Source organism: Quercus lobata, chromosome 5 (assembly GCF_001633185.2).
Source record: "Quercus lobata isolate SW786 chromosome 5, ValleyOak3.0 Primary Assembly, whole genome shotgun sequence".
Taxonomy (NCBI): domain Eukaryota; kingdom Viridiplantae; phylum Streptophyta; class Magnoliopsida; order Fagales; family Fagaceae; genus Quercus; species Quercus lobata.
Window position 1 is genome coordinate 85,981,317 of NC_044908.1, and position 72,089 is coordinate 86,053,405.

A 72,089-nucleotide genomic window follows, 5' to 3' on the forward strand; every position below is an offset into this window, starting at 1 on the left:
CTTTGTCTAATTATTTTGTTTATTTTATATTTTTGGTATATTATAGGTACTTCTCATGTTGTTCCTTTTAACTTATGAATTTGTTTTTTTAGGTGTACAGAAAATTCAAGTACGCCATCAAGGTTAGTCCTCACTTTTCTTTTCTTTTTTGATAGGTTTTGTAACTTTTTTTTGAATGTTTATGTATGAAAAATTCGATAATGTTGTCCAAGTTAATCCTCTCTCTTTTCTTTTCTATATTTTTAAACTCTACACTATCATTCATCTTTTGCAATGTTGTTAAGGAATTATTGCTTTTGTTCCTTTTTTTTGGGTTAAAACCTTGACAAAACTTAGATATAGTACCTTAAATCCTGTTTCTTAAGTTCCCTTTTTAAATTTTAGTCACCGGTCTACTTTACTAATAAAGCTAACCACTGTTAACTTTCTTTCTTTCTTTTTTTTTTTTTTTTTTTTTTCCTTGGATGCATTAACAGAGCTACCTTGTGTTTGTTTCTCAAAAAACTAAATTGCCAACCCTCTTGTTGCAGCATTAGCATAGAAGAAGACACAAATCTTAGGTACCCAAACCTTACCTACGGTACACAAATATTAAGAACAAATCTCAAGTACACAAAATGGGTTCGGCATCCTAATGAGGTGTAAAACCCAGTTCTCACATTCTTCAAAATTTGCAAAATCCTCCTCTTCTTCTACCACTATTTCATCGTTGACAACATTTTTGTTCTTATTTGTTCTCAACCAAAACTGCATAAGGCCAACCCATTGTATCTACCGCCACCATCCCTACCTTTAATCTTATTATTACGCCACAAAAACAGAGACTTCAAAGGGCACGTGATGGAAAACCTTAAAAATGACGCATAAACTACCAAGGCTTTGCGCTTAATTGAGAGGGCATGTTGTGAACGGATCCGGATCCTCTCCATTTCTATTTGAAATGGAGTGTCCATTTTATGGACATAATTCATTTGAAATAAATCTAAGGTCTGAAGCATGCCACGTCAATTAAAATCCAACCGACTTAACTCAGCAAGTTCAACCGGGGTTAGCTGTAAAGGTTAACCCTTCATTCTGCCTTTTAGCTACCCATAAAAAACAAAAAACTCTCTCTTTCTTCAGATCTTTCTCTACCCAAAAGTCAAAAACTCCCTCACACCATTGCTCAATCTCCATGGCTACAGCTAGCAGCCACTGCGTCCTACACCTCCACTACCGGCGGAGTTCTAGTACGTTCCTGTCTCTCTCCTTTGGCCGTTGGAGGTGCTATCGTCGGTGCCACCACCACTGGTGGCCGCCGGGTCCTCCTCTCTTTCTCTTTATTGTCTTTTCTCTTTTATTTTCCTTTTTGTTTCTCTTTTTATTTGCCTTTTAGAAGTGACTGAATCCTTTAGAGTTTTGTTTAGTGACTAGGTTTCCTTTTGATTATAAAGCTTGATGATCTGCTTTGGGTTTGAAAAATTGGGGCTTTTGGGTCTAGCAGAATGTGTTTTGATTAAGTATGTGCCTGTAGTTGTTGTGTGGTGTTGTCTTTGACATCAGTCCAAAAATTATTTTGCTTTGTCATGAACTCATGATGTATGCTAAAAATCATTATGAAATTTCTCTTCTTCTTTTTTTTCCTAATTTTTTTTAGGTATTTGTTCCTTTTCTAAATTTGGATTGACTATGCAGATGGGTATTTTGTTGGTGGATAATATATTTTGTTTCTTGTAGTTCATTTTAAAGATATAAACTGTGGCTCTTGATAGGTAATGAGGTACAGTGTTTGCGAGCTTAGAATAATGATTCTTGATTTGTTATGCACAACTGGTTTTCTAAGCTATATTGCTACTCACACTCTTATTTGCTTATCAAAAAGTTTTTTCCCTCCTTTCTTGATTTCTTTGTCAAAGATTTCCTCCTTTAATTTTTTTTTTCGTTTTTTGCTATAAATAATTTATTTTTTTGAATTTTTTTTCTTTCCTTGATTTCTTGTTTTTGTCCAACATAGAAGCTTTAAATAGTTAAGCATACTGTGAATTTAATTGGCTTGTCTTGAAATCAAATTCATGCCAAAAAATTTTCACTTGCATTTGCCACTAAATACCTTGGAGCTTGCCTTGGTCCCCTTTTCAGTTATTGGAGTGTAATTTTGCTTCGGCGCCTTTTTTTTTTAGTAGGTGAATATCTCATCTTTGCTTCTCCTTAATGCAAAATACATTTGTTACTCTCTGATTGCCCCCATTAAATTTGGGCTATGCAGCTATTATATTTTGTCATTGATTACGAAGAAATTAAAAGTATCTCTTGAAAATTCAGACTATATGATTTTCTTTGTATTTCACAGTTTTACTTTTAATTTTGGTCTTTTAGCTGAGTTCTTAATATGGAAGTTCCTAAGCTAAGCCCTCAACAAATTTACATATTTAGTAGTGATAGTGATCTTATAGCTTCACCTGTGCTTGCTGTTAGTTTGAAATTTTGATATATGTTTGAAAGTTCAATTAGTGTATAAAACACCTTGAACATTTAGACCCCCAATTTACAAATTACCAATTCAAGTTTAATATCAAACAATTAATGTGTGGAAAATGAACATAAGCTTAATACAAAATTGATAAACAATCTAAACCAAATAAAATCACATCCACAGCAAAAATTAAAATGAAAAAGATTAAGGGAAGAGAGATGCAAACATAAGGACAACACTCAATGTGTTATTGAAGAGGAAACCGAAACCCTCGGCGTAAAACCTCTCTGCTGCCCATCAAACAGTAAACAATCCACTAAATAATGTAGTTGGGATACATGAACAGTAGAAGACCCTCCAAGCCTAATCTACCCAATGTACCTAAGCCCTCCAAACTCCTACTCCAACAAGGTTACGCCGAACCTATTTCTTCTTTAGCTTGTCGGATTCCGCTACTTGACCTTAGCATCAACCAATATGAAATTAGTCCATTCTTAACTGCTTCCCAAACACCAAATGGCCTCCTCACAGATATAGTTATAGTGAGAAAAGGTTTTGGTAATGTACCTCTCAAGGATTTGACAATGGAGAGGAAGAGAGTAGAGGAATTTGAAAAGTATCTATGTGAAGATTATGGATGAATCAATCTTATTTTTCTCTAGGGTTTCTCTCACAAACTTCTCTCTATGAGCTCTTTAAATATCATGGGTATAAGGGTATGTATATAGTAGGGTGAGAAGGAATGTGAAAAGTTAGTTTTTCCCAAACATGGTGTTCTGGAGACTTGACCTCGCGACTGGGTTGAGTCGTGAGTTCAAGCCGCGAGCTAACGACTTGGCCAGCCTGGGACTTTTGTCCTGTAGTGCAATAGCTGGTGTGACTCTTCAGCTTCTAGCATGCTTGGCACATGTACAACTTCTGGCGGCTTGCAAGCCGCGAGCCACTCGCGAGATCCAGTCGCAAGTCCCTGCTTCTTTGCACAATCTTGGGCATTTCTTCACACTCTCTCACACACTACCCTTACAGGATTACTAATTGCTAAAATACAAGCAAATTTGGCACGGAATAAAGCCAACAAGATGGTTGATAAAATTCAACCTTACAATCTCCCCATTTGGCTATTCCATGACAAAACCCTAAAACAAACTCTAGACTTAACATGTGAGTTGGGAACAATTGAACAAAACTCACTCACACCTAACTCTAGAATCTGATAAGCTCTTGAATCATATGAACAAGAATCTCCTGAAACATAACAACACGGTATCATCATTGTATGCAGAAAAACTTGTAATAACATATGAGACAAGCACAATGCGATCAAGCAAAATGGAATGAGAAATAAACCATGGCTTGACCAAATAGGTAATCACTATAAAATAGTGACCATAATGCTCATTCACACTTGGAATGAACATCCGGACATACAAGTTAATAAGCTCAATGCAAATCACTTGCATGCCCAACACTCAACCAATGCACAAAACATAAAGTATATGCATCTAGGAACAAAATCCTACTAAGGCACAAGAGTGAGAATACTTAAAGAAAATGCATAACATTTAGCTAGAAGTATTAGGCAACAGAACATAAAGGCTGCATAGCATGGTACAAACCATAAAAGCCTACAAGCACATGGAGACAAACCCTAAAAGCTTACAAAAGCAACATGAGCACAAACTAAAAACATAAACAAGTTCCATAAAATACTGAAATAGCATAAGCTAATAAGAAGCAAAATGTTAAACAGAAATATTGAACATAGGCCTGCTTGCTGAAATCTCCCCCTTTGATAGTCTTCTCCCCCTTTCATTGTTCTCCCCCTATGAACATCATCTCCCCCTTTTTGTCATGGAATAGCTAGTTCATATCCTTTTCTAGCTTCCTCTGAATCTGATCCAATTGAGCTTGTAGAGAGGTGAATTGCATATCCCACCGAATGCTGTGATGATGTAAGATAGATGTGAGTCCAGACATCTTGGTGCTCAATTCGTGGACAGATGTCACAATGTTGTCAAGTTTGTCGTCAAAGGAGAATGAGCCGGAGCGCGAACCACTGGGAGATGTGCAAGTTTCTGATTTGACTTTCTTCCGACTATGACCAATGCTAGTGTTGAATGTACGCATGGTGATTGGACTCATTTTTGTGCAAGGAGAGTCATCATCTGTTGGCCGAATCCCTTTGAGCTTCAAAATTCTAGAAATGAGACAACAAAAAGGAACGCATATCCTTGACTCAGTTCATAGAACCATTTTGCACAGAATGTGAAAGATATGAGCACAGATGTCAATCTCTACATCAGAGATTAGGTCATGAAGAAACAAGGCACATCCAAGGTTCATATACCGTGTGCTGGATAAAGGGTATAGGTTGTGAAACATGACTATTGTAAGCACTCTCAATTTTGGAGGGAGAGAAGAAATGTTGACGAAGTTTCTATTGGATGAGAATTCCAAGTCATGTCCAAGACCATCCCGAAGAAGTTCCTCGTCTGGACATAGATCATCATAAACCAGTGAGTCTTTGAGCATCGATCTGTTGATGTGAAGGATCTCTGCCAAATATGCAGGAGAGATTGAGAAGCTTTTTCTTCTAACCCAACACTTGATCCACAATTGCATTAGCAAAAAATTCTTTTACCAAATTCTCATAGGCGACATCAAGGTCGAAAAGAAGGTAATTCCAATCCTTATGGGCAAACCATTTTGGGATGTCGGTGTCAAAAAGTGACAATTGATCAACAACCCTCTCAAGTAAAGGTGTAGCATCACTGACGTAATTCTCATGAGTCTGAAAAGCAGCATAGGATCTGAACTTGGTGGGATCGAACACTCCTGATGATGAACGAGTCCTTTTTGTTCTAGGTGAGAGGTCATCAACATCAATAACAGGCTCCTTCCCTTTGTTACTACCTCCTTTCACAGTTGCTCTCTTAAATGGAGACATTTTCACTCTGCATCATATTTCATAAAGAAAGAAACCCCACAATACCAAAAACATTATTAGCAATGGGTCAGTTCAAAAACAAGGATAATGATGAAAACCTTAAAAACTTGAGATGTATGTGCTAAACATGACAATGAGTGTGTGTGTGTCACTAATGACCTAATATTAACTCAAGATAGAGTAGATCAGAAAATAACCACCAAAAATCACACATTGATTTCACCAGAATAACAGAAACCCATGTACAATCAAGAGATATACAGATATCAGAAGAAATACACAATCCAAGAGGAATATGCAGTAAATGTGAAAGACAAAGAGTAAGAGATAAAACCCAAACCTTTCCTTGAAGATTGAATGATGAAATGATGCAAGAATGGAGGTTGTTCGAGAGAGACACGGTGAGTTTGAGAGTGTGTCAGGTAAGGAAGAAGATGAACAGTCAAAAATATTCGAGGGAAAACTGAAAAGTTTTAAAAACTGACCAAGTTTGTGCAAAACACGCGATTTTCACGACTGAATGAAGTCGCATGCAAGTTGTCAGGACCAGCCGCCAGAACACTTGAAAGAGAAATCTCAAAAAAATTCTAAGTGTTTTTCACGACTAGAAGTTCCACTCACGAGAGAGTCACGAACTGAGCCGCGAAAATCTCTGTGTACCCCTCGCGATTGGACCTACCACTCGCGAACAAGTCGCCAACCGGAGCCCGAAAAGCATGAAATACCAAAATTTTGAAAAATATTCTAAGTCTTTTTCACGACTGAAGCATTTACCCACCAATGAGTCGCCAGTGAGTCACGAAAAATCTCTGTGATGGACTTACGACTAAGGCATGCGACTGGTTCAACCTGCGACTGAGTCTCCAAAACAGGGCAAAACAATTTTTGAAATTTTTGACAATTTTTGCAAAAACAAAGTACTTTCCAAAAACAACTAAAACACTAAAAAATCTTTTTGTGATAGATCAACAAAGATAGAGCATGTGAAAATACATTTAATCAAGTACAATCACACGAATGAATATGGCATTCATTGAACATAGACATGTGTGTTGTGTGTGAATATCAAAGATGAGATAGTCCTTAGTCTCATGTGAAGCTTCAATGATTAATTCAATCAAGGCATACACAACTAGCACTAGATCCAGTCGCAAGCCACCCGTGAGATCCAGTCGCAAGTCCCTGCTTCTTTGCACAATCTTGAGCATTTCTTCACACTCTCTCACACACTACCCTTACATGATTCCCACCTAAATACAAGGTTGCTAATTGCTAAAATACAAGCAAATTTGGCATAGAATAAAGCTAACAAGATGGTTGATAAAATTCAACCTTACAATGTTTATCATTGAAATCACTCTTTGTTATTTTGTTAGGTTGAATGGCATGATTAAATGGATGCTATACCCAATATGGGAAGCTGCTTCCGTTGATGAATGGTTATACAATGGCGATCCTTATGAGCTAATTGTTCTACCACCAAGAGTGAGAAAAGGCAGCTGCTGGAGGTGGAGGGAGATTAGTGCTAAATTTTAGATTGTTTTTTGTTAGTGTAGACCACATGTTCTCACTCTTGTATAAGTTCTTTATACAAGTTCTACCATTCTGGTGAAATCTTGTAGAAAAATATATGTTTTGGATATATGTAGAAACTTTGTTAAGGTAGTGTGTGTGCTGTGCTTAGTAGTGTGTGGGTGGTGCCTAGTAGTGTGATGAGGTGTGCCTGTTGTGGTGATAAAGGGTGCGTGTACTTGGCTATATTGAGGCATGTGCAGCGCAAGTGCATGATGTGAAGCTTAGTAAGTGATCAGATAGTAAGAGTTAGTTAGGCAGTTTTATATTTGGTATTACTGAGATTGTAATTGTATATAACCCCCAATTTTGGGATGATAATACGCAAGTTTGGAATCAATTCAGTTACTCTCCTTTCTCTATCTTTCTTGTTCTTACTCTGTTGGAGGTGGTTACCCTTGAAGTAAGCAACATCTCATTCTTTCCATTCTCCAATTCTTGCCATTACTTTCTTCAACAGTCAAGCTCTTAACAATCTTCAACACTTACCTTTAGTAGCCACTTGTATGATTCAAAAATTGTTTTGAATGGAAGTATTTTGCTTAGGCATAATCTTATTCATTACACTTTGGCTTCAACTTGCATCCTAGTAGAATTTGTGAATGTAATTTTTAGGTTCCATGAATGTGCATATTTTTAGGTTCTTTTTGAGTGAAATAATAGCCTTGTAATCAAAGTGTACATTTTAATAAAGTTTTGTTTATTTTTGGATCAAACTCTTCCATCAATTTGTGACCGTACAGGCATCATCAAAATTGTTCAATTTGAAGCATTACAAGAAATTAGAAATAAAAGGCACACAATCAATTACATTTTATTACATTCTCAAACCAATATCAATAAAAGAATAACTATATTTTATTACATTCTTCTTGGTTTGTACTCTAAATCCATGTAAAAGTTTTTGTAAATGAACATGAAAACTAGTAAGTGTCAAAACTAAAGAATGCATTCAGTGTTTTCATTGATACTGAAAAATTAGCCTATTGACAGCAAGATACATGGCTTCAATGCTTCATGGAATGCTTCGAAACATTTTTCTGGCAAGTTGCATTGAACTACATTGCAGCAGAGGCTAATATTTTATCCTGTTAATAAGAAAACAAGAGACATAGTTATTAGTTATTACTCCACATAACCTTTTATGACAATAAATGGAAAATAAAAAAAGTGCATAAACAAACTCTTGTTCATAAGCTCAATTGTGCCCAAATCCAACTGCAATTTCTACTTTATTGTCTAAATTAGTACCATATTTGTATAACATAGAAATGCCCAAGTAGAATTAAAGTTAATAAATGAATACCATATCTATATAACATAGAAATGCCCGAAAAGAATTAATGTTCAACTAGAAATATTTGACAATTTTTTATTAAAAGAAAAATAGCATCACCAAAATTTCAAACATTCTTTTGAACCAAAATAGCATCACCAGAATATTTTGGAAGGCCTTAACATATAAACTTAAAAATTTGGGCTAAACTTGTTAGGCATGATTGATAACAATTCAAGAAACCAAAAATGCAAATATTTTCCACAAGAAACCAAATGAGCCACAGTTTATATCTTTAAAATGAACTATAGGAAACAAAATATATTATCCACCAGCAAAATACCCATCTGCATAGTCAATCCAAATTTAGAAAAGGAACAGATACCTAAAAAAAATTAGGAAAAAAAAAAAGAGAAATTTCATAATGATTTTTAGCATACATCATGAGTTCATGACAAAGCAACATAATTTTTGGACTGATGTCAAAGACAACACCACACAACAACTACAGGCAGATACTTAATCAAAACACATTCGGCTGTACCCAAAAGCCCCAATTTTTCAAACCCAAAGCAGATCATCAAGCTTTATACTCAAAAGGAAACCCAGTCACTAAACAAAACTCTAAGGGATTTAATCATTTCTAAAAGGCAAATAAAAAGAGAAACAAAAAAGAAAAATAAAAAGAGAAAAGACAATAAAGAGAAAGAGAGGAGGACCCAGCGGCCACTAGTGGAGGTGGCACCGACGATAGCACCTCTAGCAGCCGAAGGAGAGAGACAGGAACATACCGGAACTCCGCCGATAGTAGAGGTGTGGGGCGCAGTGGCTGCTAGCTGTAGCCATGGAGATTGAGCAATGGTGTGAGAGAGTTTTTGAATTTTGGGTGGAGAAAGATCTAAAGAAAGAGAGAGTTTTTTTTGTTTTTTCGGATAGCTGAAAGGTAGAGAGAAGAGTTAACCTTTACAGCTAACCCCGATTGAACTTGCTAAGTTAAGTTAGTTGGATTTTAATTGATGTGGCATGCTTCAGACCTTAGATTAATTTCAAACGAATCATGTCCATAAAATGGACACTCTCCATTTCAAATAGAAATGGAGAGGATCCGGATCCATTGTGAACCTAACCACTTGTAGAGATAATTGTTGAGCCCAGCCCATGATGATGAGAAAAGAGAGGAATAGGAGGGTCACTTCTAAATGGGTTTTTTTTTTTTTTTTTTTTTTTTAACTTTAACGCATCCAACGAAAAAGAAAAAGAAAAAAAGAGATAAGTTAATGCATTAGCTTTTTCTGTGCCACTTTATGTGGCACTAGAAGGACTCATTAAAATTTAAAAGGAGAACCTAAAGAACATGAAAATTTAAGTTTTGCCCTTTAGTCAATTAACATGATAAAACCTTCAACTCCTCATAAATTTTTTTATGAATATTGGTTAATTGGATTTTATAAAGACCCATAGACTTCATAAATCTTATATTTAAGGTGTTAATTATGGTAAATATTCATTCACTCATATTTTTCGGGAATTTAAGTTTTTTTTTTTTGGTTACTTTTTAATTTGAACATACTATCATTTAGTAAGCTTTTTCAATTGGTGTTGTGGATGTGGTGCTTGTGATGAGTAAGTGGTAAATACAAACAACAACAATTCAAGGCGCAAATTAATCTTCTGGGTAAGTTTTACAGCCAATATTGCATTTAGTAGCAAATAATGCATTCTCTAAACTGTAACTTATAGTAACATCTCAAATTACAAAAAAGAAAAGAAAATATATATATTCTTCAAAATAAGAAAAATATACCAAAATTTCTTTGAATCTTATTTTTCAATAGTTTTTAGTGTGTTTGGATTAAGATTTCGTTAATTTGTTAAAAGTGGAAATATATATATATATATATATATAATCACATATATCATAAAGTTGAAGTACAATTTTAGAATTCAAACCAAATCAAAATTCATAATTGCAGTCTAATTTTATTTTATCTGTCCAATTAATTTTAAAATTTTTGTGCCGAGTGACTTCCATTCATAATGCTCAGTGTGGAAAACCGAGATGAATATTTCATCATCACAATTATTGAATGTTTCTGTGTGTAAGTGCGGGTTACATGCTAGTCTATATATATCTAAAAGCTGAAGCATAGCATTTATTGTTGTTACGCTCCTGTTGAGCCATATCAGCGTCCATGTTATTATTTTATTTCTTTTAATTTTTCTATAATTTTTTTTAATGTTACCCATTTTTTTAATATTTACACTTTCTCCCTCCCTTACCTTTTCATCTCCCCACTACCTTCTACTTTAATATCACTCTTCATCTTTCCCTTCATCTTCCCTTATTTTGTCTCTTCTTATTCACACCATTTCACTATAAATTCGTCATTCTCTCTTCCATTCTTTGTATAGTTTTCCTTCACCAAAAAAAAAAAAAAAGTTATCTCTCTCTCTCAATTTTTTGGTTGATTTTTTAATTTTTCTTGCATCTTTTATTTAGGTTGATAATTTTTTATATTCTTTAGAACTCTACTTTTGTTGATAGGATTTAATTATTTTTTTATTTTTGGGTTCTCTTTTGATAGGCCAAGAATGTATTGACCCCTTTGTGATAAATTAATTGATTAATTTGCCAAGTTTATTAATTAATCAAATTAACATGCAAAGTGCGTGGTAGCACAAAAAAATCACCAATTATCTAAAGTATGCAGTGGAAAATAAATTGACACGGTGATTTGTTTACGAATAGGGAAAACCTATACGACAAAAACCCCATCGGGTGATTTTAAGGTTACCACTCCCGAGAATCTACTATTATCAAAACAAGCGGTTACAAGTAAAGGAATCCCAGTACCTTATACCAACCTAAAGTTGAATCCTTACCCCAATACCCAATTGGACTTGTATAATAGTGACAATCTCTCATTTTCAATGCATGGCTCCCAATACGTGACTAACCAATTGTGCGGATCCCAGTATGCGACTTAATCACCAACTAGAGAAGGATGTTGGCTGTAAAGTTCTTTAGTTCATCATACAATGAAGATCATGAAGTTGCTTGGTCACAAAACCCTAAGATGTACAAAACACAGCAACTTCTTCAAGAGAAAGAAGAACTAGGGCATATGTCTCTGGTTACACTTTTTTTCACACTTGTGGTATTGTGCTCTTGTGCAACTATGTGTAACCTTTTACGGCCCTTAAAATAATCCTTATATATGTTTAGGGTAGTGAAAAAAGAAATCCTAAACATACATTCACGGATTGGATGAAAATCAGCTCAAAAAACTGAACTTCATAAATCTCGACAGATACCTTATTTGTCGAGCAGCTGTCGAGCCTCAGGCTGAAAGAGCTCTCTTTAAACCTCGATAGATGCTAGCTATCGAGCTTTAAAATCTTGCACTTTCTGACTTGATTCTTGGATAGACTTGCATGGCTTTAACACTTAAACTCAAAACCTTGTTTCTTGAAGCATTAAATACATCCTAGATCTACCCAATTACAAGTAAAGTGCGTTTTGTCAAAGAATTAGCCAATTACATAAAATAGTGACATATGTTCCTATCATTGAATCACATATGTCCTAACATCTTTGATTATTTATCTACTCTAATCAATTATTTTTAAAAATTGCAAATTACCCTTTAAATCCAAGTTGAACAATATTCAAGATTGTAAGAGTTTTTTCTTTGTCTCTTTCCAATAGGATTACCATTCTTTTACCAGTGTAGACGAGGATTACAATATATGATGTTGTCTTAAACATTATTGCAGGGACTCTTTTATCAAATTTATTTTTTTTCCTTTCTCTTTTTAAGTTATACTATTAAAATATAAATATTGATAGTTTTAGTGACATGTAATGCATATTATGATATTGATATGAGTGTTTTTTATGAGCCTCCAATAAATGGCCCTTCGCTATGGGAATAAGTAAATGGCCAACAAATATAAAGGCTAATGCAAAAGGTTAGTGTCACTTTATTTTTGTTAGCAATGTACTTTCTAAATTTATCGTTTGAATTTTCAATCTTTATAGTTTAAACATTAAGGTCATATGGTGATTTGCTCATCATGTGTTTGATGTTTATGTTTATAGACAAATACCATAACTCGGGCTTTATAATACTTTTGTGCAAGATTGACACCATCAATTGATGGGCATAATTTTTTGTTCATTAGATTGTATGCCTTTTCTATTATGGATGTGACTCTATTTTCATAAGTATTTGTCTCTCTAATTAAAAATTCCTATGTTTGGTCTTTGGTACATCTAATTCAAATAATCGGAAAGAAATTTTAAAATTAGAATTTTAGGTCATCAAAATTTTACTTTTATTTTTGGGTTGTGATCATTTATCAGATGTAATACCCATATTTTTGGGTTGTACTTCTAAAACTTTTTAGACCATAATTTAAAATATCTGATTTTAATAGAGCAAAAAATATTGCCCCAAATTTTCTATAATAATCATCAAGTATCATATCGATGATATTATTAAATAAGGATATTTTCATTAAAATTGTGCACAATGTTTCTCTATTAATCTCTATATATTAATTTTTTAACGGTTGAAAGCAGATTTGCATTCCTTTGTTTCTGTTTGCTATACATTTTTAGACCCCTTAAAACACAAGTTGATTAACCTAGTTATTTAGCCAAGTGATTACTTAGATAAATTATTCAAGTCTAGGTTAACACAAGTAAATCATATCATGTCAACAATGCGAAAAATAAAAAACACAACGATATGATAACCCAGGAAAACCAAACCGGTAAAAAACCTGGGGAGGATTTAACCTAGCTATCCTCAAGGTAAAACAGATCCATTATGAAAGAATTGAAGTTTTACAATAGCGACTTAAACCACTAACATCCTATTGCTACCTTGAGTAGAAAACTTACTACCACAACCACGTGACAGCTTTGAGTCCACGGACTACTTCTTTCTTGGATTCACAGCAACCACAAGTACTCCCACTTGTGTTTTACTTTAAGCTCTTTGTGTAGGAACTGTAGCGATCACCAAGCTCTCGACATAAATCTTGATCTTGATAACTCTAAGTACGTATGAAGGCAAACACCTCTAGATCTCATAAGAGATTCACACACACAGCATAAACATCAACATCAAAATGTGGCTAGGGTTTTTCCTCTTATACTTAAGGCAAAACATAAAACCCTACACATCAAATCGGCTTGGGCTGATTTGGAAAAATCTGCAGAAAAACATTCTGCACGAGATTCAATCGATCAAGTCTAATTTTCGATCGATCGAGCCTTGCAGAAAGTGAACAGTAATTTTTTACAATTACTCTATTCCAACTTCACAATAAACATACTTTGAGCAGCCTAAATCTAGACTCTAAGTTTTGATCATGGTTTGCCAACATTACATATTGAAGTTCTAAAACATTTAGATCCTAAATTCTTAGAACCTAACATTTGCTATTTACAAGCTATTGTTTCTAGCTACTTTATATTTATTAAATAACAAGAATTCGTATGAGTTTCATAAGCAACATTGATGATCATAATAATAATAATAATAGTAAGCTTTTTTTTTTCTTTTTTTTTTAGAAAGAAAAAAATTGATTGCTATATTTATTTTGTTTGATAAGGAAGCTGAAAAATTACTTCAAACAATAGCAAGAGAACTATCAAACAAATGTGCAATTGTAAGACCATACAATTAGCATATATGATCTTTCATCTACTTTGACAAGAATATGCTAAATTATATTCAATATTTTATCAGATGAATGCAAATTTCAACTTACTAAATAAAAATAGAAAAGCTCATTGGAAAAAAATTTGTGTTTCAACTAAAACTTAACGACTATAATTGGAAGGTGGGATGAGAATTCAGATATAGGAATTCATATTGTGTCAAAACAATCAAGAAAAAGTCTTTGATCAATTAATAATAAAATCTTTTTGGAAAATTGAAACTTATACAAGGTTTTTTTTTTTTTTTTTTTTTTTTTTTTTTTGAGGGGAAACTTATACAAGTTATTCTACCTACAATCTTAACTTCTACCTACTTAAATAAAGCTGCAAAATCTTTGACCCCACAAGGTACATGAATCCAGGGTATCCAATTAAACACTAGCACTAATAAAAATAAATTCTAAAATATAGAAAAATAATGAATCGCATCAATACCAACTAGCAACTGTAGCTACTACTATTCCATGAAATTTACTCATTTAAGCTGAAATAAAAACTTCATTATTTAACAATCAAAATGTAATCTTAGCTCATTTTATTCAACATTTAAATTCAACTACATCCTCCAAATCTATTAAAGTATATATATTCTCTGAGAGAGAGAGAGAGAGAGAGAGAGAGAGAGAGAGAGAGAGAGAGAGAGAGAGAGAGAGAGAGAGAGAGAGAGAGAGAGAGAGAGAGAGAGAGAGAGAGAGAGATTTATGGTAATAGTATATGTTTTTAATCATCTAAGGAAGTATAATATATAGAGTTCCTAAATAACTTATAAGTTAAGATCCAAATCCATAATAGAATTAAACAATCAAAGCATGAACATAAAACATCAATTATTTTTTGAATTACTGCTTCAAATTTACACAATTGTTGGAAGCACTTAAATTCAAATATAAATTAAAAAAAAAATATATACATAAAGTGTTCTCATGAAACGTTACAGTGCATTAGAAAAAAATAAAAACAACATAGCTACCGAGGATATTTCCTCCAATAAATTACATAAAAAATAAAGTTACCCAATTTAAATATCTCATTTTCCAACATTTCATTTCACCTTTTACCATGTGAAGGTAAAATAAATGATGTGAATATTAATAAATATTTAGCTACTTCAAAATTATTAATAATTAATTTGTGTAGGAGTATTGATAGTTCAAATATATTGTCTTTTGATTTTTTTAAGGAAAGTGGAAATTGAATAGGTTTGAAGAGGTAATTCAATTAAATAAAGAGAGGAAGAGCAGAAGAACTGGATATTAACGATTGCTTCAGCTATTTCAATATTATTAATAATTTAATTATAAGAGACTTTTGATATTATAAAGATAATTGTGGAGACTTTTTGCCTCAGCTCGGCCAATAGCTTGCTTGTAACCGATTTTGGCTTGAATCCCACATCGAAAGAAAACCCCCCCACTTGCTGTCTTATAAGCTGTGAAGCTAAGGGAGTAATGTACCACCAAGTCTCTAAATAAAAGGGCCCTTTTATTGTGGAGACTTTTTGCCTCAGCTCGGCCAATAGCTTGCTTGTAACCGATTTTGGCTTAAATCCCACATCGAAAGAAAACCCCCCCACTTGCTGCCTTATAAGCTGTGAAGCTAAGGGAGTAGTGTACCACCAAGCACCTGATCAGAGGCTTGGTGGTACACTACTCCCTTAGCTTCACAGCTTATAAGGCAGCAAGTGGGGGGGTTTTCTTTCGATGTGGGATTCAAGCCAAAATCGATTACAAGCAAGCTATTGGCCGAGCTGAGGCAAAAAGTCTCCACAATAATAATTTAATATTATTGTCTTTTGATTTTCTTAAGGAAAGTGGCAATTGAACAGGTATTGTATCGTGAAAGACTATTTCTCTTGGGCTTTTTAATCCCTCTGTTTGACACGTCATCATTTTCCGTTAGGGTAGTGATGGCAAGGACCATTTTGAGGAGCGCAAATTAGATTAGGGACTAAATGTGGAAAAATGAAAATGTAGGGACCAAAACGGAAAAAAGGCAAAATGCAAAGACTAAATTTGCATTTACGCCTAAATACTATAAGGCTTGTGGGGGGTATATGAAAAGCTTTTATTCATTTAATCGACAATAAAAAATTATTGCTAATAACTATAGCAATCACTAATCCATAAAACACACAAAACACTATAAATTACAATCCTAAACAACTTAAAAATTACAAACTAAAAACATCATACAACTACACAATCATAAAATGATTATACAATATGATCACAAATATTTTGTACATGATCAATATACAACTACACAATCATAAAATGATCATACAATGTGATCACGAATATTTTGTACATGATCAAATTACAAGGGGAAAAGCAATCCTTCTTCAAGCCAACATAGAAGGGGACAAAAATGTAAAATATGGACTAGCAATTGCGCTGTAATGTGGATCAAATGACGAGGCAATACAACTACCATTTTCGATTCTAAATCAAATAGATACAAAAAAAAAAAAAAAAAAAAAAAAAAAAAAAAAAAATTCTCCAAAAATATCAATAAATCCTTCAACATACAACTTTCGGAACAAACACATTTCGTATCCCAAAAAACCAAGCATGCCAAAATATTGGAGTGGATAATTGGGATTGTGAACCTTACCCTTATGGAAACAAGGAATTACATGTAACATGCAAAATGTGTTCAATTGACTTGAAAATGTATAAATTAGTCAACTAATTATGGTAGAATATATATTCCAAAAAAAAAAAAATCAATTCTACTATAAGGTATCCTCATTTTTTTCCAAATAGTAATCTCTAATAAAAAAATATATAGTTTTGTAAGCTAAAGCTCCTGTCAACATGAATCCTACTATATATTGGTGATACATATATAACACAACTCGAGACATGATAACATGACAAATATTAATAACAAAAAGATCATCCTAAAAAAATTTATCACATGCAGCGCGCAAGTTCGCGACTAGTACAATATAATATTGTAGGCCTTACTCCCATTTTATTTAGGTAGCCATTATAAACTTCTATGCAGACACTAATAGCTACTAAAGAAAGATAAAGTACTGGTGGGTAAGACAAAAAAGTAAATGGTACATAATTGTAAAAGAAATAAGAACTCGCTACGCCACTCTTAGTTATATAGTTTTGGATGGCAATGGAACATGCTTGCGGTATTCTCCAAGAGCCCACAATGGGAAAATATTTCTATATGCTGAATAGTGCAACATGCAGTTTTTCAAGTAGACACCTGTGGCTTCCTGCCACATCAAAGTAATTAATGATTAATTAGAAATTATTGGAAGTAAAATTATTAGACAAGGGAAAAAACAACGTTCCACAATGGAAGAATGATATCTATGCTCTTGTCAATTTTCATATTTCTATTTGTTATTTGTAGTTATGTTAAACAAAGACACCTGTTGAGGAAAATCGCCATTTTCCAATTGGGTATTGATTATCAACTTCGCTGCGCGATGAAGAGGTGTCGGGTCTCTTTCAGCCTATTACAAGTAAAATTTTATTCTTATAATTATTCAAGAAAAGCATACGATAACACGATATATATGTTTTTAAACCGTAAACTAACCTGTTTGGCATGAATAAGACCCATCATTGCCCATGCAGTTTGTACCAAATTTGATCGATTTCCTTCAAGAGGTATATATATCTATGACCAAGCATAGAGAATTTGTAATTTTAATTTTGATGGAAGAATCTATACAACATCTACAAAATCTCATTTAAAACAAGAATGGATATAATTTTTTTTTTAAATTGAATCATTGATTTACAAAAACACATTGAACCAAATTGATGTAATGAAAGATATTAAAAATATGAAAAGATAAAGAATTTAGAGGCTCAAAGCAAAATCCATGGTTAAACACTACCTTTTCTGGGCATGAAAGATGACTCTCCGACCAGCCACCGTCATCTTTTTGTGTTCTGAGTAAAAAATCAACAGCTTTTCGTATAGCAGGACAATTGTTGTAAGTCTCGCCCACAGCAACTAATGCTCCAAGGGCAAACCATGTACCATACATAAAACAAATTCCCCAATTTCCATACCTACAACAAAGTCTCATCTTGTAATTGATTTGTATTACATCTATATATAAAACTATGATAACAATAATAGTAAGCAAATGTTTCAAATTCATCATGTAATTTATCTGAACATAATAACAATAACAATATGATGTAAATGCACTTTTGATACTACATTTTGGGCTGATTCTTGTTTTTGTCCCTACTTTTTAGTTCTTGATTATAAAAACCATGTCTATTTTGATCTCTGTTATCAACCTACTAACAAAAAATTCATATGTAGCGAACGAAGCACACTATTGGCATGTTAAATGCTGTTGAGACTAATAAAATAATAATAATAAATTTATTTGATTTTTAAAAAATGCCACATCAACATTTAAATAAATAAAAAATTACAAAAAAAATTAATTCTCAATTTTAATTTAAACTGATAAAATTAAAAAAACAAGAACTGCCATTATATTCATACCCCCCACTGCAAATATTATATATATATATATATGTATATACATATATTGCTGACGTAGTCAATTTTCTTTTAAAGATCTACTACACAGTGAAAGCATGTCTTAGTTTCGCTAGTGAAACCAAACAAATTTCCACCGTGGAACTTCAGATTTTATATTCGAATGGCATTCCATAGGGACCAAAATGGGAAGTCCAAAAGTGCATTTACGCCTAATAATATCGAGTAAACTAGTACATGAGCATACCAAGAACCATCAGGCATTTGTATGTCTAAAATGTATCCGACTGCTTTTTGAATGGAATTCTCAATCTCCTTTTCCCTGTGCTCAGGGTGCAACTTCTTAAACAAAAGTAAAGCCTGGATTGATGATGCAGTGCACTCAACATACTCATGCTCAACGACAATACCCTCAAAGAATTCTGTGGGATTAAGCCACTAGAAGGGAAAAAAAGGTAATAACTTTTCCACTAATATATGATAATTAAGATTGAATATATCTGCATAAATTTTCAAATGAACATTTCAACGACACTTCAATATGTTAAGGTACTAACTTCTAACCACTCTTGAGCTCCTGCGGGCTCCCAAGCTGATAAACCTCCATTCTTACTCTACATTATTAACATGAGAGTAATGATTAAATATGTAAAGAAACAAGCCACCAAAAAAAAAAGAAATAAAAAAGGTAAAACAAAGAAAAATTAACAAAGTCACTTCAGAGTTAGTTCAAAAGATGATGAGGGTTTATATATATATATGTTAGGTTCTAAGGATTTAGGATCTAAATGTATTAGAATTTCAATGTGTAATGTTGGCAAACTATGATCAACATTTAGAGTCTAGAAGTAGGCTGCTCAAAGTATGTTTATTATAAAGTTGGAATCAAGTAATTGCAGAAAATTACCATTCACTTTTTGCAAGGCTCGATCGATCAAAGCTCGTGCATAATATTTTTCTGCAGAATTTTCCAACTCAACCCAAGCCCATATGACATGTAGGGTTTTATGTTTTGCCTTAAGTATAAAAGGAAAAACCCTAACCACATTTTATTGTTGTTGTTTATGCTATGTATATGAATCTCTTGTAAGATCTAGAGGTGCTTGCCTTCATACATACTTAAGGTTATCAAGATCAAGATTGATGTTGAGAGCTTGGTGATCATTTCAGTTGCTGCATAAAGAGCTTAAAGGAAAACACAAGTGGGAGTACTTGTGGTTGCTGTGAATCCAAGAAAGAAGTAGTCCGTGGACTCGGAGCTGTCACATGGTCGTGGTAGTAAGTTTTCTACTCAAGGTAGCAATAGGATGTCAGTGGTCTAAGTCGCTACTATAAAACTTCAATTCTTTCATAGTGGATCTGTTTTACCTTGAGAATAGCTAGGTTAAATCCTTCTCAGGTTTTTTACCGGTTTGGTTTTCTTAGGTTATCATATTTTTGTGTTCTTTATTTTCTGCACTGTTTCAATGATATGATTTATTTGTGTTAACCTAGATTTGAATAATTTACCTAAGTTAATCACTTGGCTAAATAACTAGGTTAATCTATTTGTGTTTAAGGGGTCTAAAAACGTATAATATATATTGAAAATTGTAAACAATTTTGGTTTTTTAAGAAGAATATTCTTAGATAACAAATCTCTCTAGATCTGAACAAGTAATTTTCGGCACTTTTAGATCCACCTTTAACAATGTTAGCTTGTATTACCTATTCACGCCTACGCATGCAAAATAAGCAAACAAAAATATACAACACTATGTTAGACTAATGGTTAGATGATTAGTTTACCAATTCATAATTGTTTAAGATTTTAGTAAGAGTAATAATTTTTAATGATATTATAGCAATTAGAAAATGGTAACAATTAACTCCCATTAATTGACAATGGTAAAATCTATTAAATTTGTCTCTTCCTAAGGGCATATGTTTTTGCTACAAGTGGTAATTTATCATTCTATGAAAAGTTAATCCTCACCTGTAAATAAAGTAGGATATTTACAGCATCAAACAAGCGCTCAAGTTCCATTTTCTCACTAACAACTTCAGGTGGCATCATTGAAAAAAGCAAGCAGCACTGTGAAGTAAAGGAGAATTTGGTCACACGGTGATTATGGACAACTAGCAACAATAGAATTTGAAGAGGCATTAAAAAAAGTTATTTACCTTCAAACATTCTGCAGTGCAATCAGAAACTTGTAATCCATGATCTTGATCAGAGAAAGTCCATGATCCTTTAGAAATGTGACGATGCATTTTTCTAAAGTCTCCGGAAGGATTGTCTCTAACCTTTACATTGTTTAAGGGGAACACAATAACTCCAAATGACATATTGATAACGACTTTCCTAAGCAAAAATGTAGACTTTTATGATTTAAGAATTAAAAATCAAACCTGGGATCTTTTTATGAACTCATGCCCTTTCTTTAATACCGGTCCAATTTCATTAGTGAGATCACTAGCTAAAAGAGCTTGAATACTAAAACTCACATCCCACGATTGACTACCAAAACTCTACACACAAATTGCATATATCAAAGTCAGCAATTCATGCAAATGGATAGGTAAAAAGTTCTGTAATTGTTTTGCATAAAATGTGTACTAACATGTGCCTTGATTCCATCTTCAGCGACCCATATGTATTCTTTCACCCTAGCAAGATGTTTCTTAAAAGAATCCCCATCTGGATCTTCAACCCAACAAGCAAGCATACACAATGACTGTTCAATGCAAATGGCATTAGGAGGAATATTATATAGCCTAAATTAACCATGTCTATGGCTTTTCTAGGGCATTGTAGAATCACATTACCTTTTCCACAACCCCATGGGTAATATATCTAGTGACTTCATCTTCATAGTGAATGAGCATCATTGCTGCTTGAAGAGCTTTTTCTCTAACCAATTTATTTAAAGGCCAACGAGTGAGAAGAGGCTCAGTTAATATGTAAAGGCTATCCCAAAGTAGATCTTGTATCAAAGGATGCGGATAGTAGATATCCTCCTGTAGTAATTGATTTCCATAATCAATACATTAGCAAAAAAAAAAATTTCCACAATCAATGCATTGAAAGATATATTTAAAGGACTATATGGTATATGTCATTCCACAATTATCAACCATGAAGGTTGTTGGAATATTGACGTGTGAGTGACATGGTTAGCGAAATATTAAATTTCTAGATTAGATACTAATGACAAGAATGAGTGGTTAATATCACATAATTGGATCCAAACCTACAGGCTTAAACTTTTGGGTCATGTTATGTCCTTCTATGTTCTATTAACCCTTCAATTGGAGTCTTCTCATGGTGTTATCTCCTCGTCAAATGTAAACTCACCTTTGCGCATTGATGACGTGCTTTGGCCCAATTAACTTCATTGTAAGGTTGAGTGTAAAGTTCCTCCCTTAATTGAAGAATAAGAGGTGTGATTGGCCCAACAAACCTTCTCCCATATAAGTATGAAAAAGGCAAGTACACCGACCGACAATAGATCCACATCTTGGCTGCATTTTAGGCACCACAAAATTGATATGTTATAATTAGAATTTGGTGCATTAAAAAGAATGTTAAACCTCTATAGTGACAAAGGCATCAAACAAATGTACTAACTCTGTTTCAACAGTGACTTAACTGATCTTAGAAAGGTTCCACATGCAATAATGATTTAAAAGACACTAGTGTATAAACCTGGATACATGGGAAGAAATGGAGGAAGAAGCCAAAATTCCGGAGGCATTGGGTTGCTTCCACGCCATTCAAACACACCAAGTATCTACAGTTTACAGGACATTGTATACTAGTGTTAATTATCAACAAAAAGTCATCATGCATGGTGAATACTTGAAACCAAATTGTGAAAGAAATATGATTATATTTTAATTTAAAATATAAATTATTTTGAGTATTTAACTCTAATTTGATGTTAATCTCCACAAATAAATAGTCATACCGAAAGCCAGGACTTTCCCCAAGAAGATATGTGTGTTGCACCATCGCGATCAAGGATCCATTTTCTTGCTCTTGTACAAGCATTGTCTTGACCACCATCAGGTCCTTCCCCAAGTATTCGCATACAAATGTAGCTGAGAATTGTGCAAAACATGATGCTGTGGCCTCCTATGTAAAATCCCCATCCACCATCTTCATTCTAAAATGTGATAAAGTTATAGCATAATTACTAGACATGATGTTTGAAGTTTAAACTAAAAACAAAAATAAATAAATAATTTAAAAATGACAAATTTTGCAAAATCTCTATTCTCATTGATTCAGTTAATATTTTAAACTTTCAAGAATGTATACCTGATGATTGTATATGTAACGAAGAATTTCCTCTTTATACTCAGCTGGGAAGACAGTATTAATATGTCCTGTAATGTAAAAACATAAAACCTGCATTTTTTGGATCAAATAAAAGAACAATAGTTGTTATATCGAGCTGAAAGCCAAAATAGTTCACTAGCAAGGATGTTATTTGGAACAATTTCATTGTTCTAGAGGTTTATATTTACTTGACAAATTATAATGATAATGAAAATATTGAAAAATTAATAATGATAATGATGCAACTCACAAAAGGAGGAAGGAAAAACAAGGGGCCAGCATTTTCAGCAGGCCAATGGCCATCACAAGACTGCAAGGCCGCATAGAAATGGACAGCCCTCCTCAATGCACTTGTGGCCTTTTCATGTGTGATTTCCTCTCCATCTTCAATCTTAACCAGGGGAATTGTTTGTTTGAAGTTTTTCTCCCTCAAAAACTGCAATTATTTTAATAATTCCTACGTCATTAGCAAAAAAATATTCCTAAGGCATTAGAAGTTTTGAACTTAAAAATACATTAGTGTGAACATTAGCATCGCCTACTAATACCATAGAGTTTCATTTCATAAAATAAACAACCAAAACAACATTTATAAATTTGGGCACTATATTATACTAGAATTTTAGTCTGATGAACATTGATCAATAATACCTATTAACTAATCCAAGTGGCTAATAGAAGATACTGAGAGTTGTGGTTGTTGTTGGCTTTTTCTTCTTTTTATTTTTTTATTTTTTTGGTGTAAATACAATCAAATGATAGTTGAAACTTGTTAGAATTGAGAATCAATTTTCTATATATGTGCAAGCATAAGTGTATTGTACAAGTAATACGTTGTACAAGTAAAGTACATTGGACCTAGAGGCCATTGGGCTTGTATACTAACGGCCCCCGCAAACTCAAAGGAAAGATAAGAAACCTTAAGTTTGGAAACTAGATCAAGAAAGCATCCTATGGGATGGGATATAGTGTTGATGCCTACAAGCTGATCTTGACAAGTGAGAAAATATAGCTGTAATACCATGTTGAAATTGATAATCAAAATTTAGTTATAAGAGTATTTTGCAAGTAATATTTATGTAGTTTAAGTAAAGTTCATTGGGCCTATAGCCCGTTGGGCTTCTACACTACCAAAAATAAATCTCAAATCCAATTAACCATCTGAATTTGATCTTCTATGTCTAGTGTTTGGTTGTTAACAAATTTTTCTTTTATCATTTTGGGTTCATTTAAAAAATTTTAAGTATAATTATACTTTAACTAAAATAAACAGATCAACAAAATGCACATGTACCAATTATACATTTATATGCCCATGCAATGCGAAGATAATGTCGGTTATATGGTTATTGGTGAAAGAGTGATTCTAGCGATACAATAAATTTTACTGTATAGTTTTACGAAAGGGTAATTACACTCCCCTACTTTAATATTTGGGGAAATGACACTCTGTTAGGTTCTAAAGACTTAGGTATTTATGTATTTAGAACTCTAATGCGTATTGTTGGCAAACCATGATCAAAACAATGTGTTTAGAAGTGTTTTAGTCTTGCTCAAAATTGTATCTTTTATGTAAGGTTGGAATCAAGCTGATGCAGAAGTTACTATGCATTTCGGCCTGGCTCGATCGATCGAAGCTTAGGCTCAATCGATCGAATCTTGGGTAAAATGCGTTTTTCTGCAGAATTCCAACTCAGCCCTAGTTGTTTAAAACTTTTAGGGTTTTCTAATTTGTCCTAAGTATAAAAGACAAACCCTAGTCACGTTTTAGTGTTGCTCATATTACTATTTGTATAAATCTCTTATGAGATCTAAAGGAGCTTTCCTTTACACAAACTTAGGGTTTTCAAGGAGGAGATTTTATCTACAACTTAATGATCAACTCAGTTGCTGCCATTGAAGCTTAAAGAAAATATAAGCGGGTGTGCTTGTATCTGGTGGTGAATCCAAGAAAGAAGGAGTTCGTGGATTCGGAGCATGCACGTGGTCTTGTCAGTAAGTTCTACTGGTGGGTAGCAATAAGAAGTCGAGCATGGGGGCTTGTGAGTCTTACTGTATAAACTTCGATTCTTTCAAGATAGTGGATTCAGGTTTATCTTGAGGATAGCTAGGTCAAATCCTCCCCAGGTTTTTACCGGTTTGGTTTCCTGGGTAATCATATCTTGTGTTATTTATCTTTCCGCTACTTTACATGATATGATCTTTATGATTGTGATAACCTAGATTTGTTAAATTGGACTAAGTAACAACTTGGCTAATTACCTATGAAAGTTCAAAAACGTGGATAAACACCCTTGAACGTTTAGACCCCCAAATAACAACTTAACCAATTCAAGCAATATGTCAAACAACAAGTGTGCGGAAACTTAACATAAGCTATAATATGGAATTGGTTAAAAACTATCTAAGCCAAAGCAAAATACAATCCACAGCAGATAATAAAAAGGCAAAGATAGAAAGGAAGGAAGATGCAAACACAAAGACAACACGCGATGTGTTATCGAAGAGGAAACCAAAGCCCTCGGCGTAAAACCTCTCTGCTGCCCTCCAAGCGGTAAACAATCCACTAGAAAATACAGTTGGGATACATGGACAACAATAGACCCTCCAAACCTAATCTACCCAGTGCACCTAAGCCCTCCAAGCTTCTTGCTCCAACGAGGTTGCGCCGAACCTTTTTCTTTTCTAGCTTCCCGGATTCCGCTACTAAACCGTAGCATCAACCAATGAAGATTGGTTCCTTCCTAACTGCTTCCCAGAAATCCAAACAGCTCTCTCACAGTAATGATAATGGTGAGAATCAGGTTTGGTATAATGCCTCTCAAGGATTTGACAATGGAGAGGAAGAAAGTTGAGGAATTTGAAGAGACTCTAATGTATAGATTGTGGGTGAATCAATCTTGTTTTTCTTTAGGGTTTCTCTCTCAAAATTCTCTCTAGAAGCTCTCTCACAATCGTGGGTAAAAGGGGTATTTATACTGGAGTGGGAGAGGAATGTGAAACGTCAGGTTTAACAAAACAGGGGTGGCTCGCGGCTTGACCTCGGGGCTTGACTAAGTCACGAGATCCAGTCGCGAGATAACCGTATGGCCAGTTGTCCTGTTTTGTCCTGTAGTGCTCCAGCTTGCATGACTGTTCACCTTCCAGCATGCTTGGCACGTGTGCTGCGTCTGGCGGTTTGAAGCCGCGAGTCACCCGCGAGGCCCAACCGCGAGTCTCTGTTTTCTTGCACACTCTTGAGCAATCTTTACTCTATCTCACTCACTACCCTTACATCAAACCCACCTAAATACAAGGTTACTAAATGCTGGATTACAAGAAAATTTGGCACGGAATAAAGCCAATTAGACGGTTGAATAAATTCAACCTTACAATCTCCCCCTTTGGCTATTCCGTGACAAAACCCTAAAACAGACTCTAGACTTAACATGTGAGTTGGGAACAGTTGAACAAAACTCACTCACACCTAACTCTAGAAGCTGTGAAGCACTTGAATCATATGAACATAAGACTCCTGAAACACAACAATATACATTGATCATTGTTAAGCAGAAAATCGTAAAATGCATATGAAACAGGCAATAAGTGATCAAGCAAAGATGGAGTTAAGAAACGAACCATGGCTTGATCAACCAAGTGAACACCACAAGGTAGTGATCACAGTCTCATTCACACTTGGAATGAACACAAGGACATACAAGTTAACAAGCGCAAGGCAAGATACTTGTATGCTCAACACTCAATCAATGCATAATACACAAGGTATATACATCTAGGAACAATCCTACAAGGGCACAAGAGTGACAATACATAAATCAAAATGCAAGACATTTAGATTAAAGTACTGATTTCAACATAGCATAAAGGTTGCATTAAGCAAGGTACATATCATAAAGCCTACAAACTATGCACAAAACAAAAACCCTAAAAGTTTACAAAAGCACATGGGTACAAACACAAAACATCCTGAATAACAGTTTACAAAACACAATATATCAACTTAAAGTGAAAACTTAAACTGAAGAAGAATGTAAAGACACTCCCCCTTAGGTAATATCCTCCCCCTCTGATCATGTCTATCACTCCCCCTTTTTGACCGGAATGGCCAAAGGGTCACTGTTCAGGCTAGGTGGTGAAGCTGTCAAGTTTTGCAGACAAAACATTAATCTGGTCCTGCATGGCTCTCATCCTCTCAAAGTGCTCAGACTGGACTTCTCTGATCCCATCAAGTTGTTCCAGAATGATTTGGAAAGCATCTGGAGGTGTATCTGAGGAAGTTGATGCCCTAGACCTTTTGCCACTCCTCCTGGGTGTTGAAGTTGATGCATGCCCTGCTGCCTCTGCTTCAGTCTCCATTGGGACACCTTCTCCTTCATCACCTTCATCTTCTTCTCCTGGAAGCCTAACACTTATCCTTTTGCAGGTAAGCTTGTTAATTGCAGAGGGTGTGGACATGGGACTGATGTCTTGAGGGATTGGAACACCCTTCCTTCTAAAAATCCTCATTAGCAAACTGGGAAAGATCAATTTTGGCCTAGAGGTTGTTCTTGTCTCATCCACAATGGTGTCATATATGTGGGAACTTATGTCTATGAAATTCTTTTCTTTGAGATCCATCAGAAAAATTGCTCTAGCACAGTTGATTGTAGTCAACTTCTTAATAGGATAGAGGTTAAACATCATGATTGTTGTTAGACACCTCATGTCCACTGGAAAGGCAGTGGTATTCAAACATTTTCCTTCTCTCTGCCCACCTATCCTTTGTTGAACTGTTTCAATAGAAACACTCATATCCTTGTAATTGATAAATTCTTAATCTTCTAATCCTTCAAGCCCTAGCACATCATCAATGACATGTACATCCAAAATGAATTCTTTACCTCTAACCTAGCAACTTAACTCATTCTCTTTTATCACAACATTTGAATAAAATTTCCTAATCAGGGGTTCACACACTACAGGGAAATCACTCAGAAGCTTTTCTCATCCTCTTCCTTCAAAACAGCTGGGGATAAAGGTTTGTCTTAAGTCCTCCAAATCTACAAATCTTTCTTGAATAATTCCAGCTTTTAAGAAGTTATCCTTGTATCTCTCAAAGTGTTGAACTGACCTAAACAGTTTAGAATCCATTTTCAATCTTTTGTCAGCCTTCTTTGCAGGAGTTTTCTTCTTCGGAGGTGAGGGAGCCATCTGTGAACAATCAGAAGAGGCCACAACAGTAAAGAACAATATATGTGTAGACCTAGTCAGTACCATGTAATTAACAAAGAGATTACAGCCACACAAATGAACTTGAACACTTAAACAATAAGTTACTTAGATCAACCATATGGACAAACAAGCCTAAAATAGGAAACACAAGAACAACATGGAGAATGCAGGGGAGAATAAAATCAGTAGATATAGAGACTATCCTAAAGGCAGATATATGTCATTAAGACATATAATGGAAAAATGTCATGACTCACACTCAGCAATTTGAACCTAACAGATGCTCCCAACAGATTAACATAATAGAAAATGCACATTCAGCACAGTAAAACACACATCATCAAACGGAACATTTTGAAACAACACAACAGCTCAAGATCAGATAAAATAAAAAACACACTTAGCTAAGCACAGGATGAAGACCAAAAAGGAAACAACCAAGATCAACACAAACTTTAGCAACAGCATCCGCAAGCTAAGCATGAACAAAGAACAACAGCCAAAACACAAACCCATTTCTAAATCATAAACATATGCGAAAGATCAAAGGGGAAAACACAAAATCAAGTAGAAATGAGTTCAAAACTGAAAACCCATACCTGTGACTTGAAGAATTTGAGCAGAAAATATGCAACAATGGAGATTGGAAATGGGAGCACGGAGTGTTTGGGAGGGAGATAGTTTAGAGAGAAGATGAACAGTCACAAATGTTCGAGGGAAAACTGAAAAAGATTTAAAAACTGCTCCTATTTCTGCCAAACACGCGTTTTTCGCGACTTGATTAAGTCGCCACACAGTCGCCAGTTCAAGCCGCCAAAACACTTAAGGACAAAAATTTGAAAAATTTTTCTAAGTGTTTTTCGCGACTAGAAGGTTTACCCGCGAGTGAGTCACGAGCTTAGCCGCGAAAATCTCTGAGTAACCCTCGCGACTGGACCTTCCACTCGCGAACAAGTCGCTAAAAATGACTCGCAAAGACGCGACTGAGGCTCGCGACTTGACATACCCGCGACTGAGCCGCCAAAACAGGGCAAAACTGGATTTTTGAAATTTTTAGATTTTTCAAACAAAATACTTTCCAAAAACACCTAAAACACTCAAAAATCTTTTTGTGCTTGAATTAACAACGATTGAGCATGTGAAAACACATTTCATCAAGTACAATCACACAAATAAATATGGCATTTATTGAACATAAACTTGTGTGTTGTGTGTGGATATCAACAATGAGATAGTCCTTAGTCTAATGTGAAGTTTCAATGATCAATTCAACCAAGACATACACAATTAGCACTAGATCATGTGACCCATCTCAATTATAGAAATATGTATATATGACCTCCCACAAAACTTGACAACATAATTTGGAGCTTTACATTTGACTCCACTTTTAATCATACCATTTGATCTTTTTGATCTTTTGAGGCAATCATCTCTCATTGTGAGAGTGATATTTGACATTTCACTTTAATGAACAAGCCTTTGGCTTTTTGAATAAACATTTTCTTCAATATAAAGTCGCTTACCCTTTTTCCTAGTCGAATACTAGAATGTGCGACAGGCTTTTGCAGCTCAAAATCTCTTTTCATTTGGAGATTTACATTTGGTGAGCTCTTTTTAGCAAAACAAAAATAAAGAGTGGGAAGATATATAGACACAAGTCTATGCATGTCTCAAGATCAACAAAACCATTCACTAATCATTCATGACAAGTTTGAAGATCTATTTACAACAATCACATAGATTTCAAGATTTCTCCCACAGAGATATGAGTGCATGAAAACAAGAAATGCTCGAAAATGCACAAAGACATTAGCACAAAGGTACAAGACAAAACAAGCTTTGAGACAAAATCTCAACAACGTCAATCAAGCTTTTTTATTTTCTAATTTTTATGTGATTTTTGGATTTTTGACACTAAAAGCAAAAAGATTGATAAAACAGAATTAAAAATATGCACAAGAAGACAAGCAAACAACCAACAGCAAAAACAGCAATCAAACAAACAAACATTGTCACAAAGCATAGGAAGTATTAATGCATGAATATGTTGTAATGCTTATGCATGAGTACCCTTTTTCACCCACACATCACTTGCGTTTGGGGTGATTTCCTTATAGGATTGGGTACGGGAGTTAGGGCTTTCAAACCTTCGTGAGAAGCTTTCCAAGCAGTTGGTGAATGCACTAATCATCTTCATCACGTTCATCATTCCGGGATCACCATTCTGATCTCTAGATTGATTACCTGCCCAATTTCTTCTATCATTTCTAGGTCCTCCTGACCTTTGAGGAGTTGCACTATTCTTTACTCTCAGGTTTTGGCAATTTGGTCGAGTATGCCCTTGAAGTCCGCAATAATGACACACATAAGTTGCTCTAGGACCTCTTTGTGGTCGTGGGCGTGACTTGGCACGAGATTCAGACCTGCCCACAGATTGATTACGGGGATTCAACATCCGTTGGTTCACCACATTCTTCTTCTCCTCCACCTTGAGCTTCTCATCAGTAAGGTCATCTACAACTAGATCTTTGGCCTTTACAAACTTCACTTTTTTAGTGACATTTCCAGATGAACTACTTCCTCCGATATATCCCAATCCGGATTTGTCTGAAAAGCTCTTTTAAGATGAGATAACATCATCTAGCTTCTTGGTGGTGACCCTCTCTATTTTAGCATTTGCTTGCACAACCTCATTCTCAAGAAATCTCACTTTTGTGTAAGCTTCGGACAACTCACCATTCAATGTTTCTATCTCACATTTGGCCTCCCTATATCGGATTAGGAGACTTTTGTAGTCCTCCTCTGCCTTCTTCATTTTTCTCACAGCAGCCTTGGCCACCCTTGTGTACTCACCCGACTTCTCCAAGAGTGAGTTATAATTCTCTTGAAGATTTGCTGTGCTTTCATCTTCTTCAACATCTGATTCTTCAACAATTCCTAGTGATTCATCATCACTATGTTCTCCAAGGTCTCATACAAGCAGATTCAACTCATCTGAAGACTCAATATGAGCAATAGTCATAAAAGCCGAATAGTTCCCCTCTCCATCACAGCTTTCTTCTGATTCTGAGTCAGATGAATCCGAGTCACTCAATGTCGTGGCATACACTTTGCCTTTCGATTTCAAATAATTCGGACATTCCTTCTTAAAGTGTCCATGCCCGTTACATTCAAAGCAAGTTACACCTTGTATAGGTTGGGATTCTTTTCCATCTTTCTTTTTGAATTCCCTTTTCTCCCTTCCAAAACTCTGGAATTTTCTTTTATCATCAAATTTGCCATTATTTTTGAATTTCAAGAACTTTCTGAAATTTTTGACAAGGTATGCAACATCTTTGTCAACTACATCTTCTCCCGATGAGTCTTGATCTTCCACCTTCTCATTAATGGTCTTAAGAGCAAGAGATTTACTCTTCCGTTGATTGGGTAGCGACATCTCATAAGTCTATAGAGAACCAACCAGCTCCTATACTTTGATGTCATCAAGGTCCTTGCTCTCTTCAATCGCTGTCACTTTAGCACGAAAACTTTCCGGCAATGATCGAAGGATCTTCCTTACAATTTTTGAATCCTCCGTTTTCTCCCCCAAGTTGAACTTACTGACAACCACCTCATTTAGCTTCCCATAGAAAGAGTCAAAAGACTCATCCTCACTCATTTTGAGCTCCTCAAACCGAGTGGTTAGCATTTGCAACTTGGTGTCTTTCACTTTCTTCGTGCCTTCATAGGTGGTTTCCAAAATCTCCCAGGCTTCTTTGGCAACGGTAATATGAGAAATCCTGTGAAATTCATCTGGAGACACACCACAGAAAATAGCATTGAGTGCTTTACTGTTAGCATTAGATGCAGCAAGTGCTGTCTTATCCCAAGTGGATTTGGCTGCCTCAGGTCTGGTCCAACCAATCTCAACAGCATCCCAAATAGATTCATCAATAGAACACAGAAAAGCTCTCATACGAACCTTCCAAAAAGTATAATTACTACCATCAAAATATGGAAGTGCATTTAGGGATTGAGACCGATCCATCTCAAAAGGGAGTCAAGGATCACACAAAGGTAATGAAACAAATAACAGTGTACCCGCTCTGATACCAATTGAAAGTTCAAAAACGTGGATAAACACCCTTGAACGTTTAGACCCCCAAATAACAACTTAACCAATTCAAGCAATATGTCAAACAACAAGTGTGCGGAAACTTAACATAAGCTATAATATGGAATTGGTTAAAAACTATCTAAGCCAAAGCAAAATATAATCCACAGCAGATAATAAAAAGACAAAGATAGAGAGGAAGGAAGATGCAAACACAAAGACAACACGCGATGTGTTATCGAAGAGGAAACCGAAGCCCTCGGCGTAAAACCTCTCCGTCGCCCTCCAAGCGGTAAACAATCCACTAGAAAATACAGTTGGGATACATGGACAGCAATAGACCCTCCAAGCCTAATCTACCCAGTGCACCTAAGCCCTCTAAGCTTCTTGCTCCAACGAGGTTACGCCGAACCTTTTTCTTTTCTAGCTTCCCGGATTCCGCTACTAGACCGTAGCATCAACCAATGAAGATTGGTTCCTTCCTAACTGCTTCCCAGAAATCCAAACAGCTCTCTCACAGTAATGATAATGGTGAGAATCAGGTTTGGTATAATGCCTCTCAAGGATTTGACAATGGAGAGGAAGAGAGTTGAGGAATTTGAAGAGACTCTAACGTTTAGATTGTGGGTGAATCAAATTGTTTTTTCTTTAGGGTTTCTCTCTCAAAATTCTCTCTGGAAGCTCTCTCACAATCGTGGGTAAAAGGGGGTATTTATACTGGAGTGGGAGAGGAATGTGAAACGTTAGGTTCAACAAAACAGGGGTGGCTCGCGGCTTGACCTCGCGGCTTGACTAAGTCACGAGATCCAGTCGCGAGATAACCGTATGGCTAGTTGTCCTGTTTTGTCCTGTAGTGCTCCAGCTTGCATGACTGTTCACCTTCCAGCATGCTTGGCACGTGTGCTGCGTCTGGCGGCTTGCAGCCGCGAGTCACCCGCGAGGCCCAGCCGCGAGTCTCTGTTTTCTTGCACACTCTTGAGCAATCTTCACTCTATCTCACTCACTACCCTTACATCAAACCCACCTAAATACAGGGTTACTAAATGCTGAATTACAAGCAAATTTGGCACGGAATAAAGCCAATTAGATGGTTGAATAAATTCAACCTTACAACCTAAGTTAATTCAATTGTATTTTAAGGGGTCTAAAACTATCAAGTGGTATCAGAGCGGGTAGCTATTTTGTTGTTGATCTTTTGATCACTGAGCTGATCCTTGACCCCTATTGTCATGGAACACGGACACTCTCTAGTTATTCCTCCTCACTTTGATGGGAATAATTATGCTTATTGGAAAGTAAGGATAAAAGCATTCCTGAAATCGATTGATGAGAGAGTCTGGAACTCCACTGAATTCGGATGGGAGAAGCCCACTACTCCTGTTAATGAGTGGGAAACTTCCCAAAAAGAAGCAGTTGCGTTCAATAGTAAGGCTATGAATGCTATCTTTAACACTGTTTCTATGGAGGAATTTAAGAGAATCTCTAATGTTGAGGTTGCTCATACTGCTTGGAATATCCTCCAGACTGTGCATGAAGGTACAAAGGCTGTCAAAATCAATAAATTGCAGTAATTGACTTCTAAATTTAAAAGTATTAGGATGTCTGATGATAAATATTTTGATGAATTATATGCTAAATTGAATGATATTGTAAATTCTTCTTTTAACTTGGATGAAATCTATGATCAATCTAAAATTGTTAGGAAGATACTTAGATCTTTAACTGAAGACTTTAAACCCAAAGTGACTGCCATTACTGAAAGTAAGGATGTGGACTCCATCCCTGTTGATGAGCTTGTAGGATCTCTTCAATCTTATGAGTTGGACCTGCCCAAAACTACCAAATTCAAATCAATGGCTCTTAAGTCAGTTGATGATGTTGAAGGTGGTGGATTTGATGATAAACTCTCTACTACAGAGATTGCTTACCTTACCAAGAACTTTAGAAACTTTCTTAGGAATAGTAACAGAAAGGCAAGAGGCACGAACACTGCTGAACCTAAAAACTTTAGGAAGCATGATCCCACTAAGGTTAACAATAATGATAAACCTACATAAAAAGTAGGTCAATCTTCTAATAATTCTTTGGGTTCTCAGTATTTTGGATGTCAATGGTATGGTCACATGAAATCTGAATGTCCTACCTATTTGAAGTCTAAGGGTAAGGCTATGGCTATAACCCTTTGTGATGGTGAAGTTTCTGATAATGATTCTGATTGTGACGAGAATGGAAACTTCATTACTTTCACTGCTACTGCTGTAGTCAATGAGAGCATATCTATTGAAGAGAACCCTTCTAATGGGGAACTCTCTGAGGATGCAGATCTTCAAGAGACCTATAATAAACTTTGCAAAGTTGTTGCGCAAAGGATGCTATGAATGTTGAACTTGGCCTGAAGAAAATTGAATCTCTTGAGCTTGATAAGAAGAATTTGCTTTTAAAACTGTTTGATACTAATGAACTTTTGAACAATGTGAAAACTAAGAATATGCTTTTGCTTGATAAAATTAAATCTTTGGAACTTGATTTATCTGTTGCTAGATCTGCTAGTTCTAAACTTGATCAAATGTTGAGTGTTCAAAAGTTTTCTTCTGACAAATCTGGATTAGGTTATGTTGAAAGCATCTTTATGTCTGCTCCCCATTCCACAAACTTTGTCCCTTCTTCTTCTTCTGAACCTTCTGTGAGTAGGATTGTGAGTGAAACTGCCAAACCCCCTGTGAGTGAGGTTGTCAAACCCATAGAAGTTTCATCATCTAGGAAGATTAGGGTTGATCTGAAAGAGTCTAAGCCTAAGAAGCCTACCCTATCTAAGGACAAGACACATGATAAACCTGCATCGGTTTGTCATTTTTGTGAAAAGTCTGGACACATACGTCCAAACTGTTACAAGCTGCAAGCTGCAAAGAAAGCAAACAAACCAAAAGTACCTGTGCCTCAAGCACAAGATCCTATGGTACTCATTGGTGAATTGGTAAAGGCTTTAAACTTTTATTCCAATCCTGGAATTGGCAATCATTCTCATGTGAATAAGAACTCCAACGCTCATGGTGCATCTAAAAGGTTTTGGATGCAAAAGACTCGATCTAACTGAGTCTTTCTGACATGGTCCTTATGCTTCATTGCTCTACCCTTTGTGATCATTGTTCTTTGGTTTTGTTTTTTTTTTTTTTTTTTTTTTTTTTTTTTTTTTTTTTTTTTTTTTTTTTTCTAGGATTTGCATTGCATAACATTCATGCATTTCATTCTACGTGTTTTTTTTCTTTTAAAAAAAAAAGGGGAAGAAAAAGGAAGCACATTGTATTTTGTACTATTTTTCTTAGTTTTTAAGAACAAAGTTGGTCAATTTATTTTCACATAACATGTCTTTTATACCTTGTTTAGCTTTGATGAGCTTACTTATTGCACATTACTAGTTGAAACTTTGTAATGCATGTTGTGTGGGAAAGATGTTTGTGGTTTTTAATTACTCTGTCTTGATCTTGAAGTCACATGTTTTTTACTGTCGGACTTGATCTTTTAGAGAAATGCATAAATAACCATCTCACCACTGTTCACTAGCCAATCATGAACACCTTAGTGCATATCATAAGATTTTGTGCTCGAGAAAATGTAGCACATGCACAAAAAGAATATAAGGTGAAGCCTCGGTTTAATTGCTTAATACTTAAAATTGGTGTGTACTATTAGGCTTGATGCCAAATCACATAATTAAAATTGGTGTGTACGTTATCCTGACTTTTTAATAAGTTTCTGAATGAATTAAAATTGGTGTGTATATTATGAGGCATAAATTCAAGAAACTTACATGATTGCAAGCTTATGTTCTAGGAGATGTGGGAGTTATATGATGTAACTCTTTAGGTGATAGTCTCTTTTATATTCTATGTGATGAATTTTGTAGACTTTGTGATTGATTGCTATTCACATATCACCTCACATGTATCTCAAACTTTCGCTAGTTGCACACACTATACAAGTTACTCTTTGTTAAACATTGTACATGTTATTGTCTGTGTTTATGGTCTGACCAACCAAGTTTTACAAATACCTTGAATTTTGTGCAAAATTAATTTGATGCTTGAAAATTTATGGAGAATGGAAGAAATTTTAATTTTGGGAATTTTGGGCTTAAATTCTTGTTTTTGAAAATCATATCATTACATACTCATGCATTTTGTTCCTCAATTTCAATGCTTTGAGTTGTTCCTAAATATTTTTTCAAAAACTGTGTTTTTTTTCTCAAATTTAGTGAGCCTCTGCCCGTTTCAATTGATCCATTCTATTTTTCGTTCGATCGAAATTTTTTTAAAAATGTTTTAATGAGCCTCTGTCTATTTCGATCGATCGAAGCTGATTTTCGATCAATCGAAACTCGTGAATCAGGTTTTTAAAAACTCAGATTTGACTTGTTCAAATAACTTTTTCAAATTTTTTTTCTCTCTCTCCGACTTGGCAAGGCTCCACTGAGATTTTTTGTCATTTTCCTCCATTTTTCTTGCAAGGATTCTCTCTCCCTAAGCCGGTTTGTCTATTTTGCCCTTCCTTTTGCATTATTTTCACATTTTCATGCATTAATTTCATGGTTTTTTGGGTAATTTTCGAACTATACTCTTTTTGGGATTTTTGATTATTCAAGCCTTGTTTTATGAATTTGATCAATGGGTTTTGTTGCTACAATGTTATATTCATGATATATGTTGGTTAATTTGATCAATTTGGGCTTTTATGAAAAATCAAAAATTCTAGGGTTTGTTATGAATCCAAATTGGGGCTTTTTGTTCAAATTGGTTCAATTGATGGAATTGGCTTGTTGAATTGATGTTTTTGGTCATTCTTTTCTGAAATCTATCTTGTATGATGATCAATTCGTCAATTTATTTCAAAATTGATCAAGTGGTTTTTCAAAATTTTGGGATTTTTGTTAGAAACTCTATGCTCAAGCTAAATTTGTGAACTTGAACTAATTTTGAACCTAATTACACTGCATTAGGTCATGCATCACTACATTTAAATTGTTCATGCATCATATAGATTTTTGTTCTATATTTTTTTGTGTTAACTTGCAGTCTGCCCTTAGTGTTTTTTTTGTTTTTCTTCCTTTGCTTTGTGTTTTGGTCCTTATCCTAGCACCATGCCTAGGAAAACTAGAGCCCATAGGACCCCTTCCACTTCCTCTGAGTCTGCCTCTAAGAGTGAGGTGTTTAGGAATGATAAAAGCAAAGAGGCCTTTGAGACTTTGAATTGTAAGCGTAAGATTTGGGCTGACCGTGCTGTGATTTTAGATGAGATTGCTCCGGCTATTAGGGCTAACTTTGAGTCTAGAGGTTGGGTGCCTCTCTTAGAGATAGATCATCCACCCCCGACTGTCCTAATTAGAGAGTTCTTCTCGAATCTCTCTTGCCACGTCTATGATTCCAACACCCTTGTCAGGAGTTGGATACGAGGTGTTGAGTTCACCATTATCCCTCGGGTAGTGGCTGAGGTTCTTGGGGTTCCGATTGTTCGGGAACTTGACTATCCCTATGATAAGTCTCCTCCCTTAGATGCTGTCATGTCATACATCACTGAGTCGTCTATCCAATGGGGTTTTGATCCTCAGATCACGTCCGCTGAGCTTACCGAGTTTGCCTATCTTTTCTTTAGGATAGCATGTCATTCATTGTGGCCTATTTCTCATCTCTACACCATCCCTCTAGAGCGATGTGTGTTTTTGTATGCGTTCGTTTCTGATGCGTCTATTAGTTTCCCACATCTGTTCCTTCGTTCTTTGAATGAGGTTCATAGGAGTTCTGTCGTAGGGCATGCGCTTATTCATCCTATTTTCATTCATAGGATTCTATTGTTTCTGGGTCTAGATGGTTTCCCTTCTGGTGAGCCTATTCATGTTATTGCTCCCATAGGTGCCACCTTTCTTAGATAGAGGGCTGCTCACTTGAGAGTTGCTCCTTCGCATCTTAGAGGTGTGTCATCTGGTGCTATTCCCCCTCCTCCCTCTTCTACAAGTGTTGATGCTGCTGAGACATCTGATGGTGCTGATGCTGATGTTCCTCCATCAACTACTTCGGATGATTCAGACATTCGACGTATGTTGGATCATGTCTTGACCGTTCAGGCAGCTCATGGACAGATTTTGGTGGATGTGCTCGATGAGATCCGTGCTCGATGAGATCCGTGCTTTGTGTGCGGAGTTGGCACAGTTTAGACGTTCTTCGACACCACCTCCCTTTTGATGATGGTTTTTGTTTGCCCTTTCGCATTCCATCACAAAAAGAGGGAGTACATTGTAGAGTTTTTGTTTTCAGGGGAAGTGTATTTTTGTTGGTTGGGGCTTGTGGAGTTTAGATTATATCTAGGTGCTTCACATTGTATTTTATCTTTTTAGCTCTTGCCATGTTTCTGATGGAATATTCATGTTAGGGGGAGTGTTTTTTTTTACTTTATTTGTTTCTTGTTTTTCAACTGTTTATTGATTTATATTTATGAGTTTTTCATTGATATATGTCTTTATTGTGTGTTATTTGAAATCAAGAATTTATTTTGTTTACTTGTATTTTTTCCACACATGCGGTTATGCGCTTTGTTTAGTGTTTCAGGAAATATACAGGTTGATTCAATTGAGTTGCTATCTACACTTGCAACTGATGAATAGTAGTTAGGATTGAATTTGTTTTATGAGCATTATTTGTGTAAAGGGCTTTTTCTTTGTAAACTTTGAGCTTCGAGTTGTGTTTTGTCACGGATTGCCAAAGGAGGAGTTTGTTAGGTTCTAAAGACTTAGGTATTTATGTATTTAGAACTCTAATGTGTATTGTTGGCAAACCATGATCAAAACAATGTGTTTAGAAGTGTTTTAGTCTTGCTCAAAGTTGTATCTTTTATGTAAAGTTGGAATCGAGCTGATGCAGAAGTTACTATGCATTTCGGCCTGGCTCAATCGATCGAAGCTTAGGCTCGATCGATCGAATCTCGGGCTGAATGCGTTTTTCTGCAAAATTCCAACTCAGCCCTAGTTGTTTAAAACGTTTAGGGTTTTCTAATTTGTCTTAAGTATAAAAGGCAAACCCTAACCATGTTTTAGTGTTGCTCATATTGCTATTTGTGTAAATCTCTTGTGAGATCTAGAGGAGCTTTCCTTTACACAAACTTAGGGTTTTCAAGGAGGAGATTTTATCTACAACTTGATGATCAACTCAATTGCTGCCATTGAAGTTTAAAGAAAATACAAGCGGGTGTGCTTGTATCTGGTGGTGAATCCAAGAAAGAAGGAGTCCGTGGATTCGGAGTTTGCACGTGGTCATGTTAGTAAGTTCTAATGGTGGGTAGCAATAATAAGTCGAGCGTGGGGGCTTGTAAGTCTTATTGTATGAACTTAGATTCTTTCAAGATAGTGGATTCAGGTTTACCTTGAGGATAGCTAGGTCAAATCCTCCCCTTACTAATATAAACAAAAAGGAGGGGAGTGTTAATTTTTTTAAACCACAAGTGAGGGGAGTGTAATTACCCCTATTACTAATAACTTATATATGACAATAGATTGTATGGGTTTGGTTTTGACCCTATCGGATATGAGTAAGAAACTTATCTAAAGTGAGTTGTTATATCTATAACCCTGACCTAAATTTTTTTTTTTTTTAATTTTTTTGGTCAGCTTAACTCAATATAACTTGTATTCATTTTCATTAAATAAAAAAAAATAAAAAAGACTTTAACAAACTTTCTAACCTCTTTGTTCGAATTTCTTTCAATTTATATAAAATAAAAAGAAAAGTACCCAATAACTTTAATAATACATAAATCCTTAAGTTTGTAGTTTGGTAATTAATTCTAATAATCTACTAGTCAAATAATTTCACAAAAATAATAAATAAATAAAATACCTTTGCATGGTATACATAAAATAAAAAATAAAGTTAAATCACCTATAAAATAACTAAGTTTGCATTTGGATTACCTTTTTGCTGAAATTTTATTTGCATATTTTATGTTGAAAGATCGTAAAAGGTCACTTGTATTTCAAAAGAGAGGTAATAAAAAGTTGAACATAAACATATAAGTCTAAAAAATTAAATTTAAAAAAAAAAAAATTCAAACTCATGCTTAAATATAAAGAGCTTTAATAATAGAATATCACATGTCAAGTAAAGAAAAGTCAATTATAAAGAAAAAAAAAAAAAATATATATATATATATATATATAATTAACTTACTAAAAACTGCTCAATTTGGTAGTAGATCTAATCCAACGCTAAAAATACTCATATTTGAGAATTGGACATTAAGTTTTATTAATACTTTCAGGGATCTGTGATATAGAAAATTTAATATAATTTTAGTACACAAACATATATTGAAAATATATCAATAAAAATTATAAATTTAAAATTTTATAATGAGACTTTACGAACAAGCGGGTTCGGTTGGATCAAAATTGGGTACAGATAATAAGCAAAAACAACTATTGGATGGCGTTATATATTTATCTATTGCATTAATGGCATCCTAGATTCCTTGTAGAATGAGTCAACAATCAACACCAACAAAATATTGAAGGTTAGGTAAGACTTTCTCTGTTATTTAAGACTTTCTCCATTTGCTTTTTAAACAAAAATTCGGTTTCTCCAGTTAGACAAAATAATGATAATAATTACATATGCAACCAATTACACAGTTTCTTTCTTTTTTTTTTCTTTTTTTTTTCTTTTTTTTCCTTACCGAGTAGTTTTATGTGAAAATAATTTTGCATTAACTATGATTTGTCACCTTAAACATTGTGAAAGAAGTGAAAAAAGAATTCAGACGAAATTGTACTATAGATCCCTGGAATTTATCCGTTAGCGTAATTAGCTTTTCAAGTTTTAAGTAGACGTTATTAGTCTTTCAAGTTTTAAAAATAAACTATACAAGTTTTATTGTTAACTGATATGTTAGTGGTATTGTATATGTGGTTGATGGAATAATAACCTGACAATTTTTTTTAAGGGATATGTTAACCAAAGCCAACATTGGTTTAAGAACTACTACCTTTGTCCTAGTTTGTTTATCCTCTATTCCATTTTGGGATGTCCCAAAATATTATCCTGTTTCTAAAAATAAAAATTATTAGTTTACTAATGTTCCTATTATACCCCTACTTTATTTTCAAAACTATTTGAAAAGAAAACTAACTAATATTTTAAAAAATTAATTTAATTGGGGCACCTTTTTAGTTGCATTATTAAGAATAACTCTTTTTAAAAAAATTGATAAATTTATTTAAGGATAGTTTTGTAAACTTATATATTTTTATAAGGTAGATAAGACAATAAATGATGTTCCCTTAAAAAATTTGACTTTTTAAACAAAACAAACAAATTAGGACAGAAGGAGTATTTTTAAAAGCACTTTATTGGAAAAATGATAAAATAATAAATATTGTTGACAACTTTTTATATTTGGCATGAAAGTTGTGTCAAAACTTTCTTATTATGGTTTATTAAGCATTACTCTAAGTGCATCCATTAACATGAGCTTTTTTTTTTTAATTATGTTGTATTTTTCTAAGAAAAATTTCAAATATTATTTTACACTTCAGAAACTCATTAATATCAAAATACTTGATCAGGTAAGTAATTGATAATACCAAATCAAACATGATTAGAGCTCTTTTTTTCCATCAATTACGTAATAATTTATAAGACTATCCATATCTATGTATATTATTTAAACAAGTCACTTGATTTAATAAGAACGTTATGTAACTAAAACTATAATGAATGACTTTTTTAATTACCACATCATGATGGGGTGAAGCAAGATACTTAAAGAATTTGTTAAAATTGTTGTGTTGTGTAAGATTGTTGTTGAATGAAATAAAGACAGATTATATCATTATTTAAAGAGCCGGGTCATATCATTATTCACAGGGTCATGTCAAAATGTGTGCTTAGGGTTGGGACGAAGCCATTCTTTGGCTTTAGGGAGCTCTGGGCCACCTAAAACTTGAAATAAAAAATATTAGTATGTACATATAGGTACTAATTTAGTATTTTGCTTCAATAATTTTACCCTTAGCCACCCTTATAAATAGCAAACTCAAAAAAAAAAAAAAAAAAGCCCAATATATAACAAAATCACCAACACTTAAACCAATACCAAAGTTACAAAATTTAGCCCAATCTACCAATTAGAAAAATGTTTTGACCATGCATGACCGAAAAATCATTAATTTAAGGTACCTGCATTCGCCAGAGAAGATCACCGCAAGCCGGGAATTGACGTCGATTTTTGTGGAAATTTTGACGAGCCTCTTCAACCTCAGCTCGCTCTTCTGGTGTGCCAGCCTCCGGGTCAAACTCCCATGTTTGTCTTCCCGCAAAGTTATTTGTACTAAAAAGATAAGGGTCATTTTTGCCCTCTCCTATCTTCAGCTTCCACATTCTTTCTTAGTTAATTTGAATCTGCATGTGCAAAGCTCTTTTATAGTGATGATAATGACACCACTCTCTTCTCTTCTCTTCTCTTTTGTTTGTAACTATTAGAGTCTGTGATAGTAAATAATCATGCATATATATAGATACAATGAACATTTTTTCAGCAAAGAATATTAGAGTCTGTGATAGACAAACAACATACGAAAAAGATCTAGAAATTGACCATTTAGATGGTGTATAGCAGAAAACACTTATGTGATCCCATATATTTCACTGTAAACATGTTAGAATATATGAGAGAGAGAGAGAGCTACCTTTATGAAATATATGGTACTCAAAACATGTAGTACTGTTGTGTTAAGAACTTCCCACCAATATAGATTTGGCTATGGAGGGGAACAAATGGAGATTTGTGGGTTTGCAAGGCCTTAAACTTGAGAATAATTTTTTATCTTCAACAGGCTGAAACTCGCCTAATACAGAAAAATCTACACCAAGTATTAGAGAGTGCCCTAGTGACAAAGGTTTATTATTCTAATTTCTTTTGGTTGGGTCAGCCTGTTAAATATTTGTTCACTCCTAGGATGTCCACCAACTAATGAAGGCTATTGGGACAACATTAAAGAACTAAAGTCAAGACTGTGACTTATAACCAATGCTTGAGTGAGCACTTGTCCTCTAGCATTCATTCCTCAGCAAGTACTGTGGTCCACGACTGAAACGTACACCTTAGACTTTGAGAGAGAGAGAGAGAGGTGGGATACTGATTTTGGGATGCAAATTTTTATAAAGAAATTACAATAACTTTTGTTAAGAACTTCCCACCAAAGTTAGAATATGGCTACGAAGTGAACATAAATGAGAGGGTATGGGTAGTTTTGTGATCTTCAATAGGCTCAACAGTCTAATACAAAAGCTACACCTACTACGAGTTAAACTATACATATGTTGTCAGGAGGCAAATGTTGGGACCTAGTCAACCTCAAGAGTTTGTCCTGGATAATCGTTTAAGTTTTGTTAATATATCTTCTTGTAGCCATAAAAATATAAAATATTGACATTAGAAAAGAAAATATTATTTGCAATTCATTGGCCAATTCAACCATGTGAACTATACTAAGTTTTGATAAGACCAGGCAGATTTGCCTACTTCTTAATAATGCTTTCAGTTTCCTTTCTAAAAAATTAAAAACGTTTTGATAAGATGACTAAAAAAGAGAATGGTAAAGAGAGTCATTTTCCACAAGATGATGTAACCTTTTTGTTAGCTCTAGCTATATTTATATGATTTCTTTTTCTTTTTCTTTCTTTCTTTCTTTCTTTCTTTCTTTTTTTTTTTTTTTTTTTTTTTTTTTTTTTTTTTTTTTGAGAAAGAGAAACTTTTTTCTTTTAACATAACATTGATGTTACAATTATGGGATGTCCCAAAATATAATTAATATATATATATACTACAATTATAACATGCTTCAATAATATATCTGTTGATCAACCATTCATTTTCTTTTATTATTTTCATTATTGTCCATCGCACAATAATTTATCCTCAGTAATGGTTGGGATCCCATAAAGTATGAAATGATTAATATTTTTTTTTTTGAGTTAACAATAATACTTATTAGAACACATACGAAAATAGTAATATTAGTATTTTAAATCGGATTTATAATACATTACATAACCAGAGTACAACTATAAAAGGGCTCTAATCTTTGTAGTTGTAGATTGAGGTTATAAACAGCGGACACTAGACACACACAACCAATGATTAATAATTTATTGAAAACCTTGGAAAGAAATTTTCACCATTGGCATTTATACCCAACTACCAATAAATCAAATCTACCAAACTGGCACTTTCAAATTTTTTTTTTTTTTTTCTTTTGTCTTGATTACTCTAGATAATTAGAAGTTGTATCTTGAAGCAATGGTAGATGTCTTCCACTCAAAAACACGTCACATATTCGGGTCCAACAAACAACCTCAAGTTGGAGGTATGGATTACATGACTAATCGTTTCTTCTTAGCTGTATAAAATTGAGATTTTTGTAAACCTAAAATGTTGATATTCTCTTATAGGATAAGTACAAAAGTTGCTATTAAACAATCAACAAGAGAATGTTTTAACACTTCAGCAAAAAAAAAAATAAATAAATAAATAAAGAGAATGTTTTAACACATCTGTTTAAATTAATGTGCTAAGAGACTTGCAGATATTTTATTCTTCATGATTCCCTGTATTGCTTTCTAAACCTTTTTGTCTCGATATGATATCCAAGTGTGTATCTTTCAAACTCTGGACATCAAAACTGCTGGTTATAACTTGATGAAAGGTTTGTCCTAATTATTGTTTCTTTGATGCATGATTGAGACTTGAGAGAACACAAATGGGAAATAAACTCCCTACTAATTATATAATTAGTCGTAGGTCAACACTCAACAATGGCTTCTATTGATGATAAAATACTACAAGTCAGATATACATCTTTGTCTTATTTCTTTGATATTAACTTCGGTCTTCTAATCATGATCCACTTGGCCATAATTTGGCCTATGCCTATATAATTTTCGGTTTTGATACCAAAATTTGAGGATGACGTTGATCCTTATGAGGCTTCCTGTAGGTCAGCAATGGCTTCTACATATTGTTGATAAAATACTACTAGTCAAATATACATCTTTGTTTTATTTCTTTGATTTTAATTTCGATCTTCTAATCATGATCCACATGGCCATTTGATACCAAAATTTAAGGATCAAAGATCCACTTGGCCACTTGATACCTGTTGGAACATTTTAATATTAAATAATTAAAATGAGTAAATGTTATAAAATAAATGTAAAGATGTGGAGTGAATATGGAAGATGAAGAGTTGTGAAAAATGTTTAATCCCACATTGAAAAGGAGAGAGACTTTTTTATTCTTTTTAATTGTGGTGATTAATGGGCTAACATGAATTGTCTCAGATATTGGGCTAGATACATGCGCAAGGGGGAGGTGAAGAGTGGAGGTATCAAAAATGGAAATGAATCAGCCCCTTGGATCCTCCTACTTGACAGCCCATTCAAAATAATGCTAGCACCCCTCTCCATTAGATTCATATATAGTTGCATTACTTAAAACTTCCTTGTTCGTAACAAAGCATATTTGAAATTACCTTTCATTCCAAGGCAATTCGCCTGAAGTATGCTCCTAGAAATATAGCCATCCATATCCCCTCATGTCAATCCCATCCACTTGGCCATATGATACCAAAATTTGAGGATGACTTTGCTTATAAGGCTTCCTATGTTGGAGAGATAAACATCTTGTGGAGCTTCCTTGAATAATTAATATAATATATAGAGACACACTTTAACCCAAAAGGTCTAAGCCTAATGCATATGTACTCAATTATGTTATACATTAATCACTATTTCTTCTCATTATTATTCAATTTAGAACTTCACTCACACGTGTATACCCAACATCCTAAATGACTATTTGGTTTAGACATCTAGAAGGACAATCCCTAAAAGATTAATACAAAAAACACAATAATGTTTACAATTTTTTTTTTTTTTTTTTTTTTTTGTGTATGCCTATTAACATGCCTTGTTATGATTAGAATAATATTACTTTAATATTATAAACAAATTATATTAACAACTATTATTATTATTATTATTATTATTATTATTATTATTATTGTGGTACAAGACTTTTTTAGGCAGTTTTAGAAAGTAATAATTGTGGAACATGTTTTTTTTTTTTTTTTTTTGCTAAATAAAAAATGGAGTTTTCAATGTGAACTCATCAACCTCACACCACGTGACGACAATAAGTAATAAATTGTCGAACATGCCAAGATGATAAATTTTCAACTAATTAATTATCAATGCTGCCTTACAGGTCAGCAATGGCCACTAGAATCCGCAGGACATCGATATGGACATGGATATGAAGTTGACAGTTGAAAAGAAAAATTCTATCTGTTGAAATGAAAATGTCATTTGTCAGTACTCCCTAAAGGTGGGGGGGTGAAAGTTATCCATGATTTCAATGTATTCGTATATAGTACAATAATAAACGTAGGTGATGTAATTAATATATTAAAATGTAAAGTAATTAATATTAGTATTGTCGGTGATAGTTGGGGGGGTGGGGGATGGGTGGGAAGAGATCTTAAATGCCGTTCTCACCAAATCTAATGAGGACATTTGCAATCGCATAAGACACTTTCTTTCTTGTGTAGGTAATGAAATATGTACAAATGTAAAGTAATGTCACTGTTAGTAGGTGATGAAGAGTTTTCGGTTGATAGTATAAGGGGAAAGGATGAAGTCTTGAAACCTTGGAAAGAAATTTTCACCATTGCCACTTTCAAATATATATTCTTTCTTTTGTCTTGATTACTCTAGATAATTAGAAGTTGTGTCTTGAAGCAATGGTAGATGTCTTCCACTCAAAAACACATCACATATTCGGGTCCAACAAACAACCTCAAGTTGGAGTTATGGATTACATGACTAATCATTTCTTCTTAACTATATAAAATTGAGAATTTTGTACACTAAATATGATTAATTTTTTTTTTTTTTTTACTAGTTATAGACAAAATATATTATTAACAAATGAACATAAACCAAAAATATTGATATTAAACAATCAACAAGAGAATGTTTTAACACATCTGTTTACATTACTGTGCTAAGAGACTTGCAGATATTTTATTCTTCATGATTCCCTGTATTGCTTTCTAAACCTTTTTGTCTCGATATGATATCCAAGTGTGTATCTTTCAAACTTGGCCATATGATACCAAAATTTGAGGATGACTTTGCCTATAAGGCTTCCTATGTTGGAGAGATAGACATCTTGTAGATCTTTCTTGAATAATTAATATAACATATAGAGATACACATTAATCTAAAAGGCCTAAGTCTAATGCGTATGTACTCAATTATGCTATATATTCCTTCTGATGACAATTATGCTATATATTAATCACTCTTTCTTTTTATTATTATTCAATTTGGGACTTTACTCATATGTGTATATCCAACATCTTAAATGACTACAATCCCTAAAAGAGTAATAGAAAAAACACAATAATGTTTACATTTTTTTTTTTTTTTGTATATCTATTAATATACCTTGTTATGATTAGAATAACATTACTTTAATATTGTAAACAAATTATATTAAAAATTATTATTATTATTATTATTATTATTATTGTGGTACAAGACTTTTTTAGGCAGTTTTAGAAAGTAACAATTGTGGAACATGTATTGTTTTTTTTTTTTTTTTGTTAAATAAAAAATGTAGTTTTCGGTGTGAATTCATCAAGCTCGTACAACATGACAACAATAATTAATAAATTGCCGCACATGCCAAGAGGATAAATGTTCAACTAATTAATTATCAATGCTGCCTTACAGGTCAGCAATGGCCACTAGAATCCGCAGGAAATCGATATGGACATGGATATGAAGTTAACGGTTGAAAAGAAAAATTCTATCTGTTGAAATGAAAATGTCATTTGTCAGTATTTCCTAAAGGTGGGGGTTGAAAGTTATCCATGATTTAAATGTATTCGTATTTAGTACAATAATAAACGTAGGTGATGTAATTAATATATTAAAATGTAAAGTAATTAATATTAGTATTGTCGGTGATAGTTGTTGGGGGGGGGGGGGGGTAGAGATCTTAAATGTCGTTCTCACCAAATCTAATGAGGACATTTGCAATCGCATAAGACACTTTCTTTCTTGTGTAGGTAATGAAATATGTACAAATGTAAAGTAATGTCACTGTTAGTGGGTGAAGAGTCGTCAGTTGATAGTATAAGGGGAAAGGATGAGGGCCTACGAGAAAGTATCTCATAGAATAAATCATGGACAGAATTTTTGTGCAATAATTCTGTGCCAAGATGTAACGTGACAGACGATGTGATAGAGAAAAAATGATAGGATCATATAAAATTGATAGACAGTTATTTATAGTCTGCTACATAAAATAGTTATGAAAAAAGAATAGTTTTTAAAATCATTCTCAATCTCGTGAGATAAGTTTTCTCATATTTGGTGGACTCCACATATTTGTTGTAGGACCATATATGTTATAAGAGGACATCATATATGTGTGTAGTTGGAGAGTGAAAAAGGAGTATTGAAACCATTAAAATAAGGGATTTTAATTAAAATAAGATTTGAAGTTTTTATGGTATTTTTGCTATTTCAAAAATTTTATATAAAATTATGCTTTATATATTCTCTCCATTTCGCCTATTGCATAGTGAAATTTTTTATTCATTTATTTATTTTTTGTTTATCTAACAGCATACAAATAGTCCTGTTATTTAAAATTTTAAATATGTACACCATTAATTTGCAGAATTTAATCTGAAACATAAAATTAATCATTTTAGGAAAAGGTAGATTTAATACGTAGTTTGAAAAAAAAAAAAAAAGTTATATACTTTTAAAAATAGTTCGCAAAAAGCTACTTTTCTCAAAAGTCAATATTGGGTGATTTTTTTGTTGTGGCCAATTAATACATTTATTAGTTTTGTACAAGCAGTGGGTTCTGAAAATTGCTCATGTCAGGCCCAAATGTTGGGATTCCCACGCTTTTGAAATAGAAGTCGGTTGATGCAGTCGGTACGTGATGGTTGATTGACTTAAATTGCAATGACACCTACAGCTAGAAAATTATTTTCGATACAGTTTGAAAATCATCTCTTTCACACCATGTACAGGCACGCACATGTGTGAACCCCACAGTTTGTGAGAGAAAAGTCTCTCATGAGATACATAGAGGTGCTGGACATTACAGTAGAAGGCATCCTTTGTGTCAATTATCCAATCTTTTGGATTTATAATATTTTATAAAAAAAAAAAAAAAAAAAAAAAAAAAAAAGGATGTTAATGCAAATCTCCTACATACATTATGTATACATAAAATTTAGGTCCAAGAGTGAGAATGAGTATTACTAAAATCCAAATACAAAAAAAATAATCGCCAGAAGCCTTGTAGTTGAATTGGCATATCCTCATGCACAAAGTGCTTGGGAGTCTAAGAGGGAAGAGACGAGAACAAGTTATGGGATTAACAACATGTTGTAATTATTTCTCAAAAAAAAAAATACTTAAAAAATAATCTAGTAAAAAACTTCAGTTGAACTGGTGAGAGGACTAATTCCAAACAAATAAATAAATAAAATACAATGATAGTGTAAGCCAAACTAATAACTCCATAGTTTCCACATCAATCATCAGAGGACTAGATTCCAAACAAGAAAAATACAATGCTAGCGCGTGTATGCCAAACTAATAACTCCATAGTTTCCACATCAAGCATAAGCTAACTAGATTCCAAACAAAAAAAAAAAATACAATGCTAGTGTATGCCAAACTATTAACTCCATAGTTTCCACATGAGTCACAAGAGGACTAGATTCCAAACAAAATAATAATGATAGTGTAGTGCCTGTAGGCCAAACTAATAATTCCATCTAGCAAGTAAATTAACAACACTCATTAACATTACCCGACGAAGCGCAAACACCCAGAAAACAAAAAGATAATAGGATTATCACAAAAGAATCCGTCCCCAAACTGCAATCCACACAGTAAATGCAGTACTTTTCAAATCGTTTGAACACCAAATACTTTTCTAAGGAAATTTGCATCACTTCAGCATTTCAATGCCTCATAGTATGAACGCACATCATACCTACCATTACCATTCAACATCTACCTCATGCAATTGGGGCCTTAAGCTAGCATTGGGACTTTTACAAAGGCTCACTTACGTCCAATTGGCAATAATGTAAGTGGCCCACAATTATAAAAATATTTGGATTATTTTTATTCATTAATGGTCATATACATAGAGTGAAAATTTTAGGAAAACTAAACTGTTGAGAGCAATAGTAAAAATACTCGACAACAAATATTTTAGGGTGCCTGCAAAAGCGACATTTATAGAATACAAACAACAAAAACTAAAACTAAAAAACAAAGAGGAAGAAGGTAAAAATGACATCATTTAGGGTGCCTGCAATACTCGACAACAATATTCTCCAAGGGCCCAAATAGGAAAAATGTTTCGGTATGCAGCATAGCTGATCATACAATTTTTGTTGAAAACTCCCATGATCTCCTGTATGACAAAATGCATAAATTATTAACACATACATATAAGGTATTGATAAATAACTTTCTTGAGCAGTTGCTGGTGAAATAAGTTGTTTTTAAAAGATTCTTATGCTGTGTGGTCTAAAATACATGAGCAGACAAGCCAAAGATTTACAATATTTATCTTTTCTAGTCTATAAGAACCTAGATATCTAAAGAAATTAATGGTCTAGAGAACCTATAACCTCCATATCATTCATTTAACCACCTCTAGTAAAAATATCAACAACAAAGTGTCAATACCAAAACTTTGGGGTCAGCTATCCCTAGTAAAAATATGCTAAGAATATTTCTATGTTTTACATGTTTTTATCTTGGTGTGATTTATTTCTTAGTCAAATTTATGTAATAGGATACTGCATTTTTAAAGCCATAGAAATGGACTGTTGGTCTGTTCCTGCCTTTCCTCAGAACATAATACAACTGCACATTCAGGAAATATTTCACTTTGATAGGAAAGAAAAATAGAGAAACAATGCCTAGGTTTACCTCTTGTGGAAAATCTCCATTCTCCATTTGAGAATTTATTAATAACCTTGCTGCACGATGCAATGGTGTTGAATCTCTCTCAGCCTTTCAGAAGAGAGAAAAAAAAATTCAATTATTAATATCGAGACTAGAAAAATTATACAGCAGGTGATATAAATTTCTGTTGGGAAGAAAAAAGTATACAACCAGCTTGATCTCTTTTTGCCTGTCCTTATTTTCTGGTTTTTATTACTTTTTTTTTTTTTTTAAATGAAACTGGGAATGCAATCAACCAAAACTGATAGTTACTTCAATTTTCAAATTATGAGAAATATGGTGATGAATGTGTTTTTCATGCAAGACACGATTGGTGAAATTAACACAAATATTACCTGTGTGTATCAAAGTATTAATTATATAATGTATGGATTTTTAAACATTACTGTTCAAAAATCCCATTAGTTTTCACAAAAGTGAATTTCCACTCTCAGAACCTATTTCTCTGTGGCCAAATGTCATTGAGTGCAGGAAATGTATGGAATTGATATTTCATTACCAATATGATGTTGAAACTTTTCCTTTATGACTCTTAAGTAGGCAAGCATGATAATTCTCTAGTTTTAATAACCTTACTGCGAGGAACTTTAGACAGATGGGAAGATGAATTCATATTATCAACCAAATGCTAAAATGAATTTGAAAGGTTGATTTGCACCAAAGGCAAAAAAAAGAAGGGATAGGGGGGAGTTTCCAAATGATTCTTCACCAAATGTACCTGACCAGCATCGATGAGGGCTAACATAGCCCATCCGGTATTGACAATATGTGGCCTATTGTCCTCGAGATTGGTATACACCTGTTCAAGAAAAGATTAAGATGGCCTGCATATGGGAGTTACAGAAGAATATAAGAATTAAATATAGTACCAACCTTGTTCTGACATGATAGGTAACTTTCTCCCCAACCACCTGAAGCAAGCTCTTTGGACAACAGATAATTGCATGCTTTTCGGATGCTAGAGCAATTGTTATATGTCCTTCCAGCAGCTACCAACCCCTTTATCCCAAACCACCCACCATAGGTGAAGCAGACTCCCCAGGATCCATACCTATTTAATTATTTTAGATTAATTGGGTGCAAGTAATTTCATAACTGTTCAAAGTTCAAACAATTCCAAGATATACAAGTGACTAATTACATTAAGCTCAGGCACTGATACAAAACTAAAGTGGGAGAGAAATTAGTGACTGATAATAACGAAGACATTCAAGCAAATATGCAGAATATAAATAGAAAAGTAATGTGAAAGCAAACCAGGAGCCATCTGAAGCTTGTATTTTTTCAATGAACTCTGCAGCTTTAGCAATACAATTTTCTATTTCTTCCCTCCTATGCTCAGGATATAATTTCTTGAATAATGTAAGTGCTTGAATTGCTGCTGACGTACACTCAACATATCTACATAATCACTTCATTTAACATCATATTAGAATTTTTCAATGAAAGTAAATAGAATTACAAAATGAAGTGTGATGAAATCTTACGGATAATCAATCACAATATCACCAAAGGTTTCAGCAGGATTGATTAACTGAAAATTGATGGAGACAACAGACATTGCAAATATAATCTCAGCATCTTTCCAATAAACTTGCAGCATAGGATAAAATGAACTATACAGCCAATTACAAGATAAGAACATGGAGTTTAGGATTACATAACTCGACCACTGCTGCAAAGCCACCACTTAAAAGCAAGAATGGCATAGTAAAGTATCTTCATTTCACACATCATCCCCTTATCCCCCATTCAAACCCGAAGAAAGGCAAAGAAGAGGGAAAAACACATGAATATGGATTACAAAGAGCTAGATTTTAATTTCTAGTGAATTTCCAACTGACTGCCCTATAAAAATGCGTGTGACTCAACCATAATTTCAAGGGCTAGAAACACCTGCCGTGTGTGGATAAATTACTAACTGATATGATTTCTTTACCACATTCCCTATATCTAAAAAGAGCTCATCAAATCATAATTAAATACAACCATAAAATCATTAGAAATTGATATGGAGTTGCCAATGAGCTCTAGCTCAAAAGGCACCTCCTTCCCCGAAAGAAAGGGCAAAGGGTAAGGCCATGGTTTCAAAACCCACTTAAGTGCACATGCAAACTTAACAATCAAAAAAGAAACTTATATAGAGTTAATCATCACATTGATCCTAAATTTCCCAGGTCAAAACACCATTGCTCTATATCAACTTCCTAAAATCCTTTTTTTTTTAGATTGATAAGTCTACACAAACACCCAGTGAGTTTTAAACCTACGTTGTTGCCCTCCACCATTTCTTATGGGGGGATATGGTATCATTAGAGCGCTCATTGACCTCAATTCCCTACAATCCCTAATCAATGTCATATAATTTTCAATCAACGTAGTAAAGTATAGACTACGCAAAACACACCCACACACACATCTATATAGGAAGTCATCTGGGCAATCAGTGATTACCAACCAGAGCTAACATAGGAGCCATGAGCTGAGTCCCATGACATGTAAGACAGTCTTTTACTCTGGAAACAAGTATCATTGGTAGACTGTTAGGATGCCAGTATCTCATCTCAGTGAAAATTCAGCTTTTTTAAAGTTTGTGAATCAAGGTTATTTTTCTGAACTAAAAATCCCTAATGAATTTTAGCCATCTCAATTCAAGGGGTTTCCATACAATGAAATTCAAGGTGGAATAGCTTCTAAAGTGTCATTCCAAACACTGATGGTTTTCCTCCAATGGATTAGTATGAATCACAATATTGGTGCAGCCAGAAGTCGCAAAAGATTCTAGGGCTGAATTATATAATATATGTCTAAGAACATAAACGAGGAAAAACAATTCACAAGTAATTTACAATTTTTTTCTAAGTGAAGGCTAAGCCTAAACATTCATTGTATTTGAGTTCAAATATCACTGGGAGAACAGGTCCAGCTTAGTCATGAAGCTCTTAATAAGGGGGTACTTGGCAATAATTCAAACTTTCAAGACATAGCAAATTCATGGTAAGAAGAATTATTTAAAACTAAAGGTGAAAGTAAAAGAAAGAAGCCTTAAGAAGTTATAATAGTTACCTCCAACCACTGGTAGGATCTAGTTAATTCATAAGTTGCAAAGCCACCATCAGTATTCTGCAGTGATCTAAGAACATCCATTAGAATGTTTATAATTCACCAGCTACCGAATTGCAAAACTAATCTGCTAACAATACCAGAGACAAGCAAACTAAACAAAAAAAAAAATATCACAACAAAATGGAAGAACAATAAAGTCAGGTGCACATATCATGCAGATGTATGATTCTGGAAAGAGTAATAAAACATTAAAAACAAAAAAAACAAAAACAAAAAAAAATACCCAACATGCTTATAACCAAATTTAATACTCTGCATATCATCTAATCCAATCAACCAAGACTCTTTAAGGCATTCATGACGTTAAGATATGTGTAAGAAAAACTATAGAGTAGACAAACTACATCCTTTGTTGGAGGAATTTCTTTTCCTCTTCCACTATTGTCTTCTGAAGATATCTATCTGAATAAAAAAGAACCAGAGGTGTGAGAATTGTGAACTTCAGAGTAATGTCTACATTTTTCAGAGAAAATCAGACAATAAACGTTCAGGTTAATATTTTCATCATTTGTGAATCAATGATAAATCCTTGGATGTTCAGAGTTCAGTACTGCCAACACCTACATTCTTTAAATACTTAAATATTTAAGCAAGCCCAAGCTGAAGGCACAATTAGTTGCCATCAGTGAGGGAAATGTACATATAATAAATTACTCTAGTTAAGCCAATTACAAGAATCATGAGTAAACTATTATGTCTTTTTTCAATCTGTTAACATTTTTTTTAAAACTTGCTATGTCAGATTCCAACTTTGAGCTTCTAAAAATGCAACATATCTAACAATTACCTGTAAGGAAAGGAGAACATTTACAGCATCATATAACCGCTTCACATCTAACGACTTCCCAACTGTTTCTGATGGGAATGTTGATAGTAATAAAACAGCCTGCACAAAGAAATAGATATCAGAAATTTTTTCCATTATATAGTATGGAACTGTTTGTTCTAACTTTACCTTCAATCCTTCTGCAGTGCAATCAGAAATAGGCCATCCATGATCTGCAGTTGAGAATGGCCAAGCACCTTTTGAAATGTGACGATACCAAAAATTTAGATCTCCAGGACAATCTTCTAAGACCTTCAAAGCAAACCACAATTGGTCATGAAAATATGAAAAGAATAATTTTAAGATATAATAATAAAAAAATTCTGCAAAGGAGAACCTGTGAATCCTTTATGTAGTCATGTGCTTTTCTTAAAGTTGCTCCATATTCTTCAGCAATGTTAGTTGATATAATCGCTTGAATAGCAAAAGAAGTATCCCATGATTGACTCCCATTATAACCCTACATCAAAATTAATACAAACACACAATGTACAATTCTCAATATTTGAGGTAGTGAAACATAATCATGGGCTCTATATACTTCATTGAACAATTAAAAAAATACTAAGGGCTTCCCCCCACAGAGAGGAGGGGGAAGAGGGGGGGGGGGGGGGGGGGGGTACTGAGAGAGAGAGAGAGAGAAATGCTTGTTAAGTCAGTTAAAAACTGTTTAACAGTAAATGTCTGAACCTGCATTTTCATGCCATCTTCAGCAATCCACAAATAATCAAAGATTCTGGGAAGATGTAATTTGAATGCCTGTGAGTTTGGATCCTCCACCCAGCAACAAAGCATATTCAACACCTGCATCATCCACAAAATACAAGGCCAATAGCTCAATGGAACTACCAACAAGTACAGTGAGTGCCTTTGAGTGAAGGTGTAGAGCTAAAGAAGCTAATTAATCTAACTCTTCAATTGATATTATGTTTGAATGACTATCAACCATTTTTCCTCATAGCTTCAAATTAAAATTTTCCAGTGTCAAACTTTGCTCTCTAGTTCTCTCTCACATCTTAAAAAAAATTACCTTATTGACAGGCCCTATGCATATATACCGAGTATTTTCATCTTCATAGTGGATATGCTGCATTACAGTTTGTAGAGCCTTCTCCCTCAATCTTTTTGCAGGCCAACGCATAAAAACAGGTTCATAGGCATAGTATAGAGATCCCCAGAGGATATCCTGAACCAGTGGATGGGGGTAGTATAGATCTTCCTAACAATATTTGTAAAGCAACCCATGTAAGCATCAACAGACAGTGAAACATGACAGAAGTTGCATATTAAATCTTATTTTGAATCAGATGTTCTATTGCATATTAACGTATCTATGAACTCAAATTAGCTCATTGTCTAATTCAGTTATTTTTTTAAGACCAATGCAGAGAGTATGTTAGTAAAACTTAAGAGCAATAGTCATATAGTTAAGCTTACATTCACATAGCCCCAAAAAATAAGTTAGCTTATATACAATAGACAACAAACCTAAGATATGATTTTATTTTTTTTAATTAAAAATAAAAACAAAACCTTGATGGTGTTGGAAAGTGCTAAAAAGCTAGCAAATTGTAGTAAGCAATAATGATACTCTGGGCACCATAGGGTTTTGATACATATCTGTAATTGATGTGACATTTTATGAACTCCACATTTTTTGATACTATGGATAATGGTTTTGAATAGGAAATCATGATACAATTTGGGTTTGGGACAGAAATGGGTTTGAAGTTGACCCTCTGGGAGCCTGACCAAACTCTGCAGTATTGATTAATATCTTTTCACAATTCTAAATCTTGACACAATCATTATTACTTATACAATATCAATTAATCTGATACAGAAACTATTTTGAAGTATCTTTGAAACCTAGTATTTGAATTATTTTTCTGTGCAACAGCAAGAGCTTGAAAAGAGAATAAAAAATATTATAGTGTGGAAGGGTAAAATTTAAATGTAGAAAAATTAAAGGAGAAGAAAAGGTATAATTTTTACCTACCTTCGCACAAAGATTGCGAGCCTCATTCCAATCTATCTCATGATAGGGAACCATATAAAGCTCCTTTCGCAAAGATCGGATTGTGGACGTGATAGGACCGACAAATCTTTTCCCATATAAATAAGACATGGGCAAATACACCATTCGGCAATGACACCACATCCTTCCTATTAACAGAAAACATGGAAATTCAAAACCAAGAAACTGATGAAAAAGCCATTCTACTGCAATTAGCAACCCACTCAGTTGACACTCATGAATCAAAGTTCTTCCTCACAAATTTTAACAGAGAATATGCAGATTGAACAAATTTTAAGTGATATATAACATTTTCCCAATGTTTTCTAAACCATGTTAGTAAGATTTTTAAACCGTAAGCAATACATTATACTTTTTCCTTGACGAAACTGAACATACATTGTGTTAATGGTATAAGAAAGAGCAGTCAAATAGAGACCTGGATGACAAGGAAGAAGGTAAGGGAAGAGCCATATTTCTGGTGGCAGTGGATTATTCCCAGACCATTCATACACTCCAAGTACCTGAAACCAGAGAAAATCAACCACAAGTCAGTTGATATTTTCAAGGTATTAACTTCTTTGGCAATATGTTACAAAAAATAACACTAAGTTCATACTGAAAGCCACATTTTCCCCCATGAAGTGATTGCAGTGGCACCACCATGATCCAAGATCCATTTCCGTGCTTGTTCCATTGCCTCTAATCCATCCTCAGCTCCTTCACCAAGCAATCTCAAAGTAACATAATTTAGTGCAGTACCAAACATGGTGCTTGGGCCCTCAATATGTAGACCCCAACCCCCATCTTTATTCTGCAATTAGAAGAGTCACCATTTCAAGTTCTTTTTTTCATCAACAATATTAATACTACCACACCCAAAGTAATTAGAAGTTTAGAACAAAGCTCTATTGAGTTTAATTCATAACGCTTTCATCAATCATATAAGCAATTTACCAAAGTATGAGGAATAAAATTATTAAAAAGGTTTCCGCAAAATTGAAGACAAAAAAAAATAAAAAATTATTAGTAAGGCAGTTATCCCTTTATTAACAGTGTGACTAAAAGTGAAATTCAATGTGGAAAAGGAGCATTATATATAAAACTTTCTATGTTGCGAGAAAATATTCTTGCCTGATGATTGTACAGATATCTGCAGATCTCGCATATATGTTCGTTTGATAAGACGGTATTGAGTGCTCCAGTAATTGAAAGAGTAATCACCTATTGCATTTTATAAGAAGGATCACACTTCAAGTCAGCTCAAGATAACTTTAGAGGAAAAATTCAAGAAGTGAAAGAACTTCATTTTTCTTCAGTGGTTTTTTCCCCCCATTCCTTGCTAAGCCTTACAAGACCTCTTCCAGTTCATTTTGCGAATCAAACAAGTTTTCAAATCAAATATGCTAATCTTATAACATGAAACTGTGTGCTTTCAAATTCAACCACAATACATAGATTAGTCCACTTTTACTACATAAAATTATGGGATTGCCTTCTTTTTCCCCACTCTTATGGAAAAAATTCTGTTTTGTAGGTTTCATCCTTACCAAACCAGGAATTAGAAACATGGGACCCCCATAATCCCCTGGCCAGTGACCATCATGTGCCTGAATTGTTGAGTAGAAATTGATGGCCCTTTGTAATGTGATTGTTACCGCCTCCTTTGTGAGTTCTTCTGTATCTTGTACTTTGATTTGTGGTATAGTAGAAAAAGATGGATTCTCCTTTGCAAACTAAATTTGAGAGGAAAAAGTAAAGCAACATACTGTGAATCAATTAGTACAGAAAGAAAAATAGAAAAAACCAAGTCAATTACAAATTTCAATATGTTCCCAGCAAAAAGTAATTGCCTAAGAATAATATGACCTCAATTTAATTCACAATATATACATTAAGACAAACATACCCAGTGCATCTAAATTCTGATTTTAAAAAAATGTAAAATTGCATATTCTTTCTTAAGCATTAGTTTCCAGAAAATTGATAAATGCCACTAACAAAAAATTCAAATACTAAAAATCATTTCATACACAGTCTACATTTTCTTTTCTTGATGATTACAGACCCACTTAATATATCATAGAATCAACAAAGATTTATAATTGTTATCAAACAGAAGATGTTCCATGAGCTCAGAAGAAGAATATGATCCCACCTCAATTCTCAATTTCTCAGTATATACACATATACAAACACACCCAATCCATCTAAATCTGAATTGAAATTTAAAAGTATATACAACCATTAGCTTCAATTAACGTGGGAATCATAAATTACTCTATGACCAAATTTCTGGATTAAAGGCCCTTCAGGGTGCCCATTGTCATACCACAAGTAGATTTCAGTACCAGGCCCCACTAGGAACTTGAGATGAGGCCTGAATAAGTCTCTTGAGTTTTATAATTTTCCACCACCCCCATGAACAATCTTAAGGGATCTTAAAACTCCAGAGACTTTGGCCCTTAAGTTGATACAATTCTATCCAAGGAGGTAAGGAACTTAGACAAGGTGATCCCTTATCTCCTCATCTTTTTGCGCTTGGAATGGAAGTATTCTCTTGAATTCTACAATGCAAAATCCAGGAAGCAGTGGCCTTTAAATTTCATCCAAAATGTGAAAACCCCACTTCACAACTGGTGGTTAGAATATGATAATCACAGACATCACATCATGATCTCGATTCAATTGTCGACACATACATAAAGACAAACACACTCCAAATCATCCAAATCTAACAGAAAACTAAAGCTTCATATAACCATTAGATTCAATCAAATTGAGAAATGCCACAAACAAAAAAGTTAACCAACAAAAAAAAAAAAGCGAAAGCCCCACTCTTTTCTTGGTAATCACAGACCCCATATCATGATCTCAAATACAAAAACACCCCAACTCATCCAAATCCAAACAGAAAAACCAAAACTTCATATAACCATTAGATTCAACAAAATTGAGAAATGCCACTAACAAATAAGCCAACAAACAAAAGTGAAAGCAACCCATTTCGCCATCTTCACCATAGAACTAAAACAAGCAAGAAAGAAAGAAAAATTGAACAGATTTAGGATAGTGGGTACATGGGACCAGACCTGAATGCGCATGAGAAGGTCAGAGCTGTGGCGTTTCTCGAACCGCCGATCGGAGAAGCCACGTCGAGCATCTTCGATCTGCTGAAGCTCTTCTGAGGTGCCTAGCTCTGGGTGGAACTCCCAAACTTGACGTCCCAAGTGACCGTTCAAAGTTCTCAGCCACGTTTCACTGCCAGTACTGCCACCACTTTCATCATCATTGTTACGTTCTTCTCTCACTGTCTCTGCACCGGTCTTGAGCTTCCACATTCCACAGTTGCTTTGAATTTGCTTAGCTTTTCAGTGGATCAAATGAGATAACTTTGAGAGAGAGAGAGAGAGATGACGATGGAGATCATAGAGTGGACACTAGACAGGACAGCCTATTTTCCCTCGCTTCTTACACTTCAGTTGCACGCGAAACGATATAAAATGTTATCCTAAATAGTAATAGATTATTATTGGCTGTTTATATAACTTATTATTTTTATAAAAATATTATATTATCTTTTTATAAAAATATTATAGATTTATTACATAATACGGAGAGATTTCAAATTACGTGCAAAAGTTATAAACATAGTTGTCTTTTCCTTTTTCCCTAAGAAAAATCATTTTTCTTTTTTATTCTGTCCTTTCTCCGACAAAAATACACGTGGTTCATTATTTTATGATTTTTTTTGGAATTCGTAAAGTATTTATTTTTCAAATAAATCTCGTGAATACAAATAGATATGTTTAAAGAACATATATTATGAAGAATAGTATAATTCTCATTTATATTATTTAAATATTATTGATATATATAGTTATTTTTATATTTTGTTAACTCTTTACAAAATTTTGTAAAAATATTACTAGGTAGAAAATGTAAATTGTTCAAATATTTTTTAATATTTTTAATTAATTTTTTATTTTTTATATTGGTTTTTCTTTTTTTTACGATTCATTGAATCTAAACTCTTTAGATTTTGTACTCAATAACTTACTTTGATGAATATTTATAATATGGTCCCACATTTGACTCCAAATTTAAGAAATAAAAATATCTAAAAATAAATAATTTAAGACACATATGCGCAAATTTGGACTTCAATTATAGAATCTAATTAAATTTTCTCTAAACTTTGTCTATTAATATATACTAGTGTGTAACCTCGTGCATATGCACTGATATATTTAAAAAAATCACAATTACATGTATATAATTTAGAATCTAATTAGATCTAAACTCTTCTATTTTTGCATTTAATAATTTACTTGCCACAAAAATTAAAAAATTAAATGGAACACATGCGCAAAATTGAACTCCAATTATAATTCAATTTAGAATCTGATTGAATTTAGGCTCTTTAATTTTTGCACCAAATAATTCACTTGAAATGCAAATTTAAAAATTAGATGAGACACATGGTGCAAAATTAGACTCTAATTTAGAATTTAATTGGATTTTCTCTTAGTTTTGACTATTAATTAATATATATATAAATATATATATATATATATATGACTTATAAACTTGAATTGTTTTTAGTTATACAAAAAAAAGGCTCATAAATATAAAAATCATTCAAAAAATATATTTTTTATGATTTACTTATATTGGACTCCTCTTTTTTACACTACTAAATTAACTCATTTGACACAAAAATTAAAAAACTTAGATTAAATGGGACACATGGCACAAAATTAAACTCTAATTAAAATCCAATTTTTACATTTTTTTTTTTTTATGTGAAATCCAATTTTTACATTGAATTAACTTACTTGACACAAAAATTTAAAAACTTAGATTAGATGGGACACATGGCATAAAATTAGACTCTAATTTAATTCCAATTGGAAATCTAATTGGATTTTCTCCCAACTTTACCTATTATTATTATTATTATTATTATTATTATTATTATATAACTCATACCAATGCATGGATGCATTTAAAATTAAACGGAATTTTTATTATAAAAATATAAATAATTAGCCAAATTATTTTATATAAAAAAGTAAACATAATTAGTCACATATTAAAATTCTTACTTAAATTTAATACTACTTTTGATCATTTTTTTTCTAACTTTTAATAAGATAAAACGAGTAATGATTTTTATTGAGTGTATGCGATTTTTTTTTAATAATTTATTAATATTAGATTCTTAGTATTTTGCACTTATTAACTCATTTGTCACAAAGATTAAAAAAAAATTAAGTAGATACATGAAGCAAAATTGAATTCTAACTTCTAATTCTAATTAAACTTTCTCTAAATTTTGCTTATTAATATATAAATATATATATATATATATATAGATTTACACCAAAAACATATTATTATCTTCTCTTGATAATAAATAACAATTATCATGAAATGGACATTATAAAGTGAAATTCTATTATATTTAAAAAATGAAATGCACATGGAAAAAAAAATATATATATATATATAATATTTACAAAAAAAATTTCTTAAAAAATAATTTAAGTGGGGTGGATCATGCTACAACACCCAAATTCTAAAATTTCAAACTTCTAATTTTTGGTATCAAATAGTAACAAACTATCAAAGTATCATGCCAAAGTCCAAAGACATAATCTGATAATCATAAGTAATTTGTATATAAAGAAGAAGGAAAAAAAATTATCAAATTCTGAATCACGCAATTGTCACAGTTTTCTCCAATTTTTTGTTTGGGGATTTTTTTTTTTCGAGCCTTATTTAAGATTAAAATCATCATTTAATTCTATGAATTAAAGTTCCCAAAGCCAAAAGAGAATCCACGGCTTCTCCTCTAAATAGAGAGAAAATGGCATTGGACACTTTCCCAATACATTAACTGTGTCAAATTTCTACTTACCCAAACATGGTAGCCACAAAAACTTTCTATAAAAAATAAATAAATAAAAACCCTCACTTCTAAGTTCTAACGTCACACAAAATAACCCCAAAGGCCAATACCAATTAAAAGCCCAAGTAAGCTCCTAGTCCAAGGCCTAGCTACATACCCAAAGTTCAAACCCATTTAAAAATTAAAATACCCAAACCTAAACTCACATTACATTAGGCCCAATATTAAAAACCCATATTGAAGTCCATAGTAACCACACCAATGCTAACGGTTTATTTTATCTTTTTCTTTCTTTTCTTTTTTTAAGAAAATAATTTTAATGAACACCATCGAAAGGTTTTGGGAGTTTACGTAGTTTTAATTTGACAGAATATCTTTCATTTATCTTTATTTCTCAGAACTATTAATTGGAAAAAAAAAAAAGTATAAAAAATAAAATTGTCAATCATTAATTGATGTAATTTGTAAGCGATTTAAAGAAAAATAATGTTACCACTTCATCAATTATCATAGCACATGCAAAACTAATTATTCTAGGGTAAACAAGTCTACACTCTACAGCCACTTTGCTGGTTGAGATTAAAATACATATCAAATTATCAACCTCAACAAATATTAATTATTGAAGCACAAACCTAATCACACTGTAAATGTTTTGTGTTGGAACATTTTAATATTAAATAATTAAAATGAGAAAATGTTATAACATAAATGATAATCTTGCAAATCCATTTACCAAGGCCTTGGCAAAAGATAGAGTCTGGAATACATCGAGGGGGATGGGACTAAAGTACATAGAATCATGAGCCATGTATGAGGATACCCAACCCAAGGACCAGAGATCCTGAGAATTGGGTTCAATGGAAAAAACGAATCATATAATGGTCGTAAGAAATGCACTATTTATTTTTTTAAATTATTTATTCTGTAAATAATTTTTTAATTGTTCATCCCTATGATGTAAGTGCATTTATCCTGTAATGTGGAGAGGTTGAGTAAAAAACTCTTAATGAAATTTGTAGCTCGTATGAGTGGGGTGTCAAAATTATAGGAGCACCCTTGACAAATTTCACCTATGTGAGTGTGGGGGTGGGGCCGCTCCCTATGAGATTTGGACTTAATCTCAAATACACTCATGAAACTGGGATCAGCACATGGCCGTAAAGTGCTAGCTATAAAAGCTCATGTCAACACCTGGGTTGTTATGTGTAAGCAGTGATGCTTAATTTCCCTAAAGCAGTCCTAGTTCAAGTCGGAGACCACTACGACTCTGGAGTTGAGATCGCTGTTTTATTAAGTGAAGGTTCAATGCAGAGCACACCTTCATGATGCATAGTGACCCATCTTTACCTGGTAATCTCTCTTTAACTAAAATTTAATATTAAAATGAGTGGGAGATTGTTGGAACATTTTAATATTAAATAATTAAAATGAGTAAATGTTATAACATAAATGTAAAGATGTGGGAGTGAATATGGAAGATGAAGAGTTGTGAAAATGTTTAATCCCACATTGAAAAGGAAAGAGACTATTTTATTCTTTTTAATTGTGGTGATTAATGGGCTAACATGAATTGTCTCAGATATTGGGCTAGATACGTGCGCAAGGGGGAGGTGAAGAGTGGAGGTATCAAAAATGGAAATGAATATCTCCCAGAGAAATTTATTCTGAGTCGAGGCCTACACAGCAACACCTGGTGTGAAAACAAAATGATTAAGATGGCGATATCAAACTGGACAGAAATTAAAACAAAAATAAAAAAATAAAAATGAACTAAAGAAAATAATATGTTTGAGAAAGGATAATATTTTTTTAAGATATTGGAATGAAAGATAAATTTAGTGTAGAACTTATTTTAAACAAATAAAAAATAGAAAAAAAATAACCTTCTTGCTTAATGAATAGTCAATATTGAAAGAATAAAATTCTATAAAATATAAAAAGAATGACAATATTTGTTGTGCTAGCACGATCTTTTATTTTATTTTGGGGAAAAATGCCCACACATCCCCTAAACTTTAGAGTAGTGGTCATTACACCCCTTGAACTTTTATTTTGGCTAATTTACTCCTTCAACTTTACACATCTGCCAAATTACTACCTCTGTTAGTTTGCTGTCAAAATTTTAACAGAAAATACACGTGAGATGCACATGATGCTTAAAATACCATAATAAAAAAGATGAGAAGAAAAGAGAGATCAATGGTTAGAACACCACTGTGGCATCCCTACCGCCGGGGCTGGAAGTCTTTGTTCTGCCATTTATGGTCCCACTGCACCGTCCAGCTGCAAATATGGATCTCCTGTTCAATAGCCATCATTTTACTGATATTTTCATTCTAAATATTTCCCATGATGCCTTAGTTTCGAGACCCTGTTTTCCTACAATGAAGCATGGTTTACAAGGATGGAATGTTGGACTTCCAATTCTTTTACCCTTGAAGCATTCTCTGGGCGAATTCTTTGGGAGCAGTAATCAACAACCCCAATAGCCAAGTCCACCATCTATATTAACAATCTTTACCAACCCAATAAAGAAAACTAGCCAAAACGGTAAAACCCACATCCAATTCTAAATCCCAACAACACCGAATTCTTCAAAACCCAGAATTTTTGTTTTCAATTAAAAACTTAAAAACAAAAAAACTCCGGATATTTGGGTTTCTAGAAAATCCCTAGGGAGCTTTAGCGGCGCAATCCCTCATATCTAGATCCATTAGAACCTTCTTAAAATTGAAAACTTGTTTTAGAGATTTGAGACTTTTTTTTGGGTGTGTCTGGTGTGGATCCATATTGTGATTGAACGACGAGATGGCCATTCTGATCAACCGTGTCTCCCTCACTCAAAAAACAGTTCTCTCCTTTGTTTCACGTGTGTCTCATGTGCATTTTCTGTTAGAATTTTGACAGCAAATTAACAGAGGTAGTGATTTGGCAGAAGTGTAAAGTTGAAGGAGTAAATTAGCCAAAATAAAAGTTTAGGGGGTCTAATGACCACTCCTCTAAAGTTCAGGGGGTCTATGGGCATTTTTCCCTTTATTTTATTTATTTTTTCTTTTTGAGCAAGCATGATCTTTTATGAAACAATAAGTCTTATGATACAAACACGTTCACAACTTTTGCTACAATGGTTAGGAACTTAGAGTGATCTGTTGTGATTTTTTATTATTATATAATTTAATAATTTTGGGAGAGGATTTGATTTTGAATCAATAGTTTTCATGTATAGTTTTTCTCATAAGATACTCTTTGGAACATATATTAAATGCTTTGAGAAGATAATCATTTTTTCTTATAAGTCTTCTTCTATGGTTTTTCAAATAGTAAAAGGCACACAGCTTTCATTAACTTTGACTTTTCTTTATCGAATGAAAAAAAGTTGGAGCATATTGTATAATAATTATTTGTAAATTCCCCAAATTATTTCTTTTAGATCGTAAAATTTTCTTCTTTTGTTAAAAAAAATTAATTTATATTTTTTAAAGTAAAGAATTATGTGCTATATATATAGAAGGTTATGGTTTTAATTTGTATTTCCCCATTAAAATCAGGGGCAAAACTACCGTATGAGGTTTTTCTTTTTTGGGTGGGGGTCTAAAATAAACAATAACATACTAACAACAACAAAACAACTAACATTCATATATGATTGAGTTTTCATTAGCTGAAGATGTATTTTTTTTATTTTTTTTCTTAGTGAATGTTGCTATCTTCTTTAACAAAAAAAGAAAAAAAAAGAAAAAAAAAAGAAGAAGCTTTAGTGACCCAAAACAAATTCCCGTTCTTATCACAATATACTAGTAGTAAGTAAATTTTTTTTTTTCTTTTATTCTTTTATTTGCTTACTTCACTAATTTTTGTAGAATTCAATGGCAGCCTTCAAAGATATGGAAACTAGATATTTTTTTACAAATTATGGAAACTAGAAATGGGCCCAAACAATGACAGCCAAAAATAGAGAAAATATTATTACTAATTAGCTTTGAAGTTGCCTTTGCAATCTGGCCATAGTCACTCCTCCAATCACGTATAGCTGATCTCTGATATTGTTCAAGAACTTGAAATAGGATAATCGCCATGACCTATTTAGTAGTAATGTGCCACAAACTCCCCAAAAACTGACGACAAATTAATCCAGTGGTTGCACTAACATAAAACCCTCGGGTTATAAACCCATCTTTCTCATCTTGCATAGCATCTCCACTGCTTCCATTCACGGTTGAATTTTGAGGTGTTTCTTCACCCAAACAATTCGTTGGAAGTGGGAATCCACAAAGATTTGGGTTCCCCTCATATGCAAAGGCATTAAAGGTGCTGAGTTGAGTGCCTGTTGGAATTCTGCCGGACAAATTATTGTTTCTCAAGTTCAAGGAATTCAAACGATCAATAAGAGAAATGGTTGAAGGAATTTCAACGCTCAGCTTGTTATCAGATAAATCCAAGACTTCTAATGAGTGTAATAGCCCAATATCTGAAGTGATTTTTCCAGTCAGCAAGTTTCTTGAGAGATTCAAAGAAATCAATCCATTAAGCATCACAATTTCTTTTGGAATTACCCCAATTAATTTATTGCATGAGAGATCTATGCTCTTAACTAGTACAAGATTATTTCCATACTTGTACTCTCTTCCTTTCCACATCCAAATTGTAACCTCAACATATCTTGAAGACAGTAATTCATATGAATGGTTATTGGCTGCATTGGGACTCTTTGTATTAGTCAAGGAAATAAGGTTGTTGAGGCATTTTGGTATACTTCCTGTGATTCTGTTCAAAGTGAGGTGCAAAAGTTGAAGATGCGTTAGATGGCATAGATGTGGAGGCATTCTTCCGTAGAAGTGATTGGACCTAAGAAAAAGGACAGCTAAATTTGGATGGCTTCTCCCTAACCACATCGGTATCAGTCCTAACAAGCTATTGTTTCGAAGATCAAGAAATATCAACTTTGTGCAATTTTTCAAGGTTGAAGGTAGTTCCCCACTAAAATTATTGTTGCCTAAATCCAGTGTTTCAATCTCAATTAAGGAGCCCATTGAACTTGGGATTTTCCCATAAAAATGATTGTTTGCCAACTTAAGAATTTTAAGCCCTTCAAAATGCATCCAGCAGTCAGGAAGCTCTTCTAATAATCGACTATTGGAGAGATCTAGAAATTCCAAACTATTATTACTGGCTTTACATAAGGACAAGGCTAACTTTGAAAACGTATTATTAGAAAGATTCAAATGTGACCCTTTAAATACAAATGGTGGTATTTCACCTTCCAATTTATTTGAATGCAAGTTAATGATGAAGGGAAAGGATGACTCCAATAGCAAATTTGGAATGTGTCCATTGATTTTGTTCCCAGACAGATCTATGTAGTTCAAGTGAGTTGGGAAGATCCAAGATGAATTGGATAGAGTATTTGAAATTCCAGATTTAGCTAAATCAAGCCAATAGTAATTTTTTTGAGTTTGAAGCCATTTTGGGAAATGAGGGAGTTGACAAGTATTCATATATAGCTCGTCTAACTGAAAAGGTGGAACCCAATTAGAGCTGAAGTTGAAAACCAATGAGTCACTATATATTTGTAACCTCCTCAATTTTGTGAGCTTTGAGAAGTGTGCTTCAGAAATAACACCTTCAGATGGATTACCACCAATATATAATATCTCTAGATTAAATTGTTTTCCCAAACTTTCATGTATTGTCCCACTTAATTGATTTTCTGAAAGGCATAATTCTCTCAATGATGGAAATGTTGTGAGATCAGGAAATGATCCCATAATGTGATTGTTATCTAAATACAATTCCTCTATTGAGTGGTTTGCACACCAAGTCAAGTTATGAACAATTCCTAGAAGTTGTTCACTAAGATTGTTACTTGATAGAGACAATGTTTTTAAATTACACATTCCATTGAAGCTTTTTGGTATCCCACCTTCAAACTCATTATCATGGAGACTAAGAACCTCAAGAGAGTTTATTTTGCTGAAAGATTTAGGAATTAAACCTTGAAATTGGTTATCATAGAGATAGAGTTCGACAACACTGGTATTGGAGTTGGACAATCACTCTATTACTGAAGATGACAAAGTGAGATTGTTAACAGAGAGATCGAGGATGTCAAGAGAGGAAGAAGAATTAACATGGGGAATTGGAAAATTATTTAGAAGACTACAAGAGTACAAGTACAAGGATGTCAAATACGGCAGTTTATTCACAACATGGAGCCAATTATTGACTTTGCTTAGGTTAACAGTACTCATGCAAAGGTATTCTAAAGAAGAAAGTTGAGGGAGCCACTCTATGTTTTCAGATTTATTAAAATGATTCTCACCAAGATCAAGGTACTGCAAGTTGGAAAGATTCCCAAGCTGAAAAGGAATATTTCTTCTGAAATTAGCATTATAAAGGTCAAGGTGTCTTAAGTTGGAGAGAGAACTAGGGATGGCAATTTTTGCCCGACCTGCGGGTACCCGGCCCGGTCCGACCCTAATGGGTCGGGTTTTACCCAATCCGATTAGGAATAAGGTCGAGTATTTTTTATAAAAAAAAAAAAAAAAAAAAAAAAAAAAAAAAAACCTGAAGCGGGTCTGGGTCGGGTCTGGGTTTTATCAAAAAAATCTGAAACCCGACCCGGATAAAACCCAGTTTCCCTGAAATTACAAAAATACCCCCTATATATATATAGCTATTATCTAACCCTAAATCCCTCATTTCTTCAACAGCAACTCACGCCTCCCTCAGTCCCTCCTCACCCTCACCACCTCATTTCAGCTCACTCACTCTCAGTCACTGCCTCACGCCTCGCCTCCCCACCACCATTGAAATCAACTTAACAACAAATCCAAATGAACTCCCACTGAGTCAATTAAACCCACCACTCTGAAATCAGCCGAAATGGGTTTCGGTCAGATCGGTCGAACCGTTTGTGAGAGAGAGAAAGAGAGAGAGAGAGTGAATCGTTGATGAAGATTGAGTCTAGATGGCGGTAGATGGTAGTGGCAAGCGGCGGTCACAATTAATGGGTGTTAACCGACAAAGAGCTTGAAAGAGAAGAGAAAGAAAAGCTAGCCATGGAGTGAAGAGAAAGAAAAGTCTGGCCATGGAGTTCCGATTTTGAACGGTAGGGAATGGCGAGTTACGAGTTGCGAAGAGAAAGAAAAGTGGGGAACAGTGGTGAACGGCGAGTTGTGAAGCATGAAAGTCTGGCCATGGAGTTCCGATTTTGAGGTTGAGAGAGAAAAAGAATATTGAAAAAAAAAAAATTAACTAAAATAGGTAGAAGAATTCTAAGTTTGTATTGTTTTGGATTGTAGTGTTTCTGAGTTTGTATTGTTCTTCTGGATTGTAGTGTTTGGTTGCCCAGAACATTCAAGAAAAGCTGAGGAAATTTTTTTTTGGTTGGGCCACTATTTGGGTCACGAATGGGCCCAAATTTGGCAAGGTTTAACGGCGCCTGCGGGGCCCATGGGGCCCGACTGGGGCGGGTCCAAGCCCCGGAAAAAAACCCGTTTAGTAAACGGGCCGGGTCCAAGCTGCGGGTCTTGGCCCATGGGTCGAGTCCGGGTATGGAAAAACCCTGCCTGAACCCGACCCGTTGCCATTCCTAGAGAGAACCAATGCATTTTGGGATTTGGGTATGATTAAAATCATTGTAACTCACATTCAAAAATGTCAAATATTGCAACTCACTCAAGAAAGGACTTAGTTTACCTCTCAAAGGTTCCACATCCGAGATACTGAGATTGAGCTGGGTTACGTGGCCTGTTTGGTTGTTACAGTGGACTCCTCTCCATTTGCAACAATCTTCTCTCCCCACTCTAGTACTCCAAGAAGAAAGATGGCCATAATCATCAATAAGGTCTTCCTTAATCTTGATAAGTGCTCATCTCTCACGCTCTTTGCAGCTGAGGTTAGCATCTCCCACACCCCAATAATTTCCAAGGGCTGGTTTCATGCACAACAAAAAGAGAAAAAAAGTGAGGAGAAGTTGGAGGGAACTTCCACCCATGACCCATGATTAGGATGAACATAGAAGATCAAGAATGTGATTAAGATAATAAGAGCATTAACACATAAAAGGTGCAATGTTAAGCTTGTTTTAGGAAAAGACATCTTAGCACCATATATAAAGCCAAACTAGACTCGTCGACGTAGAATAGGAGGTCAGACAATTTAGCCCGTCTAGTAAGCCATATATGACAATTCTGAAATTTCAATTTTCTATCAATCAATTTACATTTTCTTCAATTAAAGTAGACTATAATATCCATTAAAAAAAAAAAAAAAAAGACTAAAAACGTATATAAGGGGACATGGCAAAGTTTTACAAATCCACCAGGCCATATATGGCGAAACTGAAGGCTGGGGTCCGACAATCTATAATCTCTGCAATTAAAGTCATTGCATGCAAACATATATAGGGTCCGTTTGGATTGAACTTTTTGTTGTTAAAACTGAAAACTGAAAATTGAAAACTGAAAGTACTTTAGCAAAATAATTTTTAAATGTGTGAATAATATTGTGAGACTCATTTTTAATATTTTTTAGTGCGTGAACAGTGATGAACAGTGCTGCTACAGTGCTAGTTGTCCCCTGGAACACGTGAAGTGAGGAAAAAAAAAAAGTGGAAAAACGCAGCTTTGGATTCAGCGGAAAACGCTGAATCCAAACGGCACCATAATCTGTTTGGATACAACTTATTTTTGCTGAAACTGAAAACACTGTAGCAAAATAATTTTTAAATATGTAAAGAGTACCGTAAGACCTATTTTTAATATTTTTTTTTTTAATGAAGTGGCTATGTGTCTCATCAACAGTGCGTGAAGAGTATTGTGAACAGTGATAAACAGTGATATTTGTCTCAAAAAGTAGAAAATGTGTGAAAAAAAAAAGCTAAAAACGTGAACGTGGATCAAAACACTCACATATTAGGATACAATAACAGTTTTCAGTTTTTTTGAAAATACATATGAGTAAAAAAAGTATGAA

The 72,089-nt window shown here is 33.9% G+C and overlaps 3 protein-coding genes across 7 annotated transcripts; all 3 read right to left on the reverse strand.

Annotated features, from left to right (window-relative positions):
* Nucleotides 1-16,846: 16,846 nt before the first annotated feature.
* On the reverse strand, nt 16,847-43,120 carry LOC115989779 (beta-amyrin synthase-like). Of its 2 annotated transcripts, none has more exons than XM_031113648.1 (18): nt 42,833-43,120; nt 42,324-42,545; nt 23,050-23,235; nt 22,779-22,868; nt 22,426-22,623; nt 22,164-22,248; nt 21,813-21,979; nt 21,284-21,475; nt 21,079-21,192; nt 20,867-20,986; nt 20,639-20,761; nt 20,451-20,549; nt 19,033-19,089; nt 18,723-18,913; nt 17,850-18,027; nt 17,546-17,626; nt 17,376-17,459; nt 16,847-17,216 (listed from the first exon to the last, which is right to left on the reverse strand). In XM_031113648.1, the coding sequence occupies exons 2-18, from the start codon at nt 42,522-42,524 to the stop codon at nt 17,094-17,096; spliced, it is 2,289 nt and encodes a 762-aa protein (XP_030969508.1). In that variant the 5' UTR covers nt 42,525-42,545; nt 42,833-43,120; the 3' UTR covers nt 16,847-17,093. The 2 variants fall into 2 exon arrangements, with proteins under 2 accessions (XP_030969508.1, XP_030969507.1); XM_031113647.1 differs by having other exon boundaries at nt 42,324-42,629.
* A 7,229-nt stretch (nt 43,121-50,349) lies between these two features.
* Nucleotides 50,350-60,695, reverse strand: LOC115989776 (cycloartenol synthase). Of its 4 annotated transcripts, none has more exons than XM_031113639.1 (18): nt 60,289-60,695; nt 58,747-58,932; nt 58,331-58,420; nt 57,816-58,010; nt 57,636-57,720; nt 57,179-57,345; nt 56,210-56,398; nt 55,870-55,983; nt 55,517-55,639; nt 55,309-55,431; nt 55,141-55,239; nt 54,294-54,350; nt 52,715-52,761; nt 52,485-52,628; nt 52,101-52,278; nt 51,946-52,026; nt 51,192-51,275; nt 50,350-50,667 (listed from the first exon to the last, which is right to left on the reverse strand). In XM_031113639.1, exons 1-18 carry the CDS (start codon nt 60,535-60,537, stop codon nt 50,554-50,556), a joined length of 2,325 nt encoding a protein of 774 aa, XP_030969499.1. In that variant the 5' UTR covers nt 60,538-60,695; the 3' UTR covers nt 50,350-50,553. The 4 variants fall into 4 exon arrangements, with proteins under 4 accessions (XP_030969499.1, XP_030969500.1, XP_030969501.1 ...); XM_031113640.1 differs by having other exon boundaries at nt 56,210-56,394; nt 57,175-57,345; XM_031113641.1 differs by lacking the exon at nt 51,946-52,026.
* A 6,497-nt stretch (nt 60,696-67,192) lies between these two features.
* LOC115991370 (receptor-like protein EIX2) lies at nt 67,193-68,878 on the reverse strand. Its single transcript, XM_031115071.1, has one exon. The coding sequence runs from the start codon at nt 68,876-68,878 to the stop codon at nt 67,193-67,195; it is 1,686 nt and encodes a 561-aa protein (XP_030970931.1).
* Between the last annotated feature and the right edge of the window lie 3,211 nt (nt 68,879-72,089).

What these genes read in the sequence shown, in the direction of transcription:
- LOC115989779 (XM_031113648.1), bottom strand. Translation starts at nt 42,524, where the DNA reads ATGTGGAAGCTGAAGATAGGAGAGGGCAAAAATGACCCTTATCTTTTT. An exon ending in GTTACATATACAATCATCAG is followed by an intron (nt 22,624 to 22,778) that starts GTATACATTCTT and finishes ATCACATTTTAG; the next exon opens with AATGAAGATGGTGGATGGGG. An exon ending in GCACTGCAGAATGTTTGAAG is followed by an intron (nt 20,550 to 20,638) that starts GTAAATAACTTT and finishes TTTACTTCACAG; the next exon opens with TGCTGCTTGCTTTTTTCAAT.
- LOC115991370 (XM_031115071.1), bottom strand. Translation starts at nt 68,878, where the DNA reads ATGGGATCATTTCCTGATCTCACAACATTTCCATCATTGAGAGAATTA.
- LOC115989776 (XM_031113639.1), bottom strand. Translation starts at nt 60,537, where the DNA reads ATGTGGAAGCTCAAGACCGGTGCAGAGACAGTGAGAGAAGAACGTAAC. An exon ending in TGTTTCTAATTCCTGGTTTG is followed by an intron (nt 58,421 to 58,746) that starts GTAAGGATGAAA and finishes AAAATGCAATAG; the next exon opens with GTGATTACTCTTTCAATTAC. An exon ending in ATGGAGATTTTCCACAAGAG is followed by an intron (nt 50,668 to 51,191) that starts GTAAACCTAGGC and finishes TTTGTCATACAG; the next exon opens with GAGATCATGGGAGTTTTCAA.